Source organism: Opisthorchis viverrini (genome assembly GCF_000715545.1).
Source record: "Opisthorchis viverrini unplaced genomic scaffold opera_v5_13, whole genome shotgun sequence".
Classification (NCBI taxonomy): Eukaryota; Metazoa; Platyhelminthes; class Trematoda; order Opisthorchiida; family Opisthorchiidae; genus Opisthorchis; species Opisthorchis viverrini.
The window spans coordinates 3,517,477-3,589,565 of record NW_008751669.1 but is presented as its reverse complement, the minus strand read 5'-3'; the positions used below and the strand labels follow the sequence as shown (position 1 = coordinate 3,589,565).

General features: G+C 43.2%; 1 protein-coding gene across 1 annotated transcript; it reads right to left on the bottom strand.

Annotated features, from left to right (window-relative positions):
• Window positions 1-27,644: 27,644 nt before the first annotated feature.
• Window positions 27,645-71,657, bottom strand: T265_01274 (hypothetical protein; the record flags this gene model as incomplete). Its single annotated transcript, XM_009165259.1, has 15 exons — window positions 27,645-27,858; window positions 29,351-29,587; window positions 38,291-38,368; window positions 39,400-39,566; window positions 41,737-41,925; window positions 44,581-44,766; window positions 47,837-48,003; window positions 49,756-49,874; window positions 51,544-51,654; window positions 54,849-54,902; window positions 56,406-56,581; window positions 57,970-58,201; window positions 61,116-61,400; window positions 62,961-63,258; window positions 71,419-71,657. The coding sequence occupies 15 exons, from the start codon at window positions 71,607-71,609 to the stop codon at window positions 27,748-27,750; spliced, it is 2,601 nt and encodes an 866-aa protein (XP_009163523.1).
• Between the last annotated feature and the right edge of the window lie 432 nt (window positions 71,658-72,089).

Genomic DNA, 72,089 nt, shown 5'->3' with positions numbered 1-72,089 from the left:
TTCTGGTCCTTCATCCCTGACATGTAAACCGAAACCTTTGTGTAATTAACAGTTGGCTGTGTGCTATCTCTCCGATTTTGTTAATTTCTATGCGTTGACTTGGCCCCGTGTGATAAAAAATAAATTCAGTGAAAATGTTCATGGGAAACTAAATGAAACACACGGCAGCTTAAAAATTAATTATTAGAAAAAGTGCAGAAGAATTCCCAGCTGTTGCTGCTGCAACGTTTGGTCGGCTGGTGCTTGGATTCAAAACTGATGAATTACAAATCAAAACATAATTATAAATTTATTTGCAAGTACGGAGGATGGTGTTCATAGTGAGACAAGACATTTGACAGATCTTCAAAAGCCGTGTGACCAAACAACTTGTGTAATCAAGTGGTTGAGTAATCAAATGAGATGATTTCGTCAAAAGTTTGTCAGTCTTGCTGCTGTCACTTTCAGCGAGAACCACTGGTGGATGGCATAATTGAGGGTGGAAGGCTCCAGCAAATACCTGGTACAGATCTACATGATGCAAATTCTTGATAGTTACTAAATCCAGAATTTCTTAAACTGACATGTGTTTTTTAATGCAAGAGGACACCTTCTAAATTGCGGCACCAAACACATCGGATTCAAATAAACCTAACTTGTGTTGATTTCGCAGAAATTATGTTCTAGGTCCCATCGATCGAATGTTAATGGAATTTTGTTATCTTTTTTCAAATCTAACGATCACACTCATGATAGATTGGCCGTACGCGCTACTTCCCGGTTAGCTTTGAATTTGTTTTGTTCAAGTTTACTAGGTTGCTGAGGTGGATCGATATTTTTAAGTTATATTTTGCCTGCAAAATTCGCTTTTTTCGTTTCACATGGTAACTACATTGGTGCTTACATAATTCCAACTAAACGGATTAGATAACAATATCATGTGCTCGATACATTTGTATATCATGTATTTTTAGGAACTAAAAAAGCTTCCCTTGCTATGACAATTTGGACCAAATGCCATTCATACATTTGTACTACTCACGTCAAAACTATTTTCTGTCCTATCTGAGAAGCTTAACTTCACTGTTTGAACAACCTGCATGAAGATTTGACCAAGAACGTTTTATGGCTCAGTTTTAGAAACCTACTGCTGCTGGCACTCCAGAGTCTATGCTCTCCCAATTTCTATGGGGGTCGATATTGTAATTTCCATTAGATTTTGTTAGATTGATTTGTTTGTGTTAGCCTAACATCGAAGCGGACGTTTGAGTAAGTGGCAAAACTTTTGCAGGCGGTTACTTGCAGGTCGGAGTGTGAACTACTCAAATACGTTACTAACTATAAAACTAATAAGGCACTGCACACGCATGCTGTCTGGATGACGACTTCGAGTATTCTATCAAAATACGAATCGGATTATTGTCCTGAAAGTTCTTGTATCGAAATAAGGCACTTTCAGACTTTTGAAGCCAACCTAATGGAGATGCTGTTATTCTTTTGCATGTTCGGCAAACTTAAACAAATGTCTCTACATGCAAATATCTCGACTAAACTTACTTCCCGATGGTACAGAAAGATGAGGTCAGAAAATGCCTATATTACGTACTTTTCCACAAAGCAGACCAAACTCTGCTCTGCGGGGACCCATCTCTCTTTTGCTGCTATAATAATGCAGTATAAAACATGTGGGACCATTAGTAGGAGTCAGGACATCTTACCAGCTAGGATTAAGAGTAGGCTGCAAAAAACAGAATGGATTGGACTGGTCCGGGCTTTATTTCGATATTGCGTTAAAACTGGTCACTCTTTAGGTGCTTGCTGTACAAACTGGTTAAAAACTCAGTTAAAAACACATCCAACCCATATTCAGGTAGAGAATAACACCAGCGCCAACAAAAGCAACCAGCAGCTTGGACGAGCCTATGGTGACCCACATAAAATACAGCATACGGTCAACATCACTGTAGATTATCGGAGGGTGTATCCCTCCGCGTATCCCTCAAATCATAGCAAAATAGGTTAACAGTCCATTATTCCTGAGTTGCATTTATCCTCGCTGGAAATTGCGTTACGTGCTAACAGGAACAGTACAAACAAAAAATTGACGATGAACTCATCGTCTGATTGCAAATGCTGTGCAAGTTCATGGGAGCACAATAACAGTCGAGGTCCTCCAGGAGATTTCTGCAAGTGTCTCTTAAAACGAAATCCAACCCTGTGAGGACCAATAAACCCACTGCAAGCACTAGTAAAAACCTTTTTTTCCACATACTTCTGTGGGGTGTCTAACTATGATAATACAGACCTTCCTGTATGAGTTTTTTTCTGGATGAGATCGCAGTTTCCAAGATAATCAGCAAGCTGCCAGCAAATCAGCCTCTCTATGTTATTTTGTATTCCCTAAATCCAATGAAATGGACTGCTGTTTGGAAGGCAGGGATGAACGAACGTGTTATCGTGATCATCGTAAATGATTGGGAACAATGAGCGTTTTATTTGTCATTCGCAGACTGAACACAAAACAGAACCTGGATCACTCATGATTGCTCCACCAGAATCCCTCATTGCATGATCAAATGAACACGGAAATCCAATTTCCATTTTTCAGACGTGTACCATCAGCATAACGAACACGTTCATCATCTAACAAGGTGGAAATGTGTGTTACAAAATCAATTTGATCAGCTTCTGTGCGTTCACTGAGGATGTCACCGAAGGACAACAAGGAAACAGTTTTAGTTACCGATGAAAGACTAACGATAACGAGTGAAACGTTTCTGAGCAGTAAACAGATTACCCGATTGGGTGCGACGAGTAGCTTCATAACAGCTTACCGATCAAGCTCACTCATTGTATTTTGTCCTTCAGAAATTTCAGGTTAGTACCTTTGTTCTCACAGATAAGGGGAAAATGCTTCTTATATATTTTTGCATTAAACGTCAGGTGCTTTTAACTAAATAATGTCTTTCACCCTATTAGAAGCGTAGATTACGAACTGAGAATAAGTTTATTCAACGGTTCTAATTGCTAAGTGTAGAAGGCGGAGCACATATTGATGGATTCAACATTGATTAAACTAGCATAATTTCCATAAAGTAAATATTACTGGGTGCGACTTTGTTTCAAAATATCATGTCAGTGGACAGTTTATCACTCCGCATATACATGTCACACATTAAATGTTAACTTTTCATGATGTAATCAGGTAAGTTGTGGACAGGTATTTTGTTTTTCCCAAGGCCTGCGACGGATGGCGGCATTGTATTGTCCGGGAAAGAATTTTTAGAGATCGCAAGTATAGATATAGTCTACAATCTGTTCATCTGCGGTTGTGATAATAAAGAGGCAAACCTTAACAAAAATTCGCATTTGTTTCAAATATTCGGTGAAAACTGGCGAAACCTTTCAATAACTTTATCGGGTGTCATGAAGGGTTGTACACATACTGGCTAACTGCATTTGAATCAAACTCTATGCATCCAGAAATAAGGAAACTCCGAACGGATGTAAAAGTCGTGCTAACCTTTTGTCTACGTGTTTTTGTGTGAAATTAATGCAACGCAATACGTAAGTCGCTCGATTTGAATGCTTATTTTGCAAAAAACATCTACCGAAGCAATGGTGTCTTGGAATGCTGTGTAACTCACCAAACTGTTTAGTAGATTAATTCGCGGTCACCCATCAAGATACAACGATTGTTAATAAATACATTCACCATCACGCGACTTAGTCCACCATTTTACAAGTCAAATAAAAGGCAACGTAGATTTGTCATTGTTACCGCAAACGGGGACTTTTAGGCGGTGCTAACTTGAACAGGTCGATTTGGAGAGCTCTTTGAGTGGCAATTTGAGAAATCTCGGCTGTATCGTTTTCAAGCAGCGATTGCACACCATTTCGAGTATCGCAAATTTGTTCAACAAAATTCCTACTTCATCAGGTACATTACAATCTTAAAGCAGTTGTGGTTCAGTGAGAAAGTTTTTACTAGTTTTGTTTCTCATTAGCTGTGAAAACCGATTGTTTTTCTGAATGCCGGAAGCAAATACAACTGGGGAAGATGTGTATTTACCAGGTATATCTGCTAGATCATGAAATGCAAGCAGACGAAATAGATTAATTTTAAGGTTTTTGGGACCCTTCTATTGGCTATCCTTTCGTAAATCACGTGCCTGCTCCGCTGAAGTTCTGCTACCGGTCAGCGGGTACTTTCAGATCAAAGGCTGCTCGATAAACCCTTCCAAGTAAGTAGAAATCGCATCACTTAACTGTAGTTTTCTATTTAGATCTTGTAAGGCCTTTTGCTATCTTTACATGTTCGAATGTGGCAAATGTTGTTCTAGATAAGAGTACAACCTGTTGGATCAAGACATTTTAATGTTCACTATCCGGTTCCAACCAAACAAGTGTTTTTGTGGTTATAAAGGCTGCAGTTAACCGCTGATGAACAGTCGGAATGATTGTCTTTTGATCACTGAAACTTGTAGAGAACGCAGTAATTACTAGTCCAGTGGCTTGAAAGTTTGTTGGATGTTCACAATATGATGTATTGAGGTTTGCGAGGTTCTGAAGTGCATAACTGTCCATATCTTCATCCGTTTTGGTGACAATATCTTTGGCTGACAAATCTCACTTCTCGCAGTAAATTTAGGTTGCTCCTCTTGCACTATTAGGTCACCGAGATTAGACAAGGACGAACCTCACCAAAGTTATCTAATGAGATAATTTTGGAAGTCTTTTGGGGATGATTGAACCTATTATATCCCCTCCCCGTCTATTTTGCAGGATTGTCTGGACTTTATTGAGCTTGTGTTTGTATCCTAGCACAAAAAACTACTCGAGTGACCTCGAGGAAGGAAGCTTCTTGAATCCCACGTGCTCCATTTTATGCATGCTCAGCCATCTGAAGTAAGGTGGCCATATTCAGTGAAACACAGTCCATGATTATGTGGGATTATATGCAACTTGGTGACCTCTGATAAGTGAAATTGTGTTAGTCATATCTCAGACCCAGGTTCACTGTTGTCCGCTTCAGCTGTGCGCGTACCACCGAAGCAACCACACGCTCACTGACTTCGCCAATTTTCTTCTGGCTACTACGTCCAAGCAGCAGTGTTTCAGTATGGAGGAGTTTCGGGGAAATCTACCTTCTTGGCTAGAAGAAAACAACAGCACACACTGTGGGAAGTAGGTAGGGCGGTTCAGACATCAGAACTACGAAACTATGAAAAGGCACAGTATCAAAGATTATGATGGAAGGTGTTTTTGCGGTAACTTGCGGACATTAGTTGCAGGATGCCTTTATAACAAATGCTAATTTAACGGTGGACAAACTGCTGGAAATCACCTTCTTCGTTGTTATGCCTTCATTTTGGCCCATTCATCAGTCTAATTGGGACAAACTCATAAAACAGACAATAATCTTTTAATGTGACAGCTAGACTGCGCCGTGACATAAACGTGGTTTAATGTGTTTTTCTTTTTTATACTCTACGAACATTAAAAAACGATCTAATCTGGTGTTGTTTTGTTTTCCACCCACTTCTTATCTCAACATTCAACGAAGCATGTCACATTTTACAACAGTTGCACACCACATTCGTGTAATGAAGCTGTCAAATGAGTCCAGAATTACGTTCGTATACATGTACTTTCATAGCAAAGTTTGACATTCAACGTAGAAATTTATGTAAAATGAGAGAAGTTCAGTACAAAAGAATCTTGTCAAAAAATCCACAAACGTAAAACCACCAACCGTACGAATTAGTGTCTGAAAGCATTTTTGGATAGCAGTGTGTCTTCACGAAGTGATTGCTTTTTTGAAAACCTATCTTAAATCGATGTCTCTGTGGAATTTCCATAGAGCAAATTTGCACCAAGGAAAATGAAAGTGAATGCCTTCGGGCACAGTTGCTCGTAAACAAGTCGACATTTCATTCTCTTACAATTAATCACGCAAATTCCTGGGAATGTTGAATTGTCTTTTTGACAGGCATTCCCTGGGTAGAAGTAGAAGTTGTAGGGGGCTTGCGGTTGGGATCCTCAAATAGATACTGGACGTGGCGCACACATGAGAAGTTTTCATCTCTCAGGATATCTCGGTTTTACATTAAAAGACAAAAAAGCTTCAACCTGGATACTTTGCAAATGATTTCAATGAACAAAAAATCCCTCAATTTAGGCCACCATAGCTCTGGTGGGCTTAATATGACTTCAGGAGAAATTAAAGTGTTATTCTAGGCGACTGTCTTCAAAAGAATTGCCATAATCCATGATGGAGTGCTTTATTCTTGAAAGGGCTTATGAGGAAACAAAGCCTGGTAAACAAACATGTTTTCGGCTCAATCTTTTCAAGTCATGTATTTGCAAAGGCCAAGACAGCCGTAATTATTACAAATTAATTAGCACAGTTTATACACGAAACAGAAAGTCCAGTAATAGTTAGCATGGTCAGCTTGTAAATGAACAAACATTTTGAGTCATCAGTACGAGTTTGTAGGTTCACGTAATGCTGTGGTTGCATGTTAAGCGCAATGTTCATGTGGGGGGGGTTGAGCTGGACCATGTTATATCCAGTACGCGAACAAAGCGCATTTTTCGAGAAATACACTCATTTGCAAATCAATTTGGCTTGCACGGGAGACTCAATTGAATCTCTCGTTTATGGTGTCCTCCAGCTGAATGTGCTGCACACAGGCCGCCTCATGATTCAGTTGGCACGATATTTGAGATATCGCGGTATATTTTCATAAAGGAAACTACTCACAAGGTCGCTGAAACTTCTTCGACAGCGCACGACCAGATTCGCCTTTCTTGAAGCTCATCAGGTAGGCGCAGTCCCCGAGATTCCGTCAAGATTATGAGCTACTTGCCAACTGAATCATGAGGCGGCCTGCGTGCAGCACATTCAGCTGGAGGATATCATAAACGAGAGATTCAATTGAGTCTCCCGTGAAAGCCAGATTGATTTGCAAATGAGTGTATTTCTCGAAAACAGTGCAATTTGGGTTCAAATAGCTCATAAGGTGGACGGAAACTCGGGGACGGTGCTTACCTGATGAGCCCCAAGAAGGGTGAAACCGGTCGTGGGCTGTCGAAGAAATTTCAGCAACCTTGTGAGTAGTTTCCTTTATGAAAAGCGCTTTTTGTTGATAAAGGATCGGGTGGCAATATGTTGTATGGCGATAGGGTCACCGATTCCTCCACTCATCGTTCAGTTAGAGAATTTGAATCACAGATTAATATGTTGGCTTATTCCACGAGTGTCTGGCTGAAACTCCGCCTAATATTCCTAAGGTTATATCTGTTCAACAAATCTACACATCGCATAAGCTATTATTGCTTTGTGTAAAGTGATGTTCAGATACAAAACACTACGGGAATATAATGTAATGGACATCGTCGGGAAAGTGATTTCCAACTTGAGGGATCTCCTGTTAGTCGTATCTGAGGGGCGAAGCATATGTGCCCCTGCCAGAGAGGGCTCTCTTAGAGAGATTCCGATCGACGGATACGACAATCTTTATGTGGGCAGGGCTAAGATGTCAGCCACACTGACGGTGCAAGATACATTTTGTCATTTGCTGTGGTATTGGCTTTGATAAATTGGTTGTTTATTTGGACATTCGGATAGGGCAACTAAGTACATGCATGCGTAAAAATTAAGTTATACTGTGGGGCTTTCTGAAAAACCTCAAATTTAAACTGTTCTGAGTAAGGACTCGCTATTAATAAAATGACATCCCTCGCTGATTCTACAATAACAGTAAGTTAGATCCGTTCTTTAGATCTCTCTGGAGGACAGTTTTAAGGTATTTTTGATAAATTGCCGACTGTCTGAAAATTCTGTGATCATCGCAAATGGCTGAAACAAAAGAAAGAAAGGATAATAATAGTTCCACCCATGCCACACACCGATTGACCACAACTTTAATATTTTCTAAATACATCTTGAAGCAGTCAAAATGTTATCAAAAGTACCTCCCCGTAGTCCTGTCTCTGAAAAATCAGCTTACTGACTTAACAGGCTTCAAAATTCTGGCAGATTGACGGAAAGGGCTTTCGTTGGCCACACGAGCTTGCGTGACCAAAACTGCGACAAAATCAATCGTAATGTGAGAAACTCACACCTTATTTGTGGCAAAAGTAGTCGAACAGTCTGAACATTACCACTGAATCATAATCCATCTAAAATCCTCTATACTTAATGGTTGGTCACAGTATACCTTCCTTCTAATCCCCATATATGACAGCAGTCTCATTTTGAAGTCACGTGAGTGGACGATCTGCTGCGCAGTGAAAATGCCCAGGCTAATGTCAGCGAGCGAGATGTCAAAAGCAGCACAAGCAGTTTAATACAGATGGAACAGCCACTTTGGACTGATCTTGTTTCATGCTAATTTAGTTTTCTTTCTACGGGATGTCAGGTGCAATGCAAAAAAAGGCTAGCGGCATAGCTATTATCCAGGGCCTGATCGAGAATCGCCGAAGGGCTCCACTCTGATTAAAGACAAACTCCCTGAGTTTTGATCACACTTTCTTCCCAAGTGAACAACAATTCTTGCGCTTATCAAGTTATGCACCCTTCCGATTTTTTAGTAGGGGATGGAAACAGGAGGCGAAAAACCGCAATCAAACAATGTATAATTTGTTATGCTTTTGGACGATAGTACAATGGTTTACAAGGATAAATATACACACACTGGAAATATAGCCAGGAGCTTCAGCAGGACCTGTGCAGCAGTTGAGTGTAAAAGAGAATGTTTTATTCTGACTGGTGAATAATGGCTTTTAGTTGACCCGAAAATTTCGAATAGTGTTGTAGGGTAAGTTAGTCCCAGCCGAATTAGACATAGTTCAGACATTGTATATTAGCCCCATAGTGTTGAATAAGTCGTCAGTTCTTAACCTGGGAAAACCGCGCCATTTACGAGCGGGAGACGAGTCTAATCGGAATACCACGAAGTAACAAAAAGTTCCCCAAATACGTATTCGGAGGGAATTTTAACGGTAATAGTGTGTGGTTGCTAGTCTATATTTCTGGTTTCGTGCATCTGATTCAGATCAACTTGCATTGCGCCATGTGTATACTGCTCAGTTCCACCAGAAACACGCAACAGCAAAATGGGCGTAGACTGACAAGTAGGAGATGCCACAAACCACTTCCTGATTCTGTATGCTACGCATGCCTGTTGCATTTGCAAACTCACACTGGTGAAGAAAACGGAAACACAACACTCAGCTAAACTGTAGCTCAGTTTGCTCAGAGGATGGGGAAGATTTCATGAAGTTCGAAATTCAACAGAGGGAAAATAATCACCATATTTTCTAGACAAGTGACTGGCATTTCACCCGTATATCAGACAATAATATACATTTTTATGTGCACCAATGCTACACGAAAAGAATAAATGATTCCCGGGCAGCTTTTTATCGGTTGGCGAAGGAAATCTGGCAGGTTTAAGCCTATGTAACAGGATTTGTCTTTCTCCATGAATTGAAGTGACTGAACGATCAAAACCAATATGCCTAACAAGTATGTCGAATTTATTCTAAGCTATCTTTGGTTATACGAGACAAGCAGATCTAGAACAAACAAGGTAGTTATAACCGCAACAGTAATTTATCAATTACCAGCTCTTCGGGCCAAAGTGACCGCAAACGAATAACAGTACCACCATAGGATTGTGTCAATAAGATGATAAAATAAATTCTGGTTAGGTAATTTAAAAGAAACTACAGCTACTCCAGTTAAACAATGCATCCATATTCCAATTATGAAGGGATTTTGGTTTTTTGTAAGAGGCTACCCCATAGATTAGTGGTAGTTCAGTGAGCAATAGCCGCTGAGTGGATGATGAGTTATGTCCTCGTCAGCAACCGGACAAACTGGTACATCTAGGGCGAGTAGGGGCCTTTTTATAGCACACTGTTTATCGTGATCAGAAAATGTCATTCGCATTGTACAGTCGTCAGTTAAGGAGAGCGGTATTTGGGAGGACTTGATGTATTTTGTCAGCATGGATCTTGGAACGATTTTTACGAATTCCGAAACGTTTCAAGTGTAAACTTCTCCTGTAATAGCTCATTTTTCCTGTTACTGGATTAACCAATTTAATGTTCGAAATTATTTAAACGGAATCTAAAAGCAACTTAACGCTTAGAGCAGCATGCTAGTAGCGTTTCCCATAGAGACTTTGGATTCGTAGACAGTTTTCAAGTAACACTGTAGGAAGTGTAGTAATTAAAAATGCACTTCAACCGCACGACAAATTTCCTGATACGTAGTCGGATAAAACTAATCTAGATGAACCTGGATGATACCGATCGAAATCGATCGTTAAGTGCTGTAGGCTGTGACGCGTTCTAATGAATGTAAGCGAAATTTTTCAAATATTACGCTTGGTTTGATTCATGTGTATAAATTTTACACTGTAGCACATGATGGTCGGATGAATTCGCCCTCTCTGTTTCTATTAAAAGTGATAGAACCCACTCATTGGGTGTCATCACATGGGTTTGACAGAACTGATAAAATCATTTTGTCAGGTTTGAGGTCCTTGTGGAAAGGTACTATATGTTCACCTATAAAAAAGAACGGAATACCAAAAGAAACATCTGATGCAAATACGTGGTGTCTGGTACGAATGATGACGTCGATCGCCTTTTTCACCACAGTATTTGGGAGCTCTATGTTCCGTGAAGCTGTTGTAGGAGGAAGAAGTTTAGGAATCTATTAGTTGAGGAGATTTTCAAGGAGTGACTTGGGACCACCAACTAAATGCTAAAGTGCACGGGCTATTGAGTTCCATTAAGATGTGGGCTGATGCAGTTGAGGAGCTCAAGAAGCATTTAAGGCGGCCTACTACAACCTCAATTTTACTGAGAGTTTGATTCAGTTCGCCTGTATTGGAGGTTATTTACACGGCATCGGTAGGAAGATACCTATTTATTAGATAAATAGCCTCCTCCAAAGAAGTCATTACTCTATAGATCAACCTCTCCATCGGTAAATTACATTTTCACCAATGAACATCTAGTCAGTGTTTTCCTGTTCCTTAAATACGTCTACTTGAGAAAATTTTGTTGACAAAGAAACAATACAACCCGTTCAGGGTTGTCAGTGTGATTGATTCGGGACAAGAACTTTTCCATTGGTGCATAAGTCTCGCCAAAGTATAACATTCTACACCGGATTAGATTCACACTACGTAAATCTGGTAACTCTAAACTAGATAGCATTTCAATAAGAACGATTTGAACAAATGTTTTCCATGACAATTGTACTTACTGCATCCACTTGGATGGAACCCTCCCACTGGCTTCCTGTTCATCAAAATGTGGTACGCCCTCCTAAATGTTCAGTTTTCCGACTTCCATACATGATTCTTTGTACCAATGTACCGATTTCATATGATGTGAGAGTTGGATTTTCACCCTGACCCAGAAATTAATTCACCCAGTACACCTTGTTTGTTGGTAACCCCGAATCCGAAGTCTAAAAGTGTCCCTTGAAGTCTAGGAATATGGTAATATGGTAATATGGCGACTGCCACGCAGTCGCTGGAGAATCGTGCCTACGAGTGCTGTCAGTCTGGTGTGGCATCCAAGAAATCGGCATTCTTGAAAAAGGGCCAGGCGGTGGTAACTATCAGGAGGTCCCTCAAGGCCAGATGAACATCCCAGCAATGAGAACATGTCTTCTTTCCTAGGGATGGCTTTGCTACTGCCTGGTTAATATTAATAAGTGCCACATTTTTAGTGGGTATTGTCCAGTTTCAGCTACATACATATTATTGCTGCCGCACAAGCAAAAGTTCGCATTTTGTCCACAAATTGGCCTACTCTTTCAAATAATACTCTTGAGGTACAGCAATAAGTCTCGTCTACCAGGTGACCATTCATGCACTATAGTCTTTTTTCCACTGCCGGAAAGAGATTAGCAGATTTCTTATTGAGCAGATTTAATTGAGGTTCAAAGCCATTCAAGAGCTCGACTTGTGTCATAGGCCCAGATGCTCAAGGTGGAGTGAATATCCACCAATAACTGTAGTCCGATGGCAAATTTATTGATCATTTATTCATCTTACAAGGTGGAAGTGAGGTAGTAGTAAACAGCATGGCTGCGTTTCACTTTTGACTGTAACAAAAACACTTGTTGTATATCATTCAAGTGAAATGACATACGGTCAGTTGGTGAAATAATTCTTTTGAACGCTTGTTTGAGTCCTTTATCCCAGGTTGACGGGGCTGGGGTAATCAGTAGCCAAAGTGGTAGCCGTAAATTTGTTCTGCACCAATACGCTCCCCTAAAGAGACCGATCAAGTTTGTCCTGTCTGAGTTGCAGTTCCATATTATAACTATTAGTTTCAACCTAGAAATGCAGCGATGGAATGTACACTTTAATGGATTCATTTCGCATTCTGATTCCCGGCTTTTTCTTGTTGCATACATACTAGTGTGCTTATCATACAAAAATGTTCAATCGTTAACAGTGACACCTCAGCAGGCGGATTCGCTTTCACATAATGATAATATTTGCTGACTGAATGCAAATGGATGTGCTAGATTATTGAAGGCGGTATGTATAACTTTTTCGCCAGTATTTCTTTTTCTGCTTTTATTGTGGGACGACAGTTGTCTACCCATTGCGTTTTAATCAGAAAGACAAGGTCTTCTTTACTATGAAACTCAGAGAAAGGTTGTTACCATGCACTTTGTGCTGTTCGACGGGATCTTTTTACACTGGATTATTTTTCATCACTTCACTACAGTTTTTAATCATAAGCACGATGTAATCTGCCCTAATCCTTTTAGCTGACCTTATAGAGTGTTACTGCTTACGCTGATGCGGTAACTTTGTCATCCGCTACAGTCAACATGTTGGCTATTTTTCAGAGTTCCCAAAACCTGGGTCTTGTTGGTTCCTATCAGTTTATCAACGTCCGGTGAAGCTTCTGTTTCGAAGTTTGCATTATATCACTAGGAAAAACACAAGTAATCCTGTAGACATCCACAAACTCAGCCTACCTGAATCGGTCGTCAGCAAGTGAGAACTGTGTGAAGAATCTACTCTACCGATTCTCCGATTTGTCCTTGAGGTGGCGACCATGTTCATCCACACATCACGTAGCTAGATGCAACACAGAATCACGCGGCCAAACGGTCCCCTTTAGACTGACTAGTGCGCTCTGGCAACTGATCATGCAAAGTTAGACCCGAATTTGTGATCATCTGCTGTATTTTAGCTACAGACCACAGGTGACCCAACGAATGATAACTAGGCTTTGGCATTTCTGAAAGCTTTTTGTCCAATTTATGATAAGGCATGGCGGAAAATGTCCCGCGGCCCATACGCGTACCAGCAAAGTTCGTGAGACCTAGACAGTGTGATCCCTTCATTAAAGGGTCCTTCCTTCGGAAAAGTATTTTTCTTTTATGATAAGAACAGTCGACAGGTAATCCCCATCTCCTGTCGATGCCACCTGTTCAAGCAGCGCAGCCGCGTAGTTTCCATCAAATGAATTATATAAACCTGAGCGCACATCTATATTCTTAGTATTTTTTCATCTCAGTTTTCCGGGTTAACTCAAATGATTATACTTCTTATATGTTTGTGCACATGTTTCCGGATGCTTTTCGTTACCCAAACAAAGTTGAAAGGCCATGTTATTCAAGAGAAAAATTGTGGTTTTCTTTGAAGTCGTTTTGTTTGGATTATTTTGTTCCTGTTGACAAACCTAGGAATCTTTACCCGGAATGTGATTTCGGTTTTGTTTACTCTAATCAGGAAAAGGAATTAACAGAGATTAATAATCCCGAGCTGCAGGTCAGAATTCCTTAAAATCAACCATACGTACGCTTATGGTTGTTCAAGATCAACTGGAAATCCAGGACAGAGTTTTGAGCGGATTGGCGTGGAAATAAACCGTTTGTTGCGAATTCGTTTAGACTCGCGAGTAATGTTTATTTAGCTGAGAGGAGCGTGTCAGTTTTCGGAAAATTGGAAGTTGGCAATGGACCACATATATAATGATCGTAGTTTCGTTTTGTGGTGTTTTTCGGGTGTGTTCATGGTTTGTTATGCGTGTGTGATTCATCTGAATACTCCAATCTAATGGACAATGGAATTCAATTTAGTGATTTCGAGCACAAATCCTGTCAACAACAGCCCTCTTCTAATCGAGTATGTCGGTCCGAGATTTCGGACATATCAAACCTCACATACCAACGAATTTCGGCTGCTTGCTGGCAAAACCATAATGGGCTAGAAATTTCGATCACTTACGGTATTTTATTCTGTCCTGACTGTTGTGACTCACGCGCGGCCTCGAAGGCACTGGCTCCCATTCTTAACTAGGACAATTGATTTACATAGATTTCAGGCGCTATCCCATCGTCAATCTATGCTGTGAAATCTTCCGTTTCTCCATCTTAAGTGGTGTTCTGTGAAAATGGAATTGTCAGGATGGGTTTAAGCATCGACTGGTGGTTTGAGAATGGGAGTTTTGCACGCACCAACCCACAAAATATCGTGTGAAACGATGGAGTTAGTTTTTGGGTCTGCCGAATAATAGAGACTTGAGGGTGACTGGAGGTTTCACGCCTTTAATAACGTAAACAGCTGGTGATTTATTGGGTGTTTGGAAGTGTAAAAAATATGCCTACTCTTATGCATATCTGACGGCACGCAGTGTGTCAAACTATTAGGATTCACGCTATATATATATATATATATATATATGTTTTGGAAATAACAGCCTCAACTAAATTGACAGAAAAGTATTCTAGGTCATCCAGGAAGGCGTGGCTGCTGGGAAAAGCTGTTACAATGTGAATCTGCACCATTATCTTACACGACATTGTGTCGAAATAAGATTGTCTTTCCCGCGATCTTGCTCAACCTCTATACAAAACCCAGCCCCTCAGACGTCGCATTTTTACAATAATTGGTAAACTAATTCAGTGCGTATTAGACGGCCAGGAGCGTCTTGACCAAAACAATTATGATGGTCCTGTGAGGAGATTAGGGTGTTTTCAGAGAAAATTCCTTCCTGTCAGTTAAGCTTAGCTATAGTGAAAAGTCGGAAAGCACCGTACAGCTGTTTCACCCCTATCGGGAATTACCTGGAGTGCACATCTCACAAAATTCCATGGAGTTTCGAACGCATCTCAATCCGGTCGGTGATTGAACCGCCAACCATCAGGCCACAAGGGGCTAAACAGCAGTGTGATCAACTTGCATTCAAACGGTAGAGTTCAGACTACTAGCCTACACCGTCGTAAGATACGCAATGCTGATGATTTCCATCGAGGATCAAACAACAAATACACTCACTTGAGTACCAATGTGGCCTTCACGGGAGACTTACCCGAATCCCAGCTGAACCCCTCGCTTGTGGGGTTCTTCTTCAAATGATTATATATTTTGGGTTCAAGCAAGATATAAGGTTAACGGAAACTCGGGAACTACACCCACCTAATGAGCCCCAGTAATGACGAAATCAATTGTGGTCTTTTGGGAGTTTTCGGCAGCCTTGCATGTAGTGTGTTAAGCTGTACAATGCCTCTCATTTTGTAGTATAGATTGACTTCACTCTAGTCACTACTTTTTTTCCTCAGAACCATATCCGAAAGCTGCTGTTTGTGAGTGATTCACGCGTGCCTAAACGGAATGGAAGCGTTGGAAAATGGTTTTTGATTCCATATCTGTTGCTCTGGCTTTGGCACTTTCGTATCCGCATTCACTGGAGGTTCAGCATAAAACACCGAGTATTCAGTGGACTTGTTATGAAGCGGAGTGCTGACCTCGCATTTTGAATATAAATTGGATTCACTAATTGTGAGGGCCAGCTGGAAAAAACGCGTCTGGGGTAGACATCTGTTGTTCATAAATGCTGAGTTCATTCTTTATTAGGCGGTGAAATCTTTGTACACTGAAGAGAACCTGTTCGGGTGACTGATCAATTCCACGTGCGATGTACACACAACTTCATCGGACGGACCGAATTCTGAAAGCCAAGTTTATTCGATGCGCAGACACTGGTGGCATTTATGGCACACCTACACTTTAGATTCATCTGCTAATGGACTTAAATACAGTTCGATGCGGAACCAACTCCGCTGGTTCGTCTCCGTGAGACAAGTAGCTAAAGCACGCATTCCCTAATGAGTTATTCATGTCCGCCTGAAAGCTGGATTTTGAACTCAAGTATGGCCGCATTTCGACCAGTGAAAGACTATAACTGCCATCTGAATCATCAGAGTTCTCATACTCCATATAGCCCAAACGTAGAGGTGGAGGATAAAAGATACGTCTCCCCTCGACAATTTGTCATGTCCCATTCATGAATTTTGAAATTACTTTGCAGGCGTTTTCGGTAAACGCCCTCAAGTCCCAGGGGATTTGTAGCACATAAGATCCATTGACTATTTTTCGAAGTCACTTGAGGCACGACCCAATAATTGGTTCTATTTTGGCGTTTTACGAGGCCTAATTTGAAACAAAAACCTCCTCGAACATTGGTTGATTGTTGAGTTGAATCGCGGCTTTAATATACACTGAGATACCAGTAGCTTGTCTGTGCCACCTTCGGAAATGATGCTATCGTACACCATTTAGTTTCGAAGAAATCATCCCACTACGCAACATGTAATTTTGTCAATCCTGAGCTCCGTGAGTTGGACACTATGTGGGCTTTATTGGTAATTAAATGCATGTGCATCTGGAACAATAATCAAGAACCGGTATGACTTTTCGCTGAGGTTCAATCTGCATGCGTATTCAGAAGGCCAATAATGAGACTGACTGAGTGGCATCGTTTCCATCGAGCTACCGAAAGCGAAGGTTTTGTGAGCTTGGAAAATCCGCCACTGCAAACAAAGGTGTAATGATTGGCGCTTTAATGAACGGGCAGACGTCAGACACTACTGAGGAAAGTAGTAATTTATATCGAACTCTCAGGGGTGCCATAGCCTACGGCTAGCCTCGTTCGAGTGAATTCGGCAAATTAATTCAAATTAAGGGTGACTCTAGAATGAACAGAAACCAAATGTCAGTGGGTGCTGTTCCCCATACGAACAGACATACATTCACCCAATTTTTACACTAGAGTGCACAGTACTGTATAGCAAATGGTTTGGGTGAACCGTGGATTCTGCTAGTCTACGTACTGAGCGAAAATCCTTTTGTTTAGACAATTGCACTATGATAAATATTGGCACTAGCATGAAGTCTCTGAATTCCCCATATATATAACGGTAATCTTCAGGCATACCATTTCGAATGAGTATGAAGGACAAATGTACAATGCTTTGTTTTGATGAATGAAAGTTTGGAAGTCAAGTTTCTTGATCAGCGAATACAGTCTCAGTTAAATTCAGTGGTCTCAACCGGCGATGTGTAGGCACTGGTAAGACGCATACATGAAAAAACAGAAACTTCCCGGAACCTAACGGGAAATCAGTCTTGAGAAAGTCTTGAAAACCGCTGCACTCCGAAATTCGGTTCTGCACAAATCTTTGAAAGAGGATTCAGTTTACCACGAGGAGAAAGCGCTTTAGGATGAGGTGATGAAGTGGCCGATTCGGCTGCCTAGCCAAAACTGCCGTCAGAAGAAAACTGAATACGCACATAAGATCAACAACTATTCCCAATTAGTATATTTCCTAGTGAGGCGGTATCGTCAGCAAACCACCAAGTCGTGCGTGCTAATTCCTTGGTCAGAATTACTCTGAAATGTTTATTTTTAACGTCAGCTCTGTGTCCATTATCTACACAGCCTAGTTCAAACAAATCGCTTCATCATTGGAGCTCAACTGCCAGCGCTTTCGAACCAGAGTTACGATCCGGTATCATGGCACTGGAACACCTTCTCTAACCCTGGACCTCCAATTTTCTCCTCCGTCTTCACAAGAAAAAACTCATCTCAGAACACCATCGGCAGCGTGCTCGTACCCAAACCAAGTGAACCGATAATAACCAAGTTAACTACGCTTCAATCCAGACATCATACAAGCAAACGTATGTAGGGCAGCATTTGCGGCAACTGAACAATCATGAAAAGAACTTTACAGAAGTAACTGGATAAGAACTAGACACAAATGTCCTTAGCTCTAAAATAACTAAGATAGCCGGTCATGCTATGCAAACTTTGACCTGTGTTCGATCGAGCCAGTCATGAGAGCGATTTAGTGGAACTATAGGCTCGGCGGGTGATAGACCAACAGGTGTTGATAGGCTATTCGAGCAGTTCAACACAAGCACCTTCTTGAGGTTTGTTGCCGTGTTACTAATATCTGTTGGTGGACTAGATAAATATAGTGGTGTCAAGGCAGGATCACTGTAGCATTAAACGTTCCAAGTAAAGCCTCGTCTGATCAACTGAGATTGATTTCTCATCGAGGCTGTTCTCGTTTGATGCCTCCATAATGGGCTTAATCAATCAGTGGCACAACAGGCTGCAGCTCTCTTCATTTCTCTCCGCATTTCTGCATGGTGATGATTGCTCAGCAGGCACTTCAATGTTGAACACCTTGCTTCACCACACTTAAGCGAATACTTCTGACCTCCGTTCAACCTTCATTTACATCTCTAAGGCCTCAGGCTCGGCATCACACAAAGCGATTATCATATCAGTCGAGGTGTTTGAAGGAGCATACATTCAGGAATCGATACAAAGCGGCCACGTCAGCGAGCTTTGAAAATATTTCCTACTCGTGGGCTGACTGCCGCAAAGAAGTAAGACGAAGAGTCCTAATCTCGGCCACGACCATCTGATCGGATCCATTTAGAGAGGATATAGCGCCATACAGCATCCACTCATGGGATTCAAATAATGTGGTCATGTGTGGACTGGTTAGTCGAGTGATGACTTCTTCCCTGAATGAAAGGTGACTCGTTTTATGCACTGCTTATCCCTCTAAGCTATATATAATTTACCACGTTAAACACGAGGTTTACTGAAAATCCACATGATCGAGAGTAGCATATGCATTTTTCAATCTTTGAAGTCTCCTTTGAAGCAGAAAACCTGTCCTCATGGGCATGCCAAACCTGCGCACCAAACTCGACTGAAGCTGAACTAGGACTGTCCACGAATGCCGTGGCTCAAGTTATATATCCTTAACAGCCAAACAAATGACACAGTGAAGCGATGCAAAAACTGTCCAACTTTGAGTGTATTCAGAATGACTGCAGTTGCAAAAATCTCCTTCGAAGGGTAGAAGTCAAATTCCCGAACTGTCAGGAGTCTAGTGGCAGAGCTTCAAAGAACACCTGATGCTGCCGGGTTCCGAGCCCCAAACTGGACTCAGGAAGTACCACTACTTTCAATTAAGCGGAACTTATTGAGGACAAATCCGATGGTGTATATCAGTTCACATGTAAATACGGTGAGCTGCATAGACAGAACCGACAGGTGCCAGAGACGAGAAGCACGTTCCACTTTGGGTTCAAAACAGACTATAACTCGGGACTATTGCCTGATCGTAAACTACCGCAGTGATGAATCAACGAGCACTTCATTCTCAGAGTTAACCGAGTTCATTTAATCTCAAAGTTCGCTATTTTGTTCAGGAATCAGAGCTCATATGTTCTCATATTTTTTCAAGCCGACTCATGCTCACGTGGTTTGTGCATACAACCCCTAGGTTAATCTGTCGTCGCTTTCCACTGACCAGTCTGTTAACGACGTTACTAACCTTTCTTTCTGAATCTATAAAAGTATCGTTTTCTTGTTATTGGTAATTTGGTACTGACCAGCCAATACGAAATACTTGCATCCGCCAGTTTTATCTAATAATGTCCTGTTTAAATTGCTGGGCGGATGTACATGTTTCGAGCATACTTACAGTTTACTGCTAACATGAAGATTTTTTAAATTTTCTTCGGTCTTTCACCTTATACCCTGTCTGGGTGCGAGCTAATCCCGCTTCTGATCAGCCAGTCGTAACCGAGAGTTTCACTCATCAACTACTAACCGGGAGCTTCTGGGTTAAAATAACTCTAAAGATTCGTGATGCACACTGTTAATTTTTCTATCAGAGATGAAATTACGTCACCAAACTGTGTTGAAAGGGATTTTGACCATTTAAGTTCACTTTTATACGGTTAGAAGGTTCACAGATAGCACCAGGATAAGGACCCCTAAGGCGACATTATTCCGTAGCAATATTTCACCCCAAAATTGGTTTGGCATCACTCAAAGAAGGGTTAAAAACCACCAGGGTGTGTGGTAGCTGTCAACATCGTTGTGAGGCTTCGCTCGTATGTGTCGGACTGTTTAATGGTGCTTAAGTGAGTTGCCACAACCGTTCGATGGTTTGGTTTGACTTCGATTCATGTTCAGTAGGACGGCAATACAAACGATAACTCAAGATAACCATTTCAAGGGATACTTCAGCGATTAGGAAGAGCTTACTATGTAGCACGCGACACATATAACCATAATATTCACTTAGGCGTCACGAAGAACAAAACATGATCAAACATGGTCGGTTGGCAGCTGATATGAATCCCTTGGTCGAGGAAGTTTACTATTGGACGCCTGTTAACATTCCTTAACAAAACTGATGATACCGATATAAGCCCGAAGGAATAGGATTGAACCAGTTAACAGCAATCAAACAGCGGTGCCACAATAAAGCACACTAACAAAAAGTAATGAACCTAACAATGTTTATTCTCCGTTGATTCTTTCTAGTTGCAGTGCTGTACTGTGCCCCATCCGATTACACTATACTTCTTACCGTGCCATTCGGATGAAAGTTGTTAGCCAGACGGCATAGACAGGCGTGCATTTGATAAAACAGTAAAAAGGCTGCTCACTTGCACCTCATGACAACTCTGGAACTTACGGAAGGAATGGTGTAGAGCAACTATCTTCGTTTACACACAGTAAGTAGGATAACTTGAAAGAGGTTCCCGTATACTTTGTGCTGATTGCCTTGACTGAAGTAATATGTGAAAACAACAGCAGCAACTGAGAAGCTGAATCACTTCAAGTAAAGCGGTTTTGGTTGGAGGTACCATTATCTATGTTATGCTGTACGAGCCGTTGGAGCTTTCAGCTTGCTCTAAGTTATGAGATATAAATTTTGGCCTTCAGCAATTCCGATTCCACCAGAAAAAAAGTACTGGAGATCGGCCGCAATATAACATTTGCACTGATCTGTGCAAGAGTTTTAAATCAGTAGCCAACATAATCACAAACGGTGATGGTGGTGATATAGCAGCAATAGATGCTTCCACACAGTCATGGAGAGCGACTCCTGAGAAACCGGTGAGAATAAAAGAAGAGGGTTGCGGGCTAGTCACAAATAAGACCTGTATCTCCAGAAGAAATTATCAAGAAAAAGGCGACTACAACTTCCGACAGCATCACATTATGAGCAAAACAAGAGTAATATCCGTTGGAGAAATCACCTAACACAAGTTCAGCATCCGGTAGAAAATTTGGTTAAGCTGTCGAGACCTAAAGCGATACGAGGCTGCCGTTGTAATCGGTTACTTGTGGGGATTTCACACGCGTACAAAGAAAGTATGGAGGAGCCCAGCTAGGAAAGGGTTAAGGTCTCACAGTGATCAATAGTAGTCGTTTTCAGTTCACGTTGTCACGGTTCACGAACAACTTGATGATCAGGTGGAGGAAACAGTTGTCTTCAATACATGATGGGTGGGCACACGTTGTACGTATCACAACCACCCTAATTTGATAAGTTTTGCATAATGCCCTACCTGGTACCTGCTTATAAGCTACCTCATTACGCAGCCAGCTCATACCTGCAATACTAACACACCGGTGATCACGTTTTCAGACGCTTCAGGTCTTCTGACTGGGAGGATCAAGCAGGAAAGCCATTAAGTGAGACAGCTTTGGTAGTAGTTTTGTGGATGACACTTTAGCTCCAGTGAAATCCTTTTCTGACGCAAGCTGGGGAACGTGACCCATGACTTGATTTGGATACTGATTACCACTACGGTTAAATTCATGGCCTATGCTGTCGCCAAAATAGGCAAACTAATCAGTGACCTAAAAATCTACACTTCAGCTTCCAAGGGATAGAAAGTGAAAACCTGAGGTAACATTTTCCATGCTGAAACAACAAACAGCTTCTGACACTGTTTAAAAATTGTGAAGACTCACGATCATCAATCAACGCAACAACGTCGATCGCATTATCTAAGTCAACCAGGCAGCTTCCACCTGTGACTTCGATAGATTCATCGTCTCTGGGATAGAGCCATCCACGATGATGTCGAAACCCGGTAATCCTGGGGAAAACTTCTTGATAGGTCCTTGTCAATTACGCACCATAAGGTGCACAGAACACGGGATTTATTCACCCTGCCTGGTCAAGGGCATGTAGAAGGAGTGATCTATCTATGGGGTTTTTGGCTGGTTTGAGATAAGGAGGAAAAGTGTTGTTTGGCGGTATTTGTGGCATTTGTGAAACATTTAGCTGAGTGTAAATGGTGGGTACCTGCCAGAAACTCTCCAACCTGCGCTGTACGCACTGAGTTTAAATGAAATCATTAGTTTTGTTACTGTTGGACTAAGCCAAACAAACTTCTGATTGGAGTACCAGCGCTGGAGAGCGTTGATTGAGTTTAGTCCTCCGAATTAAGTCTAGTTAACAGAGAACATAAAGATCCATCGCCTTCCTCGAGTAAAGCTGAAGCAAACCCAACTGAACCTGTGGTTCGATAATGTGTGAAGATAAGATATTTTAGTAACGACAGTTTCAGTCGGGTGGGAACCATCAGTGTTTAACTGACATTCGCCTGGTCTGGTGGGAACATCAAATCCGCAATACCGAAGTAGCCGAGATGGTTTGTAGGTAAAAGGAACTCTCCAGCAATGAATGGCCTATTCATTATCTGTAGGTTATGCCAAACACTACACTGAGTAGAATCGACCGAGGAGTGAACGGCTAGGAAGACATGTTGATCAGCACAAAAGTGAAGCAGTTGCTCCCCAATATAGCATACATTGAGCATCAAATCCAAATCTATAAGACAATTGTGCTTCTTCCCAACTTAGTCATCCAACTTGGGCATTCATATCACCCGCCAGGATTACTATATCCGTCCTTCTTGCTGACCGAAGCAGACGTGACAGAGTATGATAAAACCTGTTCTTCTCAGTCTCAGAGTTGCAGTCAGTTGGGGTGCCCGCTGATACGACAAATAAACATCTTTCACCGCATCGACCTGCACTGATCTATATTAAGCCAGACAGCCGCACAGCGCAAAGACGACTGTTTACTGGGATCCAATTCAGTAAGTCATTTTCAGACTTGGGGCTGACTGCCACTACCATACAATGGATTTCACGAGCCATTATGTCAGAAGTACAAGGTACATGAAGAGTGAAATGTGGAACACTTGAGCTCGTCGTAATCGGCTTGAGGTATATGACCGAACTGAGGTCTTTCATGCGTATTTCGGTGACACAGCACACATCGACACATAGGAAAGCAAGATTTTAGGAAGATATACCTATTACTCAATTTGACTTGGAGTGTGGTTAGTAAGTGGTCCTTTTAGTTTTTCTTTCTGGGCGACGGCTAGGGGATTGGCAGGTGGGTTGATCACACTCCATCGTTCGATGGGTGGCGCGGTGCTTTGGGTGAGTGAGGAGCTACAAGGGCAAATGATAGTTCCCGAATGCCCAGGCCGAAGAAAGGGGGTTGGTTGGGGTACCCCACCAAATCAGCGGAAGAATGTAGGGCTTCATCCGAGGTTCATGCCCCTAGCCTTCGACCTGACAGTCCGAACCGCGAGGCAACGGTTGTTAGGGTTTTCTAAGATCCTTCTCGGAGTCAGTGGCTCAATAGTTCGACCCATATGACCCGACTGGCCCAAGGACGCAGGATGGCATTACCGTCTCATTGTTAAGGCGACTGTGCACAGCAGGTGCCATTTGAGCAGCACCGGACTATTTGGTTTTAAAAGTACCTCGACTGTACTGAATAATGACGTCCTGCAGCTGGATGGCTACGAACAACTATACGCTAAAAGAGGACAAGTGCACAATTCATAAGTTATCACAAGAGCCCAACCACTCCTAGCGCAATATGACGGAAGACGTGGAATTCAGAAATTCAAATTGTTATTAAATAAATTTGGCGATAGCTTGACAACTCAACGGTTTTCGAGGATACTGATATCCCCAACAAGCTTGCAGGCGATCACGGTCAACCAATGGGTAATCGGAATGTGCGACTTTCGGGGCCAGCCGACTCTAACTAGCCCTTTCTCGGGTGGGAGGGGGGCATCATCGTTCTTTACATGATTATGGACAGGCTGATCGCCTGGGAGAAACGCCTTGCTGCCTTCATAATCTTATCGTAGGGCACAATACAACTTTACTACTAAACCGTTCCGTAATAAGATTACTCGGAGTTCTTCGTCGGGTTGTTCTTTATTGGCCTCCCTGGGCCGATTGAACCTTTGGAAATGGAGTTCCTGCCATAATAGCTTGCAAGATCATTCCAGCACAAAAGCCCGACCCACCACGACAAGGTGACAGCTTTGGGTGTCTGGCTACGTCTGAAACCTTGAGGGTCGAAATGCTCCTGCAACGTTCGCTTCCGGACGAAATCGCTCTCCTTGGTTAAGGTCGTTCTCAGATGACTTCATAAGTCTGCCGCACGGTTTGGCATGCACTTCACACCTGCAGTGGAATGTACATCTACAAGAGTGAGTTGTACCAAACCCAAACCTCATGTTTGCAGGCGAGAAAAACGACATGATAGATAAATATGTTTACCTGAGCAGTTGTATAAGTACAGTTGGATTGCCTGGAATCGGGAAGGCCTTCTACACATACGGCACAGTTTGCACTGTGGCAGTTGACCTAAACTGCTTGTGTATCTGAAACGTGGCAACTACACGCAGAGCACATGCCAAAGAAATCGGCGTTCGATCATCAGCGTCTACAAAGCAGTGATCGGGTCTGGTAAGGAAATCGGAGTAGTAATTCTAAGGTACCCCAGATGGTTCTCGGAAGAATGAAACCTCCCGCGATAGACGAATTACTCACGCTCCATAGTTTACGACGGTTAGGACATGTAGTACGCATGTCAGAAGACCGTCCGTACTGCTGAGCTCTTTTCGCCCAGCCCTGTGCTGAGTGAAAGCGACCGAGAGGTGGGCAGTGGATGATCCGGCAACGAAGTATGAAGACATTTACTAGTCGGACCGACAACTGCCGACTCCCCGAGTGGGGCCTCGGAACTCAACTCACCAGTGGTCAGACTGACAGAAATGGTCTATTCGCGCAAACAATGACGCGCGCGCATCAAAGCTATCACCTTCTATGTGCAGCTCCCCGGTTCGCGAACTAACTGAATATGTCATCGTCCCCAAGACTTGGCTGTACGTCCCGCACTCTCCCACTTTCCGATGATCGGAAGTGCAGCGCCTAGAACCAATGTGCTTATGGTAAAAGGTTTATAGTTGATAAATTGAACCGATTGGTTGATTGAGTGGCTATGGCCTGGCAAAGAGGAATGAAAACACAAACCACTGGCAGACATGCCCCTCTCACGCAGTCAGAAACGCTAGCCCATCACCTTCAACACGTAGCTGGCTGGTTTCCCATTTCCTCAGGGCAATCTGCAGCGAGAATCTACTGATCATGCCATCGCCCCCAGTGCTTGGCTATGTCCCCCACACCACTTTTCAGCGACCGAAACTGTAGCAGCTGGAAGCATTGATATATGGGTCATAGCTAATAAGCTGAACTGAACTTGGAAGCTGGTTATCATTATGTATAAGATTTTCGATAATGTCGTTGATTGGCGCATTAGAAACCGGTCTCCAGAATCTTTTTCGCTGCGACGAAATTTTTCCAGCATTCACAATGCATTCGATTTCTACATTTCGGGAGACCTCTGACTATCCAACGTTGCTCTAACCTCACTCACACTTTGGTAAAGTGCCTAACAGAATTTCTGTCAACGCATCAAGGAGCGAAATCCAGTACTTACTTGGTGAGCACCGAGACAGAATTACAGTTGGTTGACGCATACGCAGGATATACGAAAAGGAAAGAATGACTCAGGTACTGAGGGTTCCTAAGGCAGTGACCTAACCAAGAAAGGTTCGGTTGGAACAGATGTGTCAGCTAGGAATGTGAGCTGGATTAGCGCCAGCGGGACCCAATGTAGCAACTGCATAATCGCCTGAAATTCGTAGCTACTAGCGTCTGGAAAACGAATTTTCCATCAATTATCGTAATTGGATCTTGTGTTCATCTCGAAAATGCAACAAACGCCTATTAGTTAACTGTCAAGGGTGCGCTACATCAGTTTGTTAGCCAGTTCGTCTGTCAGGGACTGCAATAAAAACAGGAGAACAAAGTCTGATAAAAGGCATATTTTTTCAGTGGTGTGCAGTTAGTAACTTTCTTTGGTTCAAGTTTACCATGCCTACAGATGGGATCTACAAAATTGAAGAGTAAACGGTATACGAAGGGAATTGTGTGATAATACCGGAGGGGAGAGCTTTTGGCAGTAGCCTCGTTGAATGCGGCATGGCAACCAGGCCGAAAGTACCACTATGACGCGGAATTACTAGTAGTTGTGCAGGCTGAAATTCTTCCAAGACGCTGAAGTTTAGGTGGGAAGACTATAGGGACTCTCAATCAAAACCTTTGGTAAAAAACGTGACCTCAATGGAGTGGTGATTGGCCTGCAATCGCCAGGGTAAACGACGCTCGAGGATACGGTATTCCGACGACCAACATGGAGACCCAGAAGACTTAGTATGACCTGCACCTGTTGAGCAAACTGGCATGACGAACTTTGAAGCTATCACACACAAAACCGCAAGTATGGAGCGATGGGATACATGAGAGTGCAAACCACACGACAAGATTCAGTCTCCCATTGGCAGAAATCAAGGAACGTCCCGAGAAACCGTTGAGCAGTAGTGTCATCTGGCGTTTAGCTAGCGTAAAACACGACGGCCGAGATGCTATCAGGTTTTCTCAGTGTGCACAAGAGCCATGGAATGTCGTGGGAATGAATTTGAGTCAAATCTTCCGAACATAAATTTGACGCGCTGAGATGTAATAAAAAAAATTGCGGTTGGATGCATCACTCTATCCTGTTTTGTCACAACCTTTCCGCCGTCTTTCTCTCCAGTATGATCGTAAGGCTGAGCGTGACGCTCTCTATTTTACTCTTGTTGTCCAAAGGAACTGAGACTTCAGCTCTAGTGTGACCGAATTCGCTCACCTTGTTCGAAATATCAGGCCAGGGAGCGTGTTAATAATTAATTACACTTCGTCCACGATTACTCAGTACACCTTAAAGGCATCAGACTAAAAGTGAACTATTTACACTTTGCACTACCCACTTTAAATTCCATCCGCAAACGACTCACCGACAGCAGACCAAAGTAATTTCGTGAAAATATATGTTGGAAATCGACGGAATACGAATACACTTTGCGTCGCATTTGCAAAGTATTTCGCTTATATCGGTCAAATTAAAGGGTGTCAAACAGCAGCAGCTTGCAGGGGAGAAAATTCGTTCCTGACAAAATTGTACCCATGGGACTGTTTTTTCTCTGTACTTGATGTCAATGCTATTCAAGGCGCCAGATAAAACAATTTATTTATGCCTGAGGACCAATATCAGCGCAAAGTTTTGTATTTTGATCAATCGAAAGAAAGGTTTGTGTGGGCTGACGTCTGTAATATACATTTTGTACAAAACAAGCTATTGACTTTGAATAGTCCAATGTACAACAAAAACTAGTTGGATGTTGACCTGAATTCATCCACTTTTCGAGAATTCTGTGAACCGATATCCAGTTCTGCACAACCACTGTGTACCGGGAACGGTTGATCCAGGGCAAATTTACTCTGAAAACGTGCGAGGAGAGGCAACCACATAATAAAGAGAACAATGAGGAGAAAATTGAATTCATTTGGTGGGTGTCTCCTGTCTTAACAGTACATCAACAAACAGATGACGCATCATGAAATGAGATCAACGAAACTATCCACATTAGTAGATACAACACGGTACTTTTCATCCGAAGACTAAAAGCTTTCAGGACTGGTGGAAGTCGTTGTGATAGGCTGCGTTCTTGTCCGCACTCATACATGTGCAGGAATTTTTTAGTTTCTGAAATGGCCTGCTTTATACACACTATCCGGCAATTCATATCATCACCAAGGAACTGAGATGAGTACAGATTCCCCTGTCCATGAAGAAAATCATCCGAAACAGAGATCAGCTCTAAGGAAGATGGTACTCATGGGGGCAAACGCAAATAGTTTTGACTGCTAAGCAATCCTGAAGCAGACGGTTCTCTTGCAATATTAAAAAACAGTTTATACACATTTCTATGCCTGCAGAGGTGTCATTTATGGGATGCATGTCTATCCATTGAAATAGGTGCTAAACAAAGCGCTCCTTCCGCCTCCAGATCTATGAGGGCAGACAAATCGACAGACTGTTTTCAACACAAAGAAGACTTAAAAGTTAAAAACGAGAAATTGGCTTACGGAGGGCTCAGCGATAAGCAAGTCTACAAATAAGCCCCCCTTAAAAACGTGAATACTGAGGTTTCCATCATTCGGATGAGAAGAATAAATTTCTGTTTAAGGACGGGCCGGAAGGTTGCAGGTTAGAAACTCTGACGTTCGTGAGATGCGCACTGCTGAAAATTTCCAAAGGATAAAACAGCCTTGCAGTGCTTTCCGGCTTCTCAACAGAAATCGGCTTCACTGACTGGACAAAATCTTAATTACAACAAACTGAATCCGTTGTTCGTCACCCTTATTAGTGCTTAATTTTGGGCGCTTTGCAAAATATCTAAAGAAAAGCGACCAAGTTCTAACTGACATCTCCTGCATTCGAAAGCAGCACCCAAGCGATGTGAAAATAAAGACTGAATATGATTCTTCCGGATTTCGCTAGAATACGATGGACAGGAAATGGATTGTCAACGGGATAGCTCACTTTATCGTCTGCCGAAACCGGTCTAGCGGAAAAAGATAAAATCACACCACCTGCCGAAAATCCACACTGATAAGCAAACTTTTGTTTGACCATTGTTTTGCCGTTTACTTGGCTTTTTCACTACGGGTCGGCTAGAGCCATGTCAGACGCAGAATTTTGAAGCATAAGTCTTTGACCTCACCAAAGTAGTTCCACCATACTTAAGTCAATCGTCCAAACACGACTGTATGTGTTCTTAAAGACAGTTGCAACTGCGATGTGTTCATATGGTAGGTAGGCAAGCAATATATTCTTAACAAAATTAGTGAGACCCTAATAAAGTTGCAGCCCAACCGCTAGATGAATGTGTTGGACAAAAAAATCAGAAACCGTAAGTTTAGGACTCACCAAATCATAAGGCCACGTTCCCAGTGGGTGAAAACCATTGTGGTCAGATGACTCCACCGAGCGTAACAGATCTAAGACGTTGGAGGATGTGTTTTCGTTACATGCGATTTGCAGTCTGGACCACATTTCGCATGCAAAGATTGGAGCAATCGGGGCCAACATGACAATTAAATCTGCTAGTGCACGGAGGTACATGAAGCTGGTCGGACCGGGACCACCTGAGGATTGAGCTGTTTTCTAAAATGAAAGATAATCATACTGTAAGAATATACAGACACGAACAATGAATACGCAAAACCTTACAGATCGTTTTTAGCCGAAGATGTGCTGCGACTCGATCATTAAAGTCGGGCAACCAAAGAAGTGTTGTTTACTTCTCAGATTATAGAGCTATTCACTCTATAAATGAGCTACTCCCAAATTCAACATACTTGAGTTGATTGCTGTGTTGACTACGAACACTCCACTTTTACCGGTGAGCTCTTCACGAAGTGTCCCTCGACAACCCACTCTAGTATGCACCGAAGCATGATGGGCGTTGTTATTCTAAATATCTCACCATTAAATAAAATACTGGTGTGAAAGAATCGTCCAGGTCTGAATTCGTATCGAGCGTCTCGATTTCACGTTAGTTTAACGACGAAAGACTAACGAATAGTTAAACAGATTACGTTGGTCAGCAGTAACAAATTCGAAATTAGATAGCTTGAAACAACCGAACTGGCTGTGTTGACAGAGCGGATTGACAATCTGAGTCACAAAGTGAGTCGTTGTACGTATCTCGAGCTTATGGAGAAAACGGAATCTCTATCATTTCGTTATATTCCGGCCGAGTTATTAGGGTGCTGTCACCAAATGGTCGGCACAAATCCCACAGAGGATATTTCTTGGCAGTTTTTGTCAAACTTTGTCTGCATTCACTGTTATCATTTCGAGATGCAACCATGGGCAACTGTCATTGAAGCATTAGAACATTCACCGACCTCATTTGTCCAAAAAAACGACGGATTGCGCAGTCGCGCATAGTTGGTCTCGCTCAACCGGTGTAAAGTGGGGAAATCCGGATCCATTCGGATGCCCGAAAGCGAAAGAGGTTACATGTGGACTACAGTGGATATGCAGTTTGAGCAAATCCACATTTAGAACTGCTGTTTCCAAACTATAGATTATCAACCGGGAGTCAGATGAAGAATTACAAGAACAAGAGAGAAGTTAGAAATGAACTGGAATAAAAAACATTGTGTGGCGACGGGTGTAATCCCAACATGTCTGTCATCAATAAGGCAATAAAATAAATTCCTATTCGAACCGGTTTTTCATACCCAACACTGTTTGTTGAAAACTGTTTGAGTCTGCGCACTGTAAACCGCCCGTTGAATGCTATAGAATTAAAGCAAAAGTAGAATTATTTGATGATCATGGAAAGAACAGTTTGGCTAGGAACTAGGAGTTGGATGACCCGGTCCTGGCTGATCAAGGTTAAGCGAAGGGCTATATTTTGTTATTCCCTTTACCTGAAGACACCTCATCGTCTGCTTTATCGAGACTACTTTCTCACTTGGTGTCTCAGACATCTCGGTCCGTAGCCAATCAAATTTAGCGGCAGGCAATGGTAAAGGAGAAGATCAACTAGCCACGTTGAATTCCAGGGCCATGAACCGGTAACATTTCAGTATCCAACTCATTCGCCCTTAGACAAGACAACGTCCAACTAGGTTTCCGGTTGCAAATCAAGTCGATAGCGTCCCCTGATTTGCTGAATTCAGAATCAGGCTTGCGTAATATTCGTCCTAACCACCGTGGTTGTCGACGTTAGATAACCAAGTATTATTTCATGTCACCAAACCGTTGATGAAACTTCATGTTAAACACTTTCTACAAGCATCAGTCGAATCTACCAGTAGTAAAAATGTTGCTAGCTTTCGAATGCATCCGCAGCAGAGACGCCACGCACCACATGGATCGCTACCTTGTACATACTAACCTTAATAAGAAGGTTGATTTCGATGAATTATCTCGGAAGTGAGTTGGCAGGAAATTAGACAGTTTGAACGATCTGGGTTGTTGATCATTAGCGAAAACTACTGTGACTACACAGTACCTATATTCAATGAAACTGTCCGAAATTTCGATCACAGGTGATGGCTTCGGTGATCAGGTTACAGAAATCTTCGACAGAATCCAACATTTTACTACCTTTCGGTGCTGTACCGGTAAAGTAAATTTTCCCCGCGAGAAAGGATCACAGGTTGAACTGTGTTCTGTTGCCAAGGTTACTTTAAGGTCTGCTGAACGCCTGTGGAGAGCCGTTAAGTAGTCGTGTTTCACACACCCCAATTAGGTCCGAAGTTATTTGGTTGCTGCCGTCACATAAGTGGTTGTAATCTGGCCCATAGCCCCAAAATATTTACCGGTGATCTTTTCAACTTCTGATGCCGAATCAGTGCAGAAACCGCAGCGTCTGCTCGGGCTGAGCTTGTCACTTACTTAGAAAGACGCTTGAATTCTGGTCATCCGAATAATGCAGCAAGAAGACAACGGCCGAGATATGTAGACAATTCGCTTCCATCTCTCAAGTCGCAATGGAGAAAACTGTCTCTTTACATTATAAATAAAGATAAACGCGATGAAACAGTAGAACAGAGGCAATCGTAAGGTCGGCCAATCAGATACGGCTCTGAAATCCAAGGGAAGCTGAAAACTTCGACCAGGGTCTTTAGTGCGCACAAACCGGGACGATATTGAACATGATTGTACTGAAAGGTAACAATTTCCGACCTTGTGAAATGAAATTCCGAACGCTCTACTGGGACTAAATCTGCATCCAGTAGATAGAATATGCAGGTCTCACCGGCCAATCGATTGGTCACGTGGCTCAAATAACGAGAGACATTCGCATAAGTTCTATCCTGTCAATGTGTGTTTCATCGCAACTACATGAGGTGGCACATAAGGTGAGGTAGGGAGGTTGGGTGCAGTACGCGGCCCATATCGGACATCGGATTGTCTCATTGATGGGAGCATGATTAGCTGAGCTGCTGTATGGTATAACCAATCACAGCACGTTATTTACGCCGTAAGGCTTTGATTAGGTGGTCTTTAAACTGTAATCTAATCTTTGAGAAAAAAAACTTTATTTCACTGAGTAATGAGGCTCCCGCTTGTGCCGTGGCCTACCGTGAAGGTTGGTAAATTTCTGTGGACAGGTGTTAGAAGTCAGTGCCCTTATTAAGAGCTCGTCTTCTTCCTGTAGAGAGTCAGGAGTACAAGCACGTCTGGTGCGATCGAGCAAAGTGGGCGTCAGACTTGTTTTAATAAGCTACAGAAGTAAAACTGGAAAACTGTAAATACTGTCAAGTCCATGTGAACTTGCGGTAGACTGGGTGCTTAAAAGGGTCATCTGAAAGTCTGGTTATAAGGACTTCTGAAAACGCAAGATTCCCCAGTTTCTGTTTCAAGTCACTGAAACGTCTGAATGAAACGCCTAAATGTTATAGAGGTTCTCAGTGGTTGAAGTCTGTGCAAACCAAAATTTCGTCCATATACCATTTGTAGAGAATTGGAGGGATACTGGTAAAGTTGTCTTTCAGTCATGCCTAAAAAGACATTTGCTAGTAGAGGTCCAAGCGGGCTATCCACTGCCACGCATCTATTTGCTTATATGCTTGGTCCTCAAATTCAAAGCGGATGTTTTAGTGCATAGGAGATAATCGTCCTTAGGTACTGTGGAGGCCTATCGTTTCCTTGAGTTAGCTCGTCTTTTTCTTGACTGTTAATAATCCTGACCATGTCTTTGTTGCCGTTATATAGTTGCGTGAAAAATTGGCAAACAACTAGCTGTCGTTTCTCTGAGAGCTGCAGTAAGACTCAGTCGGCTAGTCATCTAGATTGCGCGGACAGTGGTATGTAATAGTGTGTGTTATGTTTCCTTCTTGTATCCTGTTTCAACACCGTAATAAGATCCGCAGTCGACGACGTCGAGCGTAAGAAAACCAGATGCAATCGACGCGGTGTGTTGTGCGGTCATCACTTGAGTGCTAAGGGCATTCCGGTGCTTTGCTTAAGGATGAACAATCAAATTCAGGATGTCGTCTGCTTGATAGGCTAATTTGCATTCACAGGTTTATGCACCATTGAGAACACAACACCATTACTGTGTCTGCCGGATCCTCATACGCTTCATCTGCCCGATCCGCAAGCGCTGTTGTCATATCGATTGTGATACTTGCCCTATTTAGTTTAGCCGGCCTGCTGGAGCAGTTTATCGGGATGTGATTGGTGCCACCTGCAAACAACAGCTTGAAAACAACGGAGAGCTGAGTACCTTGTGCAGACAAAAGACATAAGCATTCCAAGAAAGCCTGAAAGAACCAACAAACGAAATACTGCTCCCCCACGGTACCCCATAGAGGTACTAACTAAAGATATTCTGAAATTTCCTATAGTCATTTTCCGCTGCGTTGATGAACTAAACTTGACATTCATATCATTATAAGGTAGAAGCAGGCCAACAGAAGGCCAAGAAAGAGCCTACAAATAGATTTAAATGCACAAGGAACAAGTGGCTTTCACGGGTTTGATGCTATTAAAATCATCAGCACGCCGCTGATGACTAGCGATAAAAACTTGTGGGAAGTGTTGAGTGTAATGGTCGACTGTACAGACTAAAATGAAGTATTCTTCTCCAAAGTAAAACATGAAGGATAGATTTTTCAGAACAATGCATACAACATCCCGTTGGGACCATGATCTCTTACGCCCTTGAAAAAGCTGTGGCAACGAGATAGTTTACGGTAAAACGAGTCTCAGACGTCCAGAGTGTATGAGAATACTCAACTTGTTTTAAGAATGTCTGTAAATAACAATTGTCGTTCTAAAAACCTAACAAATACTCGCACTATTCTTAAACGATCAGAACAATAAACTATTCACTTGAACAACCCCAGGAAAATGCAAATCAAAGCTGTGCTTTTTTAGATAAAGGTTTTTGTCCATCAAGTGTGGGTGCCATAATTGAGGATGCAGTTCGTATAACGTCAAGTGGACTTGAGGATCAGGCGTTCGGTGTGGATATCCGAAGAGGCGGTGTAGGGGTGTTGAAGATCACACAAGAAGTTTGAAAAAATGAGGCGACTCCAAGGATGCAAGCAACCAAATACTAGAAATGCATTTGACGTCATTCGGGCTGTGTACGAAAGTATAACAGTCTCACAGGAACCTGGAATAGTACAGAATCAACTCGTATCACAGGGTAGGAAAAGGGTTTCTGGTCTCATTTGAGTTCCCTTTCAAGTGCAACACTCGATTCTGTCTAGGAATTAACAAACTTACTTCATATTTTACCTGTCCCAACACAATTAACAAAAGGGTTTCGGTCTCATTTGAGTTCCCTTTCAAGTGCAACACTCGATTCTGTCTAGGAATTAACAAACTTACTTCATATTTTACCTGTCCCAACACAATTAACATTCGACTTATCCTTATTTCTATTTGCCATTCTGTTGGACATCAGAGTAGGCTCAGGGTGTACGAGATAAACTAGAGAGAAACTACAGTCTATGACTTCGGTGCTCACACAAGATAAGTTTTCCCATACCATGTACTACTGTCGCTAAAATCTTTCATCGAAATATCCGCAAAATCATCGCAAACGGTTGGATAGTATATTAGGAAAATAACTCATTGGGTGTGGAATTAGTGCAGACGTTACTTAGGTTGGACGCTGCGTTTGAGCTATGGTTAACTGATTAGCAGAACACTTAAGTCACACTTAGACCGTGTATAGCACCGGTTAAATCTGAAAGACAATAGTGGGGGGATTTTGCGTATAATACCTGATGGAACGCTGTCCTACACAGTTTACTCCGTTTACTGCACGAAATGCATGATCATTTTCCAAACGAAATGAACAGTTGTAGGTGCCCATTTGGCTTAGCAAAAAAAAGGTTAAATTCGGTGAGCAGCATCAAAACCTTGTGTTTTTCGACCATGTGATGAGAACTGGTAATGGATAACCGCATTACGATGACACAACACAATCGAATAACATCTGACGGATCGAGCGAAAAGGATTTAGAAGTTGGTGAGTGGGAAACCCAGCTACACACAAGGACGTGCTGTCTGATTTTTACAATGCTTATTCACCGCTTTATTATGGCAGACAATGGATTGTCGGGGAGGGCTCCACAACTATTCGTTTAGCGGAACGAAACTGTTGCAAGCTCGTCAGGTGCGCGTTTCTAGTATTGCCGTTCAAAACAAACTAGTGATTCATTTCCACACTCGTCGAGTGTGGTATGTATGTGTCTGCAGATTTATGCTTGCGGATACCATAAAAATCTCCTCACTTAAGTAGGATGTCATGGGAGAAGATTGTAAATCAATGTGGACTAGTATACTTTTCTAAGGCCTCTTGCCAGCTTCATCGGACGATAAACATAGTCAAATCGAAGGGTTTTCAGCAACCTTATCAGTAGTGTTATGCCGAAATAGTCAAATCAGTTCTTGATGGAAAGTGCCTCTCCTTAGTATGTATCTGAGGCTCCCACCAGGGCAAACAACAGACTGGGGAGACAGCAGATCCACCGGTAGTATTAATGAAAGTATACTGCGTAGTACCGTTTTACGGAGTACCCAACCCAGTGAATCGAAAGAGGCGACGCTGGAAGAGAACCACTTTCCGTGACTGGTTTCTGTAGACCAGTACAGCACATGAATACAAACGCCCGTCAGTGCGGCACGGTCCTTATTAGGAGAAGATTGATGGATAAGCGCCGAAAATCGCAAGAATAGTCGGTGTTGGGAGTGCCCATTTATCTTCCTCTGGTGCGTCACAATTGTCGGTGGCGTTGTCATTATTGCCCTCCTTTATTCCAAGCTGTTCTTGGCAGACGATGGATTTTACGAATATGTAAAGATGTAGCGGTACACCCTACTGCACCCTACTGCACCCTACTCATCAAATGTTTGCTGTGGCCTCAGGAAGTTTGAATGATACTGTTCTATTTCGAGTTTCAAATTGTGATGGGTTCTGTAATTAAAGATCCAGGGAGGTTACAGTAAAACTGAACAACTCCGTAAACTTCCCCAAGCCGTTTTGAAACAATATATCGCATCCACCACACTTGGCTACCAAACAAAACACATTAAATTTGCTTAGACCATTTGATCACTTGTATGCGGTAGAACAAGGTGCGCCGATCCCTTATAGTAGGTGATTTTAAAGCATCACATGATTTCACTATCAAGCGGCCGAAGTTTCCAAATGCTATTCGGGACAAGGAAGATCAACTCGACGCTGTCGGGTGACATTCTTAGAGGTTAAAACCATAGACTTTCGTTTTGATGGGTTAGAATCCCTGCATGGCTGTCACCAAACTGGCTGCCCGCTCCGTCTTGGAAGTGGTGTACACATACGCTCTTGGTACCACAGTTTCTAAGATGCAACAGAATTCCCTTGTTATCTGTGGCCATTTTACCGTCTACTTTTCAGATCTGAGTACCAAGTATTGGCGTTACGATGGTTTGTTTGCTGATGAACACTGAGAGAGTCCGGGTACAGAGCACTTCTAATGACCGATGGTTGCTCCCATTTGCATTACAGTGGAATCGTTCCAAGTGCTCACTATTTCATTCTTTCTAGTTAACACTAAGGCTGGGATTTACGGACTCGAAGTTGCTTTGCGACGTCTCCACGGCGGGCGGATCACGTTTCCAATCCGAACAGCATACATATTGTCTCTCAAAAGGGGGACAGCTGTGTCTATACTCTCCTTTCCTCACAAGCCCTCGGGCAGGTCGCGACAACCAGACTGACAGCTAAAATGTATCCACGTTGCGATTGTTTCAGTGTTAGATTCCCAAGCTAGGAGACAAAACCTAGCACACGGGTCCTGACGCGTAAACGTACACAGCACACTGCTGGTTGGTTGCGGAAGCGAGTATCAAGGTGGCTACCGGGACCACACGCCAGAGACAAAGGGAACAGGTTGAAGCGAGAAGAGCACTTATCCGCTATCCCCCTTCACACTTTGTCAGTAAGATACAATATTGCAGCAGTGTGCTAGCAACATAAACTCATTAGTCTATGCGCCCACGATTCTTAACGAACAGTGATTGACTTCAGCAATTTGACAACCCGATGTCCGTTCAAGAGAGGTTCATAGACCAAGGGGTGTGATTACTGTCTCTAATTTTTATGGCGATCTTCAGAATAAGATCTTTGTGGACTTCGACTGCTTTAATTACATATCCAATATTCCAGCTGGCTACTTTTTTAGAAGACCCATGAAGTGAACCACTCATAGTCATCGAACTCAATGTTCCATCGATTTAATTCAATTGTATCGATAGTCGAATAATGCGGCTTTCACGCTAGCTCATGCAGAAGGCTAAAGCTTGCTGTACACCGAATCGTTACGAGATGATTTCAAATAGTAAAGTGCAGTTGAGCATTACGACGAAAGGGTCGAGTAAACTGGGTTAGAGCGAACGATCAAAGCATACTTTGGTATGTCCGAAGGCCCCAATTTATAATTACAAGACACCTAGCAGCAGAAAGCTTCAGTGAAGCAGTCAAGTGAAGTGACAACCGCTTAAACGTTCGAATACTTGAAGGAATTTACGGTGCACTTTAGTGTGTCATTAGCATCAGTTACCACTAAAGACAGCAACATCAATGTTAACGCTGATGCTTCACTGCTGTACCATTGGTGAGCGGTTTGTGTTCATTTCTGTCCATTTCTTCCTTCCTCTACATCTTGTGCAGGAAACTGCCTCCAAGTGATTCCAAATTACCATTAAATCACTCCAGGCTGGCCTCCTAAGGAGAACACTATCGGCTCTTTGAGTATTGGTTCGCAAACAATACATATGTGAAAAGAGAGGAGTTGAAACTAGCAAACAATAGGTGCTGAATAATGCACAAATGGAGATACTTACTCGTAACAAATCCGTCAATTCTTGAAGGCGAGCGATCACCGCACTCAGTACGAACGTGTCGTTGTAGCAGTGATTGACCTGGAAAAACGCATGAAAAAGGTGGAAAGTTGTTCTAAAACCCCATGTTTTTCAGACAAACTACGGCGGCCGTATGGATAAAAGAATACATGTAACTATCAATTTAATCATACGGGAACCTGCATGACTGGTATAATTTGATATTTGTCAGATTGGCCTCTGCTTGCTGTTGCTATTACTCAGAGAAGCTTAAGAAGGGGGGCCAGTGAACAAAAAGCTATGCGGGTAAGTCATAATTCGCGGTATTCCAAAATGAAGAAAGCTCTTAAAGTTATATTACTTTGGGCACGACAACTGGAGGATGAAGGGCTTCGGTCGTGAATTCTGTGAGTTGCCTGTTTAAGCAGCCCGAACAATATAGGTGGTGATACCTGGCGTCAGTGACACGGCACTTCGTTGAAGGGGACCTGGATTAACCCAAAGATGTACGAATCTCTGACACATGAAACTTCCACATTTTATGTGTGTTTGGGGGCCGCATCAGGCTTGTTGTGAAATTAATTTATTTGGTCGATTAGGCGAGTCGCCGGCACTGGCCATCAAACACTGAGCGGCCGAGGTGAATAGATTTCAGGGGATATATTATTCGCTTATTATTCCATCTCAGTATGAAAGCAGTGCCGTTTCATTACATTGAAATTCTGGTCATTTAAAAGAACAGTCTATTGACTAACACACTGCTGTCATAGAAAACAGCATGATCTCAAGTCCGGACGAACTCACAATACGATTGGCGGTGATGTGGAAGCTCTCTGCCCCGTCTCGACTTCATCGCATGGTTAAACTCCGAGAAACGAATTTCCCATCTTTCCAGCTTATATAACATTACAGCACTGCACTACTGTTCAGGCATCATTTCAGGGTGGCGGCCCGCCTCGTAGAGTGCTTACTGGCGGTATGAGAATCTGCCGCTGTCGTTTTTCTGGCATGGTCAAAACTCACTGGTGACGACGACGAGAAGAAACCTTCAAAGGCTGTGTGTAATGCCATGAAACAGAATGTCAAAATTTTGGAAATACACAGTGGCTCACCTGACTAACTATGTGCTCGTGTGCAGATCGGAAGTTAATTGGATGGCTGTACAACGGGTCCTCCAACCCAAAACGGATCACCCATGAGCTACTCGTTTTCGAAAGTTCAACAAGACCGTCCACCAAACGGCCGATTTTCGATTGCCAGTTGACGATGCCCCGAAGTACTGTTAGGATCCAAATAAAAGATAGTATTGCGTGTTCAACCAGCACGAAGCTTCAACAGTAACGCTATACAGAGTACAAAAACTCAATGACACCACAGGAAAAAAATAAAACTTAATTTAATTAACCAGTTGATTCCTCCAGTTGAATTGCCAGCTTACCATAAGATCGTCCAGTTGATGTGATATGTAGTTAATGCGAACACAATGACTTTTGTATCTACTGGGTTTCAATTTGATTGATTTTACTTTTTGCAATGTACTTCGTTGTGCGGTAAATGAATTTGTGTTCTTTGTGACAGATACATAATCCACTATCCATTCTACCATATACTGTGAATCCACGGACTGAAAGAGCTCAATATGGTGGTTTCCGCTGTATCGTTGTTCCCCTTTAGCGTCTTCGGCTATTCGCAGATTTTTTTATGGAAATTTGCCGGCACGACAAGACATCCGCAGACCCAATAGTGAATTGTCCCTGTGACTTCTTTTGTAATAATAATGTAATTCAAATGTGGAAATATGATCTGTTGATAAAAAAATACGTTACTCCACTTAGAAGTGGAGTAAACTTAGGCACCAGGAAAAAGCCAGGTAAATCCGGTCCGGGCACACTACTCTGCTGGACTGTATGACACATCAAAGTGACGAAAAATTGAAAAATATCCTCAACCAGAAATCGACAGGTACAAGTGCCGTTCTAAGCTATTCAGCAGCTCATCCGAGGACCATGTACGCTAGTACTGCCTTGGCCTAGTTGGAGCACTGTGCATGGGAGAACTTGACTGAATGTAGATCAAAAATAGATTTTATGGAAGTGAATATACAGTGAGTTAAGGTAACTTCAGTATCAATACCCAATTAGAAAGGACTGACATAGCAGCGATTCCGTATAAACTAGGAACATCTGAGGTTATTCGAAGGGCACTGAACATAGCCAATACCAGAAGGGGAAAACGCTAGCCTTTGTATTGATGCAGTTGATGGAACGCTTCCTCTTGAAAGCAGTGGAGACTGTGTGCATAAAATTAAATGCAAGGAGTTCACTAAGGTTTTTGTAGGACCAACAGCGAGGGAACTACACAACAAAAATGGTGGGCATAACCAAACCACAAAAAAATGCGGACGAATATCTGGAGCTCGTCAAAGACTCCATAATGGCGGGACATGCTTTAGACACAGATCTGGAGAATGTAGGGGGAAACGATTCACATGAAATCGGCTGATGGCCTGAGCTGTCGAAAGCGGTGAACATCATAATGTGAACAGGTTGGAGGGCGCGGGGCTGGCAAGCGTATCTAACTTAGTTAAGCCGAATTCACACTGCGTTGCCAACCAAGTGGAGTCATTAGCACGAGTCATCCACCTTTTACCCAACTCTAGCAGTACTACCTCGTCCATATAGACGAGCAAAATTGTAAACGACATTCAAAGCAGTCTTCAGATTAAGTAAACTGTAAGAACCAGACCCACGCTCGACACCTATCGATCGTAATACTTGCTGACCCACATTAAAACGAAATTTCTTAGCCAACATACGACGCCGATTTAGCCTATTGGTAGGGAGAGATTTTGTCGACTGGTTTTTCCGCATTCAAAATCGACCAACCTTGTAACCCAGTCAACTGGTGTGACAAAGCCCTAATGTGAAAAGCTAAATCTCGCCAAGCAATAAATCTACCGATTGTTTTGCAAACTTACTCGAAATAATTGATTTATTCAACACCAAAGCGGTAAGCAGAGCAATAAGAAAGTCCACCTCTAGTGAGTACCATCAAACTGGCAAAAAGGAGCTCAGTTAGATGTTAAAAATTGTGATTGCTAGAGCGGTAGTACAAGGGACGGGGGAAAATGAAAGTTTTATCATTGCTATTAACCATTCGGTAGTCAGCGAAAGTTGTTTACAGAAGAAAACAAAGTCATGCCGAGATTTCACAGGTGATTCGACAACTAGCTCATTGGACGAGTATTGTAGGGAAGAATGCGCACACCATAGGTACAACGAACAGCACATGGATGCCGCAAAACTCTAATACTCTCTGGTACTCTAGCACTCTACTCTCTCACTCTAGTACATTAAGTAAAATGAATGCTGAGAACAGTGCGAAAGTCTGCAAATCATCATAAGTGAACAAGAACCAAGTAGGATATGCACGAAGAAATAAAGACTCACCACCATCCTCTTGCCACTTCCTTTCTCGGTGAGGACCCACGTTTGCCAACATAGTTAGTCGAACCAACTCGGTCCCATGACGCTCAACCACTTCGGCCGGATCGACACCATTAAGTTTTGACTTGCTCATCTTATCCCAGGTTATTTTCAACGGACTTCCGGTGCGTTTCTCCAACCAAGCGGTTCTCCCTTGTTTGCAGTGAGATGAATGCTCAGGCTTTACAAACATAATAAACTTGGAAAACGGTTCTGATCTAACCAACAGAAAACAGCATGCGGAGGAGTACAAATACAATTTTGAAAACTTTTGCAGCATGTACGAAGGTGGCATTGTGTCAAACGGTGATTAAAGTCCACAACAGTGTTGGCAAGTGACTTTCACTTAGCTAATATCCGCTGTATTCCCCTCCTTGAAAGGAGAAACCTAAGGCGGGGACCAGGACTTCCTAGCCACCTGGGGCACTTAGTTACGACAAGGATATTTTCACAAATGACAGCATGAGATTTCAGACGAAATCAAATTAAATTAATTAATCAATTAAGTAGCTATAGGTGAGACCCTTCAGATTCTGCACCACTTCCACAAAGACATCAAGTATAGTAAGTTCACTCTTGGGGGATACATCACGCACATCCCAACTGGTTTCCTCCGTCAGTCAGAGAGGCATCAGCAATACAAACGCACAGCACACAAAGTACGCAACGTGTAGTCACGTGTACAAGTCAGACACATAAATCGGACATTAAAAAATCTACTGAAGGGGGGGAGATTGACGAAATTTGTATACATCCGGCTAGTTTTGTTCGGTTATGGAAATGTTTGAATCAGTCGACAGATTGGGATTTCAGCAGTCGAGTAGAAAACTGAAGTGGCAATTAATCTTATAGACATTGGAAAGTCTGACCAACAGGTTACTGGATGGCCACTGAAGCACATCCTGACATCATGAGAAGTGGAGCGGTGAAGTGAGAGGCGTGGTCGTATATCCCAAAGTCTGAGCACTCCGTGTGTCCATTTTTCAAACCACTATCTACTCAGAGGCGCACGAAGTGTGGGGTGGCAGCTGGGAGATAAAAACAAGAAAAAAGAGGATGAAATTTCAGGAAATTATCGAGTGACCCGATTGCAAGAGACCAGTAACTAGGTTTGACGATTGTACACACGGATTTGTTCATCTATTGATCCCTTTGACCGTGACACTGGTTAGGACCACACAGCTTGGTGGGAAAATCCATGTAGGTATTCCTGACAAATGGATCTCAGGTGTTGGGAAACCATGTAGTGAAGTCTAAAAAGATGCATGTAATAAACATGAACGCAACCGGAAAATGCTGTAAGCCATTGTTCTGAGTTTGTTTGACTTTAACGCTGAATTTAGTGTGACGTGAAGATCTAACTTAATCTATGCACTAAATCTCTCAAACCTGGGGATTCCTAAGAGGGTTGGTATCGAATTTTCCGGAGAAAGTGGTTAGGGTTTTCCTAGTCACTATATGGGCACCCATGTATGTGTATTCATATTTCCACCGCAGTGTTTCGCGAAGCAATCTAAAATGTTTAACCCTAACCCCTGTTTAATTTTTTTAAATTCTAGAAGTGTGTCCAGCTTTTGTCTTCGTCAGTTACGGAATACCCAACCAGACTGAAAGTATCCAGATACTGGAAATGACGCAAAAACATGGGATCAAGAGAACAGCACTTAACCTGGCTAACGATCCTCTGTAAGGGCTGCCTCTCCAATGCGACTGTGTGACCGAATACGGGTTTTCGCAGTATTAGACGAGTCGTCTTCCCACATTGTGCTCACCGTAGTACGAACAAATGCGCTCTATATTTTCGAAATCGTACGGAAGATGTGCCAGTCAGTTTATGTTTGCATCGCTTGGACTGCACAACGGACCAAACAGTGCAATACGCCAAACGCGTGAGTAATCAAATGAAGCTGTCATTCTTCATAGACAGTTATTTTATAGTTCACACTTCATGCCCTAATCAGAGAAATCCCACTAGTCTTACAAAGATCTTCCAACGGGGACTTGTTAAACGTCGGCGCGTGTTGGTTCACTGGCTCGGGCTTTATTTATATTAGCAGGATGGAAACTAGAACACAGAAAACCTGAAATTCACGTCGACAGAAACCATTACTACCAATCCTAGGGTACCGATGCACTAAGAATACATAATCTGCGTCAAACAAGATGAGACTGAGATGACACCGTAGAGGAGCTTACTGGACAAAGCATCACAGTATAAGCTGAAAGGATCTGTCGAATTGTGTGCGTGTGTGTGTGTGTCGAAGCGTGAGTATCACGAAGAGTCTTGAATAGAAGATTTAACATAGACCGTATGGATCCGGATGAGATTTCAAAATGGGACAAATGCGCTGGGAGAGAGATATTCGACGTGGTCAGCTGCGACACTCGTTAGGTGCCTAGCCGCAACGCCATCAGAAAGAGGAATATGGTTTGCAAAAGTTCAGATCAAGATCATCCGGTCAGGAGCTCTTGAACATACGATATAAAGGGTTTAATCTCCCACAAGCTCTCAAATATCACCTAGTTTCCATGTATCTGCTTGCTCCCAAAATTCACACATGAACAAATTAACTGACCGACCTAAACAGTTCGTGCATCTAGTCGAACTCAGAGTTGATGAGTAAGAAAACTGATAAAGCCTTGCCCAAAATTAGGACTTCGAGGGAGCTATCTATGAAACCATCAGCACGATAATCTGTTGTTAGAATGTTCCGTCAGCTAAAATGTGCACGTACATCGAAACGTCAAGAATACACGATTTTTCTTACGGAAACAGTCAAACCCAGAAAGGAAAAACATCTTCATTACCTGCACTATCTTGACACTTTCGCACCTCAGTGGGAGCAACATAACGACCAGTATTCGGTTCCACAAATGTTTGCCCCAATATCAAACCGATAGGGAGAAAGCGTGAGAATGGTTCGCGACAGGGAGTGATACCCAAATCGTAGAGAAAATGGGCCATAAACCGGGCATAGTACAGATGGCGGATCGCTGATAAGTTTGGAAACAGAAAAAAATGAGTGTACCAGCAATAAAGCAAGTGAGCAGAACAAAACCGACAACAAATAAATTCCAATATTCCAGTATATCACATATACGACACACGAACAAAGGCCAGGAATAGGATGGTGGAAGTTGTACAACATTCCCAAGCACGCACTACACAACAATCCAGATGTATAACTCAGCCTAATCAAATGACTCACTGACATGGGATATTCTGATGACTGCCATTCTGAGCAGTGCTCAAACACAACTGCATTCAACTCTCCGCCGTGTGGGCTAATATGCATCATTCAGCATCATGCAGCATTCAAGCATTCAAGACAAACAAACCAGACCAGTACTCCTCAGTGGTAGAGGTAATCAACTAATATCCCTTAAATACTTGAGATCCGCGATTCGATTCAGTGGTCATCACCATAACTCCAGTCAGCAATCTACGCATTACCATTGGAGCTTCCCTATCAAAGTTACGAATCGAAGAATAGCCTTCGTGTAGTTTCACAATGTTCTGCGCAGATACTTGAAAATCAAGCTCAGAAAGGAGTTTTGAGCACAGAAATTGACCATCCGGGTGGAACTTGCAAACTTGTGTGGAGCATGGCATCTTCGGGCTGAGGATCTTCACCGATGCAATGTGTTTAGCTTATAATTTTTTCCATACGTACCGGTATGTCAATGAATGTATTTTCAGAAGTGATGCGTTAAGAAGCCGTTATAATATTCTTGGTTGCGAACCTCAACGAAAATGCCAACCGTGATTCGGGAAGGTTTTCATACTAAAGTTGACGTAAGGTTAACAAACCTGTCGCAGTTTTCCACACGCAATGCAGGCTCAGACTACACACTGAGCATAACAGAACTATGCAGTGTCCGCGAACCACTGATAATGTGTCGAATTGTTGGCAGCTCGGAAGGGTCTATTGGTCAATTGCCATGCTCGACCAACAGAGCAACAGCCAACCAATAACGACGTGAACTAACACGACGATTTATGTGATATCCCATTCCAGTGATGTATTCAATCACCTCGTGAATTAGTTGGGTTTTAGCACACCACTGAATTAAGATTGCACATTTCGATTTGAATGTATCAACTATCAAAATAGACCTGAGCTTCTATCTCCAGTAGACAACAGACCATCACACTAACCACTAACCACGTTCCAGAACACGAGGAAGCGCAAAATGCAACTAAGGCTGCTTTGTTTATCTGATTTATAAATCGACATGTGATGATCACAAATTCCACGAGTAGTTCTGCAAGTTCACAATTTAAGCATTTCCGATGGTAACTGGCATTAACTGAGAAATTACATCCACAATATGAAAAGAGAAATAGTCCGTTTGAGTCTAATCAATGACGATACTCCAAAACAACAACTATTCAGCTGTGGCAATTTTTCGGTAAACAGCAACTTGAGAGAAGCACGACAGCTGAGGCATTGTCAGAATTCCCAGAGCCGTGACAAGAGCAAATGAATAGCCCGGATACGGTTCGAACGTTCCGATCAACAGTTTCACGCCCTGATCGCTGAACTGTCTCGAACTCATGAATTCTCCTTAGTGGTGGTGGGTAAAAAAAATTATATGTGCACGCACATATGCAGAGTGAATAATCTGGATGCTGTAGCAAAACTGACTTCATTTAAGTCTTAATGAGCCACTTTCGGCCAATCTTTCCATCTTAAATACCAGGAGAATCCAGGCGGACGTCACACACTATCTGCGGCGATGCGACGATAGCCGTAAATAAGTAGATAATAAACACCACTAATGCCAAGCACGCTTCTCTATTTGAATCTGAGTCAGAAAGGTGTAAAAATTGTCCCAAGGTTACCTGTGGTTCAGAAAGCCATCTCGGCCGACTGGGACGCGCATGGAACAGAGTGAAGTCACCTATTATTTACAATCATGAACGGGGGAAATTGAAGTCAAGTGATGATAAAGGGTATGGAGGACGCGATCCAGATGACACAGTTTGCTACTGGTACGGATTGGAATAATAAAGTATTCGCAGCAGTCCGAATCACAGCAGAGGAGTTTTATGGCTTTGAGGTGAGATATCACCATGTCGTAGCATCACACGGAAAAATCACGCTCTATTCCTACATCAGGACACTCATCGATCAATTTTTCTGCTATCCTGTGGGGATAATATATGGGAAGTCAACAATACTAACTTCGATCCGTATTGCCCGATCAACGAGATAATTTTTCATGTTCAGCCGATCGCCAGGCCGTTTTTAATACAGATACTGACGTAAAACGACAGGCATAATGACAAGGTCTGTGTGCAGCCGAAACAGGATATCTGATGCCGTGGATGAATGAACAGATGAACCATGGAGGTGTGGCAAAACTCTTACCAAAGAGCTAACTTTCAGCTATGGATTATGAAAGATATCTCAAACATCGCAGTATATTTTCTTAACATAAAGCACACTGATAACATCGCCCCGAAACACGAGACGGTCTTTGTGTACCACATTCAGTCGAAGAATACCGTAAACGAGACACTAAGCTGCATATCCCGTTAGCACCAAAATAACTCGTGAATGAACGTATTTCCCCAATTACAATACTTGGCAGTGACGAACCAAACGACCCATCGATGCAGTTTCTGTTTTTAACTATTTGATAGTTATCGTTAGGAGCACATCCACATTATGTACTAAGGCTTCCAAAAAAAGAAAAAACTTGCCGTGTTAGAGAAAAAGACCAAAAGTCCAGCTATTGAAATTGGTATGCACCAGCATAGGCCGCATTAAAAAGGATGTCGGCGCATGAAGGTTAGTTAGGTGAAGGTAGTGGCACGCAGTAAATTGTAATTTATGCACAATTTGAGCGCATCATAGCTCAACAGATCAAGCCATTTTCATTCAAAATTTCAAATGTTTTTATTGATGAAAAGAGATGAAATGGCAGAGCATTGTATGAGCATTTTGTGCACTGTAATTCGTTTAAGAGCTGGGGGTGATTACGTTCGTGGTGAACAAATGCCAAAGGTTGCTAAATGAAACACTGGGTGAAAAGCGAAAATGAAACATCTACTTACCGTGTTCGATACCTCCCACATAGATGTCTACCGGCAAACCACCATGGGCCTTTCTCCGTTCGCACACCTCCCTGTGGTTTTGCGGATCCAGATAACGTAGATAGTACCACGATGAATCCACAAACGTGTCCAGCGTGTCAGTCTCACGATCTCCCGGTTCACCACATCTACGTGTATATTACAACAACATTGCTACTTTCAATGGAGAATTGATCACTATCGAGGCTCTATGCTCTGTTTCGCGTGGAAAATAGGGGGCACTGAAACCACAGTCATCAGGAACGTAACCAAAGGTAATGCAATTATCCGGGAAGGATAAACTGATTTTCGGCCTGGTAACAACCCAACGACAGCATAATGAGGTTGACAGAATTCAGACTATCACAAATCATCGAATGCCCTAAGGGTAGCGTTAGACAGACGACCGGTGTTTTGTAGTTAGCTTTGAATATTTGTTCGTCATTCGGCAGTTGCCTCCGAGAGTTGACTTCTCATTACTAAAACCGATAACCTGGTAGGTTCATCTGTAACATCACAGTGAGAGTTACAGTACAATGACTCATCCTCAAACGTACAGAGAAAAAACGGATGGTCAATTTTCGCGTTTTATTCTTCGCTCGACGTATCTCGGATAGCATAGAATCGCCTACGAATACGATACGGGAAAGAAATTACCGCCGACTGATCGTAGCCGTTCAGCTGATATAACCGTATAAGAAATTCGCAAGATTGGGTACTGTTGGGGGAGGAATCAACCCATGTGAGGCGTCAAAAACAGTATCCATCGGCCTGTGGTTCACTCACTGTGAGATAAGTAGTCTGTGATTTATACTCCCGATCTTGAAATCAGTACGATCCACAGTAACCTGGGGTTCAGTTAGGCAGTTATAAACCACAGAGCAGCTAGAATGGTGATCTTAGCTGTAAACTAAAGAAACTGCCGACACCCACGCGGTCAAGTGAAAACGGACCTGAGTAAGTATAACGTCCACCGGAAACAATAAAATTTAATTAAGTCGGTTTTGGTCTGGAACCTAAATGTAAAATGTCAACGAAATTGGTGGTACTAACCTGGTACCGCGAGAAAGAAATGTCAAACATTGCAAACAGTCTAAAACAAATACGGAAATCGAGCTTGGAACTTATCGAAACAGAAAACGGGAGTTGAATCAGGTAGTGTTAGTGATTGATTGACTGAGCGGAATAACTGTATCGGGAATGGTTTGTTCCAAAGCATGTAACCAGTCACAATGCACTGGTACTTCCTCGTGTGCACACGACGGAACACCTTCAAAGCTTGATCACCAAGAGAAAAGTCATTCTATCAACGCAACCTGATAACAATTCGACTTAGCATGAGAAACAACAATCGAGGAAAATAATGAGTCATTCAGACTATACAGATACCCCTAATTACGGCAAAAGTTGACCTATCAGGCATAAGTTATAACGGAATATGTCGAGTGGATTTAATAACAGGGGCCAGGTAAACTGCTGTAGGTTTCAACTCGGATTTTCGAAGGAATGTGTGTAGTGGTCAGTAGACTAGTAGCGAGGAAGTTCGCACGCCACGGCTAATTTATAGTTTGATATCCCAACATTCTAGACCAATGATCACATAGAGTCGACAGAATGTCCCTATTGACAAAACCATGATTCTTTCAAAATACAACAGCGACTGGGAATTCAAACAGGGATTCGTTACAGAACTTCAACTGCATAGGTGCAACCGGGCGCGTATATCCGCCGTGCAAAGTTTGAAGGGAAAAAAGTAAGTCCTCGAAAACTGTGAATGATGTGACTATAAATGCTGAGGGAATCGCTTGTTGGGCTGCAACCATGGCAAGGGGAAAAACCACACGGAAATATTCTGATGCTCAATGGTAAACAAAGCTCACAATGCTGTATTAACGACGTACTTTGGACACACGGTGTTGCGCCACTCCACGTTGTCCTTTAACGGAGCATCACCGCGTTTCAGTGGTCGATGCAGTGGAGGCAAACGCACAGGAAGTTGGTCTTCCGGTACAGGAACTGGCTGACATCGAAAGTCGATAAAAAAAGACTAGGTGTGACGTGGATTTCCAAAATATGATTGCGGTTCTTAGTGAACCAAAAAGTTCAGTACGCAAGATGCGTGTAACAAACTCGCTCTTTCAAAGCCTTGTAGAGTGGTCTCGTGTGCGAAAGTCTCTTATAACTAATTGCACTTCGAGCAACCATTTCCAAATTTACACATGACAAATCACTTTGGTTTCAATGACCGTAGTATTTGATGGATGCAAACAAATCATTGAGTGAAAGCTCTGAAATGTCTTAATTACAAACAGACCATAGAAGCTGAAAACCAGATATGAAGCACATAAAACTCACGAAATTGATTATGACTATTTTGAAACACACCGCATGACTATATTGCATGACAATTCACGGTTTGATATCCCGTTTGATAAGTGGGATGGTAAAACTAAATTTGCCACGCCGACAGTCAACTTTTGAGATCAGAGATCAAAAAATAAAACTTCTATCGGTAGAACCCGTAAGTATACATAGAATTAATCGAAAAATGTTCGAACACATGTATAACCATAGGACGAGAACCTCAGCACCGTCGAATGAAGAGCCAATGCAGAACAAGGATGCGGCTGACCTAATTAGAACTCGAACAAGGCGGTTAGTTCTGCAATTGAATTGTACGTACTACTTCAGGGGTACATCATCGGGTTAATTTTGGAACCTGACGCAGGTCAGTCTGTGATGGTGATTATGTGAGATAGCGAACACCAGGGTTTTGTGATGTCGGGAGAAAGTTATTGTCAGAAAAGGAAAGCAATGACAGATAAATTCTCGAGATGAGCTACGCATCTTGCTTCTGATAAACACTCGACTATTTTATCGTATCAGGCAGAAGCCACTCGATACGCTTCCACAGATTGTGTTGCATGGCCGTTGACTTACCTATACCAGATTCTCCCTCAGGTACAGCCAGCAGTAGTTCCATACAGCTTGATCTTCGCATCACTAAAATTACCTGAATGATGCTCTGCTCGTTGTGCTGGGCGTTTCGGTCACACATATTTCACCACCAAAGGAGATAATGTCCGTGAGCCCTGAGATGATCCTGATTGCAACCTGAGCTACCAAAATTCTCATTAGCAGATCACATTGCTCAATCCTTCAATCCGGAAAAGGTCATTTTTCAAACAATACTGTGCTCGTGCGTGAAGAGCAGAAACTTCGTCAGGTTTAGACGTTCCAACGACAACGACTCACATCACCTCTCGAATAGTGTCATGGGCTGCCCGGTTCCATCTGCGGCTTAATCCGATTAGGACAGTAATAGGATATGGGACACCAAACGCTGTTGATTATTACCCAAGTGTTGCATCGGATGAAACTTTCAGGTGCCTGTAACACTGTTTTATATAGCCGAGTCGAGCACACATTTGGGGACGTGTGCTTCTGTCAGGGATCTTTAGAACTTCATCGAGGAGGTATTTGAATCTCAAGAAAGCTGTCAGTAATACCGGAATAAGTTAACATGCAACGACCGATGGTAGTCTAAAAACAACCTCCCGTTATCCAAGCAAAACGGATGAGGCTGGCGGCAATAGCTAACATTTCTACCCTATACATCACTTGTATTATAGGATGAGTCTTGCCTGCCACTAGTTGTCGAAGGGTCCGACAGCAATGATAAAACTTACTCCACAGTTTCTGCAATGCACAATAGGGATTGGAGTTCCCCAGTAGCGTTGCCGTGATACTAGCCAGTCGGTACGCAACTCACTGGACCAATAGCCTCCTCTGCCAGACCTCTGGGATAATGAAAAAAAGACTCGTGTACAAGCGATTCCACGAAATTTACATGACGATGGAAAGTGGACAATGTGCAATATAGTCTTGATTCGCCAACATCGGAGAACAAAACTGAAAAAAATAAGGATAAGCCTCGGCGATATTCAAGCTATGGGTTTGCGACCACAATACCCACACTTTCCTGCACCCTAACTGGTAATCAAAAACACATATGCCTCAGAAGCTTTTACAGGAAGACAAATGATAAACGTTTACAAACACCAAACTCTAAGACCGATACTTCACCGACACGTTCGTGCAGACAGAAGCCGTTGTGCTGCCACCAGTGATATAGGCTGCAACCAAAATGTTAGTATACCGAACAACTTGATGGTCAGTGCACAACCACAGATTTCTGTGGTTGTGAACTGGAATGACTTCACCAAGTGTGCGGTGACGACAGAACTGAGAGCCAAGGCGGTACACGGAAAACACCTCAGTTAAAAAATCCTTAGAAGTTCCCGAACTTTTTGCAAGTGATATGCAGTCGTCGTTTGGAAGGGGGGTGGCGGATTCAGAGTGTGGAGATACTGGCTAGGTTGTAATCATCCTGAAATGAGTCCTGAACTGACGGTGGAAGCTGCAAACCGTTCTCATACGCCAACCGAATGAAACAACGGAATGTGCTTATCAGTTTGTTTTTAACTCGGCTATCTGCTCTCAAAAACATGTAGAGCAATCAGCTGGTTTTGAATACATTATAAGAATTAGCGGCTGAGAAAGGTCGATGTGCCATCCTGATCCCTTCAGGCGCAGTACTAAAAAGCATCGGACATACCTCATAAATGGGAGTTGAGGATAATAAAACGGTGAGCTAGGGACAATAAGGTCTTGTTCTTGATTCTAGTACAGGTAGAACCACGTGTCCTTCGGGAACACAAACTGGTTCAGTACAAGGACAAACCAGACTTAAATCCATGTAAACTCTTCTACTCGTGCATGTCAACAAAAGTTTGCGGACGACACACAAAGGGAAACATCAACTGAAGAACTACAAACCGAACTTCAAATTAGATGTGAAATGACTTTGAACCCTCTCCGAAAGCAGCAGTTACTCATACTAACTAACAGGAACCGTTAGCTGACATTCAACACTGACTTAGACTGCAATTTGATGCCCCAACGGGCTTAAAACTCGAACAAAACAAAATAACTTGATCAAACTTGAGTAACGAAGCTTCCGTTACAAATGCTAAACGTAGCACAAGGACATATCTATTTAGTGTTTACTAAACGTTCCTGAAACTATAACTACTTAATCGTTTAGGATTGATAGGATATTTCATTTGGCCAACTGTTGATTCGGACTCCTAACAGCGTTAAACTCAAAGCATCATATTTGGATCAGTGCTTCGAAACACAAGAGCCCAATGAGCTATACTAAGGAGTGTACAAGTAAAACTGCTAAGGGTTCATCTAATCTCCTAGTTCTCCAAATAGCGCGTTGGGAAGAATAAAATCGGGATATTATGGAGAATTAGGAACGAATGCAATGTGAAGTTGTCAAACAAAAGGGAACAGATAGCCCAAAGATATCCATCCAAAACAAAGATGGTTTCGTGGACGGCGAATTACAGATTGGTTTCACTGATGCAATCGTGAATTCGATGTTTTTGTTCATTGTCAAGAAACGACAACACAGTTCACACAAAATGAACCTCTGACACCAGCGTACAGCTGGATGCGTTTCGAGGAGAAATTCTGAAATATTTCACTCGCAAGAAAACACGGAAAACTGAGTTGAGAACAAAAACAAGGTTTATTGACGTCAATATAATCGTGAAAGACTAGCAAAAAATCCGAAAATGGATATCACCCCTCCAAGCAGCAGTCTTCCGTGACTACAGGTGGCCACGAACATCAATACCTTTGGTCTGGAAGGTTCCCTCCTCTATAAGAAGAATCACCCATGCACGCAGTCTAAATTGCCTACTGTGCAAGGCTCTGGAGCGCAGTAGGTGGAAAACGCCTCCAATACTTGAAACTTATTTTTGAGTGCACGCCCGCGGAGCCACAAATGAGGTCAGCCAACTGTAACAAGCATATAGTGGCAAGGCATGCTGAAACTCGGTCGAGCGACAGTGTCCTTTGGATCACAAGGCAGCTTCGTACAACCTTGGCAAATCCAGGGGCTTGACGGCCTCACACACTCAGTTGGTTGGACAGACGGTAAGACAAGTGACTCGACCGGTGCGTCCGTGAGTGTCCCAAACCATGTTAAGACGGTTTCGGTTGCGACCCACCGCGACAAACACAGGAAATGGAAGAACCTCAGCGTCTGTTTTCAAGGCTAAACTGGCTCATCCAGAATTCAGCCGACCTTTAGGGATAGTACCCATATTCGGTGCGACCGCATGCGGGTTTAATAAGATTACCATATATCCTCGAACATGAAGTTAGCGCACTGGAAGCAAAGACGGCGAGCAGCAGGATGAGAATTTCAAAGGCAACAGAATCGCTTGAAAGTGCAGCAGTATAACGCGCGTAAAATAATGGGAGAGCATCGAATTCGAAGATTTGGCGACCCGAAGGTTTAACAATCTTAGTGAAGTGATTTGCAGGAGCGACAGAACCTCTTCGATTGAGTTTCGGAATATTGGAATGCATTTTTCGACCAGCTCTAACTCATTTCCCGGTGCCAGATAAAACCAATTCACTTTGGGTGCCCGCCGTCGTAGCAAGAGCTTCCCCCGTTTTTGCTGTCACCAAGTTCAGCCGCATCAATCTTGTTTTGTGATATTTACGGACCCGTCGATCGTGCTTCTTCACTATCTAACCGATAGTGAACGGGGGTTTCTGAGTCCTCCCTAGGCCTTCCAAGCCGCTGTCGCACGATTCAGTACGCACAGTGAAGGAGATTGCTAATCTACTAGTGTACTGCATGCTGCCATCTACAGGTTGCGCGCACCGGTGTTTTTATACGAAAAATGAAGGAGACTTTCCGGACTAACATCAGAATCGTGACAACGAATATTTTAACAATCACAGGAATTTGTTTCGATTAATTCAGAACAAAAAATTAGGAACATGTTACTTTTGATAACCCGGAATCTTGCACATTAAAACTATGAAAGCACGTGTAAACCTCAGAGTTATAGAAAGAAGTGGCGGAACTACACTAAAAGCGCGGAAAATTGCCTCCGACAGTACTCACCCGTAATGCATCCATGGCTTTCTCCGCTGAGTGCGAAACCGCTACTCCGTTCAACTAAGGGAAAAAGAAGTTGAGAATCAGACATCTGTTGGTACCCCATACCGCTTACGAGGCTCCACTGAACAGAAAAGATTAAGTAAACATGACTATCGGGAACCAGTGGATCAGAATGAGCTTTGAACTATCCGTTATTGTAAAATTCCTGTAGAAACATAGCTGAATGGACAAGCAACCAAGAGTAAAGATAATGGTAGCGACGCATGGAATCCTTGAATTCTATGGGAAGCCTGGAGGTATTTAAAAGACTATAGAATGAGAAGTCCAAGTACCTGCAGCATAAACCAAAATACATGCCCCGGGACGGCAGACCTCTCACTTACCGACTGAAATACTTAAGATGTCATGCTCAAGCAACTTGACACTTCCACTTTCAATATATCCAACATAATTCCTGCTAAACGTAGGAACAGACTGTAACGGCATGAACGAAGATAACCGAAAGTGCTAACAAGTATGACACCATGCAATGCTAGAAGTGACTTCATCATCATCAATACCCCTCACGTGAAGAGGTTTGATGGTACACTTACACGATAATCAAAGTCAAGACAACGTCTAATGGAAGCGAGACAAAGTAAGGAAGTAGAGCTTGTCTACAGTTTAGTTCAATTCCGTTCTGTTACTTACTAAGAAATAATGCACAATGAGTACGTTCGGTCTGATTATGGAAATAGCGAGTACGTGTCATCGCCCTCTTGTAGATGATGATCAAGCCACTCAGGTGACGCCGCAATGTCATGATGCTGCGATAAAGAGCAAGCCGAAACCTACACAAACAAGGCAATTGCCTTGATTGGGACACCAGACTGTGAGATTCTTCCATGCCCACCAATTTCACCATCTATCAGTGTCTTATCCCGAGCACCCACTTCTGTTCATGATATCAGCGACTGCTTCTAATGCCTAGCTATTCATTCCTACTTGATTCCTATTGATTCCTATTCGCCGAATCACTGATGAGGGAAACCGTGGGAGCTAGATCCACTGTACCGAATCTACCTGGTTTCCAGATGAAGACAGTTAAGTTGTCAAAACGACCGGGTTTCCCAGTCGACGCCCACACACACCACTACCTGGTCAGAGACCGACCATATTTAATCTTTTTGGACTGTAGTGACGTAGAATCAAACTAAGAGATTGGTTGCTAACGTTCATGTAGAGAAAGATACAGGTTGGAAACACAGGGATCAACCGGGATGTGAATAACTATGGGATTGGTGCGCCCAGGCCGGTGAGCAATTCGCAAAACAATCGGTGTATGAAATTTTCTGCAAATTTCCAAGTTATTAGTGGCAGAGCTGTATGTGGCAGTCAATGTGAGCTATTGCTAACGTGGTTCACAATATGAGTCAAATTTGCGAATCGGACCAAACGAATCATACTGCCCAGACTGGGGTGGATCGCAGGCAAGTGACAAGCTGAAGATGAAGAAGCAGATGGTAGACCCTTGTGTTGCGCATACACGATTCATCAAATACACCAACAATATCGACGTACCTCGGTCACAGATGTGACAAACGCATACCGATCAACTTCATCCAGTGGAACACTGGCCGGATCAACGGGCTGGAGATTATCCTCTGAGTTCAACAATGTCAGCTTGGTATCAGACGGGGGTAGATCGAGCAGATCAGTCAGACACAGAGATTTTCCGTGAGGTTTGAGGTTGAAAGCTGTAAAAGTGAAAAACAATCACCACAGTGGATGTAAACGCAAGCGAAGCCCAAAACCCTATGAAGAACAACGAACATCACGCGCACGATGATTTGCAGGCATGGTTTTTGACGACACTTGTAACGGCCTGGTACTTCAAAGAATGAATCGCATTCGGCACTTTAGCGACGGAGCATCTCGCGAAATATAAGCTACTGATAGACTGCAGTAGTGTAAAGTATTTCAATCAGTTGAGAAACCCAACACTCGAGGCTGCATCTCACGTTTGCAAGGCCTGTGGACAGAATGTTCATGATAATGCAAGCCAGATGATCAGAAGGCAACGGTTTTATAAAGTACCATTTGTTCTCCCTAATTCCGAAGGTTAAGAAATAATGCGGTCTACCCACACGACTCCAGGCTCCGGGCCTCTTTCCGACATCAAAACATTTGGGCATGAAGCACGGTGCAGTAGGTAAGTTATGCTTTCCCCGTGGAAGCTGAATCCTAATACCCTTTCACAAGGTGCGTTTAACTATCGTGTCCACCAGTCGTTCCATGAGATGCAACCTAGTTTCAATGGGATAGACAAAACTAACCATAGCTTAAGCTAGCTTGACTAACTGGGCAAAAAACTACCATCGCGGTCGCATGGTGTCCGCATAGCGACCCTACTTAGACTCGTTCGACATCTATTATGGTGACGACCTGATCCATGAATACGCCTTACGAATTTGTTCCTTATATATCTTGTTTTAAGGTACAAGTGTCGAATAAAAGATACTTCCTATTGTGATCACCTGCCGTAAGGCTGATATGAGGGTGACAGGTAGTGTATAATTGAAGAGAATATTGCCAGCTCCTGCTGTAATGACGACCGTCGGTTTGTTCGCTGACATGAGCCATTTGATTGCAAATGTTTCAACACCAGTAAAAGTGACATCAGTGGCTTGTGAGAGGAAGTGCCATCAAGTAGTTTGTGAAATCCTTGCTATGAGAGGCCACACCTCCAAATACTTCGAGTACCTCGGATAAGGCCATCCAATATGGCTCTCTGGACATAATATGAGTTCATGACTGATTGAAAAAGAATGTGGAATAGTTGGACAAAGTTCTAATCTCCGGGATGCCATACGGTTGAACCGTTAAGACTGCTTCAAATTGAAACCCGTCGCTCAAATGGGTGCCCATTCGGTTGCCATGTGACCTGTGAACTCGACTAGTTCATTGGAAATAAGGCGCCAGTAATGAACGTCGCGAGTGCCGGAGTGCTCTGGCCGATAGCTGGAGACCAAAGCTCTGTTTAATATCTAGTACCTTGTAGAATCCAATGTCAACGAAAAGATAACGAGATACTGAAAATAAGGAGGAATGTAATGGATACACATTTCTCATAAACGACACTTACACAGCTGGTTTGGGAACGCCATTGTCTCGCATTGAGTGGAATTCGGTAGTCTAATCATCGGGATCTGCCGACCGGTGAATGGATGCCGAACTGCAACTGCCAACCGTTCTGGCCAGGGGCTAGCCGCGGTTGTGGATGAAAGACTGAGTTTAAAGGAACCGTCATTGCCAGTCAAATGATGAGAGCATAAAATCAGCTTCCTACTTGTGTTTAATCCCCGTTGCGTTTCTGGCTATATCAAAAGTGGAGAGATAGTTAATTCCATGTATTGTCGTACGGTAAAAATCTTGCCAGAGACAGGTACCCTATCAACTCTTACTTCATCAATTTGTAATCAACTTTCCCGTACTGATAAACAAACACTCAAAATATTGAGACATTTATCATGACAGAGATCGCAGGTTCTACGTAAATGATTACGCGTAATAAGATGATTCAAAAAAAACAGACCCAAAATGAGTACACCATTTCCGCTAAATTCGGAAACCTCCCATCCAGCGGAATCTATCGTGGCAAAGGCATTTCCGGTTCCGAGGAAATGGAAGAAACCAGGAAACAATCGCGGCAATGAGATAGCCCATATTGACTCCTATGGCAAATACACACACCCAAACAGTTTGGTATGTCATCATTGTTACATGCTTTCTTAAGACTATTCTGCTGAAGACTCCGGTGTGATCAAAGCTGAACAAAGTGTGGTTGAATGGGATTAGAGGGGCAGTGGCTTCGGTAGTGAGAGGGTAAGTCGGGGACAATTGGACGGTGTTGAGTAGTTTGACGGCTATCAAGTGGAGTTATATATTGGTGAACTATCAAAAAAACATTGGAAACCAGGTGGGCTACGGTACTCCAAATGGCTGAAGCAATTGTGATCCAGCGACCTAACAATCTTGGTTGCGTGCCCATAGGCAATCCCAAAAATGCACGTATGCCGTGACCGCCTGCGCATAAAGCTCAGATAAGGCCAGTTTCGTTACCACCCAATTAGACGTGGATCATCTTTCCAAAAGTGGTTTGTTGTCATGCATTAGCTGCGGTGGTGTGGAAGACCAGATGGGCTGACCTAGTACTAACCCTAACAAAAACGTCTCCCTTAGTGGGACCGTTTAGCACATGAAAAGCGTTATCAGTTTTCCTAGGTCATGGACGTTAGTGAGCACATGTAGTACTGTTTCCCAAGAGAGTGCGCCCAAAGAGGGTGTTCCTTCCAGAGGAGTGCGAAACGGCTAGGTCTCGAGATATAGAACAAGAAAACAGCAGCTTGATCACTGAAGTTATAAAGTTTCCCTTCACTTACACCAACCCACACTTGGAAAACCCGCTCCTCCACTCCGAACGGGCTAAAGACAGACACTCACTCCATCTTAGATCAAGGCTTCCACGTCTCAGGTGTTGGCGACAGGAATCATCCGGCCCACGGAACCGACAATGAGGAACGGATATACATAAATGTACCACGGTACATCCAAACTACACTGCCGGACGAAACATCGTTTCTCACGTGCATGTTTTAAATCGTCGAACACCTTGACCAAACCTTACTGGGCATAACTTTCTTGTTCAGGCAGCCTTGGGACGCCGTCCCAAGTAGCACGGCAAAAGACTGCCCTGAAGAGTTGTCTTTTTACAAGCTTGCAAGCAGAAACTATCGATTAAATGCCTCTGTTTCCAATTCTACAAAATCTCAAGGCAAACTTCAGTGTTTCGGAGTCCTTTCCATTATGAGCCTGTAATCACAAAAGCCAAGTTAAGTTGTGTAAAACAAGTTATAAGGGGACCAGACAATTCCGCAGAAGTGGAAAGCGGAGGGCAGCCCATCGTATAAATCACAACCAACCGATCAGAATAACCCTAGATGCTCCGTATTTTGCATTCTTCTATTCTCTGGATTTTTCGTCTTATTTAAAGAGAATCAAATGTAGGTTGAGTCATCTTCACCGAACAAAACGATTGACGGTACACACTTGGGTTGCCATTCTGTTACTAGCTGTATAAGCTGACAACATCCAGTTTCATTTCTGGAAGATAAGTAGAAAGTCCCCTAAATGTGTCCTCCTTCGTGTAAGTCGGTAATTACTCCACCCATGTGGGAAGAATCTGAAAAGGTACGGCTCAAATTAAGGGTCCTCCAGAATCTAGCCGGTTCTGTTCAACTTTGGGGGTGGGGAGCATCGAGCTTGTTTGAGAGGTCATACAAGCGAGAGGGTCGGGTACTGCTTATTAACCCACTGAAACCGTTTAATTTATTATTGGACTGAGCGCCAATAGTATACACACAGGCCGTTATGACCGCGGTCAACAGTCACCTGGAAGTCACATGGAGTCGGAAAAGTTGGACTTTAAGGCCTTACTTAGGTATTTGAATAAGCGGAGAATATCGAAAGAGCCACTGAAATGCACATAAAATGTCTGATGGAATTAGTAAGATGAAATTACTTTGAAGCACCGGTTCTCTCTTCATATCGCTCATGAGCCACATTTTTCCGTTTTGTAAACTTAAAGATGCAGCCGTTTTGAAAAGCCAGTTACCACTAGAGTTAATCACGTAGACTTATAATATTCTTACTTCCAACATCAAGATACTTCAGCCGTAACAAACAACGAGTACGTGTGTTGATCAGAATAACACCTATGTTCATCCTTTGAACAGGACCGGTTGATCCTACCCGATCGTCCTCATTTAGGTCAATAATCCAGGGAGTCTTAGCAACTCAGCGCGCGAGTGACCTTGTCCCTTATCAGCTCATTAGCACCCAGGTTCTATGAAAAGTGATGTGTAAGAATGCACGGCTTCGCATCGGTCCAAACCTGAGAGTTATTCCCAAACACATCTCCTCATCAAGAACAACACGGCTGGAACAAAAAAGAGGCTGTTCCCAAGTAAAGATACGTCAGGAGTACTAAACGTGTATGACTAACAAGTGCCGCGTTGAGTTTGAGGTACGATAGAGCTGGAAAGACATAGGGTTGCCATGTACATGGACAAACCAACAACATGAAACGCGAAAATCCAGGTGTTTGCGGCTTGGATAGAAGGCTGCATATAATCTAACAGAACACTAAATCGTAGTGAGGAAAATAAGGGAGAAGTTTCATAGCACACAAGGAGAGTAGCTGCATCAAACGAAACGAGCAGTTGGAATTACCATGCGGAATTGTTCCTCAAAGTAGACACTTCCAGGATGTACGCCAATGTGACTGATGACATCCGCGACAGCGAGACCAGGATACTTTGTGAATACATTAACACGTTCCCCAGTCACTCCAAAAGCACACGATTCTTCCTTGGTATGTTGCTCTTCCGATGAAACAACCGGATTTACATCCAGTTCAATTTGAGTTCCATCTAGTGTTCCCAACCATCCTCGTTGCATCTGGACGACATCACGCCACTCGTTTCCTTCGATTTCTTTCAGACCATCTAACAAGGACTGGATGCATACGTAGAAATCAAAGAAGTAGGTTGAAGTGAGAAAAACGACGTAATACGGATTAAGAAGATAAGGAAAGCACACATGACGTCTGATGTAATACCCGTTCACTCATAGAAGTGTAGGTCAGTCTGAAAAAAATCACTTCTGGAGCTGAAGTCGCACTCAAATCGACGTGGTTTGGAAGCTCGGGAGAGCTTCGTGCTTAGGAGACGAACTTACTGGTCGGAATGTCCGCAAATCGAATCCAACCCCGGCATCCTGATGGCTCCTGTCTAGGCTTGAGCAACAGTATCAGAACAGTAACATAGCCCTCGTACTTCCTCCTACCTGGTGGCAATTAGGCACCAAAAGGGTATTGTAGCCGAACGATTATTTGTTATTATATTTTACACCCAAACCCAAAATGTGCTGTGCACGTAAATACACCAAATTTGGATCACGGCTGGAGACCAGAAATGTGGTTGAATTTAGGCATAGACGACACCATGAGACAAGAACTCGTGGTGAACCCTAAAGTGATGAAAGCGTTGTATAACTGTCCTCAACCTTAAATTCATAGTGAAAGTTCCAAAGAATCTCGCCATGTTTCAGTCTCCGTCCTAAGGCAATGCAACCTAGCGAATTACCAAGCGCTAGGTGAAAAAGCCGCTGCATTGGCCGAGCATTAGACGTGACGGACGCGGAAATCTAAGGGCAGAGGGAAAGAAAACCAGGACTGTCAACAAAATATTTTGGTCAATCAGTGCTCGATTATTTATAATAACTAAGGAAGTCTTAATCGCACAGTCGAGCTTTCTCGAACTGCATTACGACCTTCGACGATCAACCCAGAAATTCCTTAAGCCTAGGAAGTTTGTGGTTCTACATATTCCCTCAAGCACCACCGAGTCTTGGAACGGATAGCGTCACACTTGCAATGTCCAAAGATGGAGCACAGTCTTCCTTCAACGCTTAATTTGTCTTCCTTGATTTAGGAGAACATCCAAGATAAGCGGGGTGAATGCCATAATACGAGAATCAGCTTGTTTTCTGTCGCTGGTTGTCTTACGGTGGGAGTAATATCTTCGGATGAAATTAAGTCGAACTTCGAAAACCAAAATGTCCAGCTTATCTGGATGACTTACTGTGCTCAACACACAATGAACAGAAATCATGTTTTTTACTATACATTGGACAAAAATTGGTCATATCCCCATTAGGTATCGGTAGAGGTGAATTTTGCGGTACAATACTAGTATGAAGCATTAGACCAAAGGTAAGCATTTTCGGAACAGCCACCAGTGCAGAGCGAACTATCCCATGCCAAGTGAAAGCGAACGCCAGTGCTAACCGAAAACCGGAGAAATGAGGCTAATCCTACCGGTATTCATTGCTCCAAAATTTCCGAGTTTGATACTTATCCCTAACCAGTTTTTGGACCATTAGAATGATCTGCGGGTGATTGGCCGTACATATGCAAAGGCAGTGTTTTTGAAAACCGAATCTAAAAATGCGATGAAAAGCAGTTTCCATATCCATTAGTGTGAGCACAAAAACATAGTCCACAAGTGCTCTTACCTTAGAGTACACCGTCGTACGAAAATACCACTGTCGTAGAGGTCGGCGCTCAACAACAGCACCTGACCGCCAGGAGCGACCCTCAGCATCAATAAGCTCATCAGCCAGTACAGTTTGGTCCACAGGGTCCCAGTTGACAAAAGCGAATCGTTGATAGGCCAGACCAGCCTCATAAAGTTTTAGAAAAAGCCACTGAGTCCACCGATAATAGTCAGCACTGGAGGTGTTTATCTCACGTGACCAGTCTAAGCCCAAAAGCATAGTAGATTCCATCTGTTCACGCATATGAGCAATATTTCTGAACGAAAATCATTATGAAAAGCGGAAATGCACAAGATAATGCAATCATTGGAATAGCAGCAATTGACAGGTTGACAGAATGCTGATTTCAAGAAATCGAATATCATACACGATCACAGTGAAGCAATTTTCGACGGTAAAGTTGAAACACGTCTCGCTTAGTTGTCCAGGTGCAACTATCTTGAGGGATAATCGTACGAAATATCTCGGGGACGCAGTTTTGTTCATTAAGAGGTATAGCGTTCGTAAGCTCGTTGAAACTATCTATTCGTCGTGATTAATTGCATTCCAAGGATTCTTATTAGGAAGACTGTTACAGTGGACTGCTATAGCGAAAAGCGGATAGTAACCAGTACAATGGTATATCGGATACTGCCCTCCCCAGCTCTTTCTTTAGCGAAGCGCGAATAGACCGTTGATCTGGTGTGTTCATGGTAGACGATTGTTTGATGTTAGTTTCCACTGATAAGCGCTTCCACAAATAGATATTTACACAATAAGGCAAACTGAGGCATAAGAACAGATGCCGCTATAGAGGAACTTAATTTTGAAGCCGGGAACACCACCTGCAACCACCAGACTTGCTCGCCAACTACGGCAGCCAAGATTGCATAATGTCCATCTTGAGCACCCGATTCGGGCGTTAAGAACAGTCACATCCCCTCCTCTCGAGCAACACCCGTGGTCGGCATCTAGAGGATGTTTTTGCATAAATGGACAGATTTCCTCACGAACCGAGTATCTGTCTTGTTCCGTTGACTGCTTTTCATCGGTGTTTCAGTTACTTATAATCAATTAACCCAATACCGCGTTTACACGTATTTGTAGCGATGTAATTTGGGCTGCTCTCAAATAGCTTACGGCTGTCGACTCTTCACACGAGTGACTTTCTCTAGAAAAATTTATATTGCTCCAAATTTCCCTATTTAGTCAGCGGGACTTCCGTTAGAACATGTGCGTTTATGACATTCATCTTCGTTATTGTTGTAAACTCACGCGTTCTAGCCTATTTACTTGGGACTCTATGAACAATACTAAAAAAAGTTAGAAACAATCAACCTCCTATCATCGAGACAGTATCTATAGCCATTTCCCATTAGGTAGTGATGTTGGTGTTTGCGATTCTTGCTTTCTTTACTCTCAGAAGAGTTCAGATAAGTCTCCAGTCCTGGAGGAACTATTCTCATGAATCTGCACCAAAGTGGGGAAGCGCTGGACTCAAATGTTGCCCTTATTAGGACTCACAAGCAGTGCACAACTCCAACCATGCCGGAGTTTGAACGTCGGACATCTGACATGAGATGCAAGCGTGCTACCAGCACTCCATTGGTCCAGGTTGCGCGCACCTGAACATGCGAACATATTCAAGTTAGAATAAGGAGACAATCGTAAGCACATGTTGTCACTAAACTATATTCTGACCTTGCATTACAATCCGAAATGGTGAGACTGGAACCCCCACAGAGCCTCAAAGGTTTGTATAGCATTTCTTCTGTCAAGCGCTACCAAGTTCCTACACCGGATGATGGGGTGGCTCAACCATCTGATACGCAGGTTGTCATTATCCACTGAGGCGTGTTATTCTCTGGGCTTTCTTCTGAATGAAGTAGACAACATATGACTTGGCAGGATGTAAAAAGATTAAGAGTTTCGGTGTTGTTGGTGTGCACCGCCTTTCACGATGGGATCTCGGGGATCTCCTCTCTGTGTTTGACTGGAAACGTTGCAAGATATGATGTTTAACCGACATCGGTTCATGCTGTCAGTTTCTATCCCGATTGTCTTGATTGTCTTGCTTTAATGTGTAAACACCTGGTAATACCCATGGTAGGCAGCATGAAATCCAATCCCAATCTAGTGCTTTCCTTTTTTCACCTCCAGGCTTCAGATAAAAATCGGCAAACTTTATGGCTGCAAGCAGTGAAGCAAGTGTTAACATTGATGTGGTCATCTCTGGTAATGATGAAGGAGGGGTGTGAGGCCATCAGTCAACGTTTGTTTGAATTAGTTGTCCACAGTTGTGAGCAGAGTGTCACAGAAAACGGAGGTAGAACACACATCGACACAGCTACATCATTCTGAGTATCAAGGGCCGTGCATGGGTCTACAGGAGCAGCAGTTGTTGCATGGCATTCGAGACAGGACCTTGTGAAGAACCGACACCTACAGGTCTTACAACCACAGGTGGTGTACGCCGGTGCTAAAGAATCCGCAGAGGCAGTAGAAAGACAAGTGTGCGGTTGTGTAACGGAAACTTCCACTAGAGAATGTGCCCAGCACCAAAAGCTGTGGTGATCTGGTCACATAATGCACACACCGAATAATTGCCTACAAAAAGTACTGTTTTCCGCGCCAGATTCAGAGAAGTGGGAAACCTTCGACTCGGCAGAGACATGAAAGCGACAACGAAAAGTCCGGGTAGTGTCGGTGAGACCCACCTTCCATGATGGGGTCTGTGTGATTCTTCTTAAGCATGGATGGAGATGCTGCAAGACACAACTTCTAGTCGATGACAACGGCATTCTTGTTGATGTTCCCTATCCCGTTTGTCAAAATGGGTGCCTGGAGGTGTGTGCACTTCGGAAAACCTGTACCGGGTTGGGACTAGATTTTATCCCTCCCACCCCCCATGTATTCCTTATCGAAAGTAAGGCTTTCAAATAAATTATGGTTGCATCAAGAGACGAACCACCAATCCTGAACACTGATGTGCTATCGATGACGACGGTGAAATGGTGCCCCAGTCTTACTTCAAACGTCCGCCCCAGTTGACAGACTGGCCCTTGAGATGATAGACGGTTGATCTGAAAGTGGACAACCAGTTCTTCAGTTTTCCGCCTCGAAACCACAAACATCGGCATAGGTTTGGATATGCCCAATATCTGATTTGCAGAGCGTGTATCTGAAACGTTGAGATTGACTTTGCTGGGGGTGCGCATCAGTTTATCACAACCGTGTTGCCGGACTGTCTCAGTGTATACCTAACCGAACAATTTCATTTTAGTTATGGTTCCCCGGGCACCAATGAATAACTGCCTACTTTTTCATACTTTCCTTGTAGCCAGAGATCATCCGAAAATTAATGTAGAGTTTGGTAGGAGCTTGGCGGACCCATAATTCGGTCTTGAGGTCACTGTTCAACTTACGTCATACACCACACTTCAGTTGCAGAAATGCTATCATGGCGTCATCAAAGTGTACCTCTACCTGATCCTTCGCTTGTTTGTTAGATAAGATGTGGTAACCAGGTTATCTGAACACGAGCACTTCTCGACATAGAAGTCATCCACAACCAGCAGTAGTTTGTTGTTTGTTGAACGAGTTTTTTATCTTAGAAGCGTTGAGTTCAAGATAGTTTGACAGCATATGGCTCAAGCTCGGTGAAAGATTATCCAGGTTTTCGCCCAGCAAAACAACTATGCCAGCATATTCCACATCGGATGCCCAAATATCCGCAACTCGTGAGCATTACACATTAAACAAATAACGAATAGTATCGACGATACAGGATGCTTCTGCCATAGCACGGCAGGAGCCAAAGTCACAAGACACTTCGCCACATACTCGGACTAGAACTTTAAAAGAAGAGTGGTACGACCAACTGCAGCTTATCGTACGGCATGTTTTCTCATAGATAATTGCGGTCGAGTGAATTTATGAAGAATGAGTTAGTAGGTTGTTGTGGCTTGAAATGATATTCTTATGTTCACTAAATAGTAATAATCTCGCAGAGAGCCTCTTTGACTAGATCGGACACGTGCACGTATAGTAGTAAACAACAAAAATATTGAGATTTGGGCTGTTCCACAGGCAAGGCCGATGTCCCGACATTGCTGCACATTGCTCTGTTACCTCCCATCGGGACTAGTAGCAGAAATGGAGCACATCATTCAGACTGGAAGTGTCTTCGAGTATGAATCCGTCGTAAAAGCGATGGTTCCTCTAGAGGATTCCCTGATCTGTAGGTAAGCAATGATTTGAGCAAAACACTTCCAAGAGGACACTGTAACTGATGTTGTAGGCATTCAAGGGGCCTGGGCGAGAGTTTGAAAGATCCATTCGAGGAGCAATTCACCATCACCAGCATTATTATCATCAACTATAGTAATGCATTAATAGTGAATAGTGTTGCTTAATTTCCATAAGACGATTGAGTTATCAACCAGAACTTACCACCCATTTGGTGGTTGTACTGTCCTGTGGCCCCAGATAGGTTTAGCTCTGAGGGTTAGCACCGGCCGAATCGGCCGAAACAGTTTGCCAAAGTCACTTATGCTAGTAGCCACCTACAAATTGTCTACTTTACGCTAGAAGTTGTTTTAGACTGGTGCGTGCTGAATGTGTTGATTTGTCGCAGACGGAAACATTCTGAGACACCGGCAAGTCGAGTCTCCTTCGCGATACTTAACCTTCAGAAAGTCCACACCAGTCTATGAGTACTGGACATCGTTATCAGCTACATCATGGGCAGCCACTTACAGGTGGTGGAAGCTAGTGCCAAACTACCATAAAACTGTGGAGAAGGAGGGTCCTAGTAAACAATATAAAGACCGGGGAAGGTGCACGCACATGGTGAAAAATCCCAAGTCCCTAGAGGAATCCAAATTTTCAATTTATCAGCTATCAACCGTGAACCGTAGGCACATTGACTCCTGTTGCCACAGATCCAATCACCGGAAAACGGGAGAGTGAGGGACATTCAGTCAAGCCTTGGAGGCGATGACATGTTCATTTAGTTCGGGGACAGGGTAGCTACACATAGAAGATGACAGCTTTGATGCGCAAGCGCCAGTGTGTGCACGATTGGACCATTTCTGTCAGTGTCATTAACCACTAGTGAGTTGAGTCCCGAGGACTCACTCAGGGAGTGGGCAGTTGCCGGTCCGTCTAAGTTTACTGGTTAGCGTTTTCATACTTCGTCACCATGTCATACCTCTCAGTCGCTTTCACTTAGCACAATGATGGGCGAAAAGAGCTCTGCGAAGCAGACGGCTTTCAGGCATGCGGAGTACATGTCCTAACCAGCGTAACCTACGGAGCGTAAGTCGGCTATCGCCAGAGAGTTTCTTCTTCTCAAGACCATCTGGCGTGTCTCAGCATTGCTAATCCGAATTTCCCGTCAGACCTGACCAGTGCTTCGGAGACACCGATGGTCAAACACTGACATTTTCTGTATGTCCTCTGCGCAGAGAGGCAACGCTCTTGTTCCATAAAGCAGTATCGATCGCACCACCGCAGTGTAAACTGTGCCCCTTGACGGACATCACGTCGGCGCCATAGATGTCGGAGGTTGGCAAAAGCTGCCCTTCCAGATTCAAAAAGTAATCTCATCTCCAGCCAATCCACCAGAACTTATACAAGTACCCAGGTAACCAAATCTATCTACCATTTCGACTGGCTGGTCTGCAAACATGAGGTTCGTGCTAGGTCCCATCCGATCTTGTAGCGGTAATTTACACTCTCAAGGTGTGAAGCACATCCCAAATCATGTAGCAGAGTTATTTACCTCATTTGAAATGGTTTGCATTTTTGAAGAATCGAAACTAAGGAGAGCAATATCGTCCGCATAATTAATGTCTGCGAGCGAGGTTTCAGATGTCGGCAGAGAAATTTTAAGTAGTACATCAACAGCAAAGTTGAAGAGGAGAGGTGAGATTGAGCAATCTTGTTTTACACCAGTGTACTTGGTGAACCCAGGCGAAAGCTTGTCGTATACTCGTACACGTCCATAGGATTTCACGTACGGTGCCCCCATAAGTCACATGAATTTGAAAGATATACTCTTGGTAGCCATACATCAACATAGTCAAAAGCTTGCCACTGGGATCGGATACATGAATAGTCTTGTAAGGTATTACATCATGCAGACCGTATCCGGGGGGGGGGTGCGATGCTCCAAAAGTGCTCATTTTGACTACAGCCACTGGTTTTTTATTGCGACCTCGTAGCCTTGCCTCCACAAACCTTTCGTGAGGAAGGATTTTGAGCAGAGAACGCTGCATTCTTTGGGAAGTGGCAGTAAAGATAATCTAGTAATCGCTCAGTTATAACACACTTTCAGTGCCTAGCTGCCATGTAGCCCGAAGAAAGCACGAGGGCTGAGATACTACCAGGTCGCCCAAGCCTAGACAGGGGGAGTAAAGAGGCAGATGTCGGGTTCGAACCACGGGTCTTCCGGTCAGTAAATTCACGCTCCACTAAGCCATCTGGTAGCTATACATAGATTATTTGTTCCCTGTCACCTTAGCGGACAAGATGCTGCTGCTCCAGCGAATCTGTCTCGGAACAAAAGCTATTTACGAGGCACTTCATTAGGGACGTGGTCGCTTGAAGTGTGCATTCCAAGGCTGGATAGAGGTGGGAGACAATTAGGATGAACCGTACCAGTTGTAACAAAACGGGTGGACAGCTCACTGTAAATCCCAACGCAATCAGGAGTATTGAAAAGTGCGAAAAAAATATGGATCAAGAGCGTTCCTCTTAATTATTTGCCGGAGGGTTAATCTAATCACAAAAATAAGGCCGGATTCGATGACCAACACAGACGTACTGTTCAGCGGCCCTTAAAGTTTCCTTGTGAACGGAGTTCGGGTGAGTGTTTCTTGGGGTTCAGCAGGTAGGTACAGTCCCTTGTTTCCATCAGTTTTATATCCCGTTTAAACATGAAGTTATACGCAGTTTGCAAATATATTCGTTCAAAAACTGAATGGCTGTTAACGGGAGACTCGACTAAACAACGGTTGACAATAGTACAAACGAGATTCAGCTGGGATCCAAATTATCAAATTAACTGCAAGTGAACTTTTTCGCCGCCACAAAGAGACTGGACCTTACCGTGGTGTGACGGTTTGGGCACCTCGGCGACCAACTGAGCTATGCTTGGGGGTGTCCCCGCGACACTCACAGTCTCTCATACCAAGTTGGTCAATGGTTAGAGCCCTGACGAACACAGTCTCCTGGTCCTCCAGGATGGAGGTTGGAACAAGCGGCGAATTATTCCGTAGAAATGTTAATGTACTTGCATTTCCCGCCAAGTGCCGCTACCTTTCGGTTAGGCTTTCGAGCCAAAGGCTCTGGTTGAGGACCCTAATCGTCCTCTTGTCTGGTTGTGGGCGCCCTGACAGTATCCCAGCCCACGTACAAATACGGTAGCGAAACACCGGTGTTGAACGCTGATGTCATGCTGTCGATGATGAACATTTTTCGCGTAATCGCTTAGCCTCTTTTATAGCGTCCACACCTCGCTGGATTAGTTCGATCTTTCTAACCCATTGAACGTGTTACCCAGGTCTACACCAGTGACGCGATAGGATGTTGTACTAAGCCTCGGATTTTGTCTCCACCATACTAAGATTACGTGTGTTGGCGCCTCTCTATCAACTACCTAGTGTTGTGTGTTTAGGCTGATCCACCGGTAAACTGATTAGTTTTAAGCGCCAGGCCTGTTGTCGTTCAGCTACGACGGCCTAGCCAACATGCCACCTGAGGGAAATACGAGAGTTCATATACTGCCAGGCTACGGAGCCTGGAAAGGATGGTCGAGATCGGTCAAAAGTCTGAACCATGGACTCACTAGTCAGTAAGTTCACGTTTAACTGCTGAGCGATCTTAGGTAGGTGCCTGTAGATACCGTTATTTCGCGGTAATATCAATTAAAAATCAGCATTCACCACAGGTAGTTCCAGATCATTCGTTCTGGATAGTTGATGGTTGCTGACAACACCCACAAGGACTCTGCGGTAGGTAACCGGGAGGTTCGTCTGCCCGCCCTGGGAGGATTTCGCAAACTTGGAGTCGTTTCAACAGAGAGTCACTGCACTTCGAGAATAACATTTTTTTCTCCTCAGTTCCACGAGACAGTTACAACTAGGGAATTTGCGAAGGGAAAATCCAGTGCTGTTGTTGAGCCTCAACAATAGTTGTCGAAAAGTTTTCAGCAGGCTTATAAATACCGTGCAACGTCAATAGTGTGGCAGTAACCCCTCATCTAGTAGTTCATGGGACATGGCTTGTCCTGGAAAGACTACAGAAAATTGATGACAGTGAAGTATATTGCTCATCCGAAATATGCCCGAAACACAGCAAGGATTTCCCTCTTTGTGTTTCCGTGACAACGCCTTTCAGAACAAAAAGCTTATTACAAATCGTACGTACGTACCTTTCAGTCCAAATCTCGGGCGATACTTCCTTATCTATGGCAGCGTTCTCGGCCGGAAGACCAAAAGCATCCCAACCCATCGGTTGTAGAACAATATTCCCTCGCATAGCTCGATAACGAGATAACGCGTCTGCGACCGTATAAACGCGTAAATGCCCGAGGTGAAGTGTCCCGGAAGGATAGGGAAACATGGACAAGACGTAGGAACGGTGCTTTTTCACTGCACTGCTTTCCAACAGCTAAAAAATAAACCTTTAAAATATGAAATACCGCTGCGTTCTTCTTGTCATGATCTCGTATAACCGGAGTCCACTTTTCCTCGAACACCTTGAAACTATTGTGCAAGTTGGAATGCTGTAGAAAATATTTTTTAAAGGCGGTCATACCGTTGACAGCTTCAATCGAGCAGTTGTTTCACTGTATCTCAAAGCGGCAAGGCGTGGCCCTCCAAAGTTCAAGTAATGTAGTATCATATTGGTAGGGAAGTGTGGCACCCCGTTGAGTAAACACAGTATTGGATTCGTGTATCACGAAGAGTTTGCACGATAACAGACTTCAATCATTATGCGGATCTGATCAAGGAGCTAAAAGTGAGCATAGAATGAAGCAAACAGGGGCATATTGTGTGGAATTCAGTGACGTAAGAGAAGCTATGCACAATGTGAACTCTT